The 70,102-nt window shown below is 39.8% G+C and overlaps 1 protein-coding gene across 1 annotated transcript; it reads left to right on the top strand.

Annotated features, from left to right (window-relative positions):
• The first annotated feature begins 11,638 nt into the window (after positions 1-11,638).
• On the top strand, positions 11,639-42,063 carry apln (apelin). The gene is made up of 3 exons (XM_047353940.1): positions 11,639-12,079; positions 32,274-32,440; positions 36,962-42,063. The coding sequence occupies exons 1-2, from the start codon at positions 12,013-12,015 to the stop codon at positions 32,432-32,434; spliced, it is 228 nt and encodes a 75-aa protein (XP_047209896.1). The 5' UTR covers positions 11,639-12,012; the 3' UTR covers positions 32,435-32,440; positions 36,962-42,063.
• Positions 42,064-70,102: the final 28,039 nt, after the last annotated feature.

The raw sequence follows: 70,102 nt of genomic DNA, 5'->3' as shown, positions 1-70,102 counted from the left end.
GTATGTATTTGGGTTTCAAAACCCCGTTTTAAGATTGTTTTCGGTATGCCTTAATCAAGAAAAATAAACAAAAATGTAGGATTTTTTTTACTTCAGTCAGCAGCAAACAAATAATCTCTTTCAATTCCTGAAATTAATTTGATTTTTTATGCTCTAAAACCTAAAAAACTGTAATCTACAGAACTGGGTGGAGATTGGTATGGAATGTTTTTCAGTGAATAAAGTAGTATTAGCAAGCCAAGCCAATGCCTGAATAGATAGATTATATGAAAATATAACAACTTGAAAACAGCCAATGTTATTGTTTAGAAGTTTTAAATAAGACTTCGCCAACTTTTGAGAATCAAATATGGTTAAATCACCTTGGAGCCTTTTTGACATTTCCACACCCTAGCGTCTGGCAGCAGTTGGGAAAATCCCCTCTCAGCAATGAAGATAACTCCACATGCATTTTATACAATGAAGGGAGTTTGGACTCACTGGATGCTACAGGTACGCCTTTGGATGTCCGCTGATTGTTTTCCAGGATCTGTGATGTTTACATTTAGCTTGATGTTGTTTCAACTGAATAATTCAGTTAAGTGCAGAGTGAGCTGCATACCTTATTGCTGCTAAAAGACGAGTACACTGACATAAAGTTTTGGTTCGGTCCACCTTTCTTTCTCTTCTGTAGCTGCATGAAAAACCTAAATGTTCCCATGTAGCAGAGTTCAGCGATAACTGGGAGACCTCGCTGTTTTGTTTTGGTACATGCATTCGCTACATGCAGTAAAGCTGTATTGCACACTTAGTTCTGCTCATAAACATTTTGCATGTGTTCACTATTCCACATAGACTAAGAATAGCATGAATTGGCAAGAATTGCAAAATTGTAGGATTTGTGAGGATTCTTGGAAATTTGCAAATATTTGGGTCCAATCGGCGATACTGAAAGTTCAGTTACGACACAGATACGATAGATAAAGATGAACCATGAGAGTCGGCTTGATTCGCAGGAATATTTCAAGAATTCTGTCCAATTTACAAAAACCTATTAAGATCACTGCACGAACAATAGGAATCACTAATTGGAAAAGTAAGCAAAACATAAGAAGTTTAATTTTACTTCCTTTAATATTTTTTATTGGTTAAGAACTGAAGAACTTATTCATGTTCAGTGTGGAATAGGGGCTTAAAACAACCTGTATTCGTTCGGTCAGTGCATAACAAACCGATAGGGCTGTACTGGATATTTTCAGTACCCGTACATATACTGTTACATCCGTAACTAGTGTTTGATCCATAAAATTCTGCATTCAGCTTTGTTACCATACTTGAAAGTTGGGTTCATAGATGTTTTTAGGTGAACCAGGGTAGAAGTTGACTAATTCATTTTGCAAGATCATAGGTGCTTGAGCAAGAGGCAGATAAATTAATTTATTTGGTTCCTGAATATGTTTTACCTTTAAAAAAGGGTTCTGGTTAGGATTTGAATTTGAGTTAAGAGAGACTCAAAAGAAACAGTAAAATGCACAAAAGAAAACATGTCTGGAGGCTCTTCTGTTTGAAATGATAGTAGTTTTTACATTTAAGATTTACTGCTTTCTTTAAATTATCCTACCTCATGTATCAAAGTTAAACATTAAATATAGTAAAAGCTTCATTGCACTAAGTTCCAGCAATTGTTGTTTGCAATGATCTTTAGCCCTGTCACTTTGCAGCACAGACTATTCATTCAAAGTCTGTCTGTCTTCTCCCCAGAAAACATTTCCTTATTTCTCATCGGTCAGTTCACATTTCTCTATCTTGCTGTATGTCATCAAGACCAAGCTGCAGCATGCTCAGTCACTGCCTCAAAAAGGAAAAGGGGAAAAAACACACTCAAAAGAAACAAATCACCCATTTCCAAACTGCAGCTACCCACTTTGGATAGAACATCCCCTTCAATTAGTTTGTTTTGACTCTGGTTGATCCTTTGCTACAGTAAAGGAAAGGCGGATGATTGATAAGTCTAATGGTAGCAGTCATAATAGTAATGGCATAATGAGACCTGATGATTTGTATTGTTAAGAGTAAAAGCCTAGAAATGTGTCATTAATTTCTCTCTCACTGGAAAACATCAGTAAACATCACCACCAAATTTGTAAGATAAAAGTAAAGGAGAGGAGTCAAACCTCAGGCAAATGTCTTTGAAAATCTCTTTGTATTGTAGGGATATTCACCACAAGCAGTGAAACATAGAGGATGATGTCAGAGACGCTGATATCAACTGCCACCTGGAGACAAGCTCTCAGTAGATTCTTCTTACTGATTAGACGGCAAAGAGTGCGGCCATTATAAAGGCTCCCCATATTTATTGTTAAAAAATATCTGAGGAGAATCTGGGCTTGACAGGGAGATAAGGGTGCGGAGCTGGTCTTGTGCATGCTATGAGTTTGATCATGCAGCTGATGGAAACTAGAACGAAAATTACAATCCACAACCATTTCTGAATCTGGGCTATTAGTAGATGATTAGGCAGCTTCAGTGGTATTAATAAAACCTGTAGATACACTGAGATAAAGTTGGACTATATAGAGAAACTATAGTAAATAAAGGTGCTTTGGAAAAGAAAATCCCAATGTAGATTAGGTTATATTCCATTTCTTTAAATGATTACAATCTCCATGTATAGATTTGTTGTGGTTGACTTAACCTTCTTTCAAATGAGCCATACTAGTTTCAAACAAAAAATCTGTTCTTGCATACTTTCATAACCTTCTGAAAGAGCTGTGGTTTATTTCCTCTTTGCAATTTCTAATCCTCTTTATGCCAATTAAAAAAACGTCAGCGTAGTTCACTCTGGATTAAAACTGTCTTGCAGTCTCCAGGATCTCAGAGATCATTGGAATGTTGCTGGATCTCGGCAGTAATAGGAATCTACTGTGCTCTTATCATACAGAACATGGATTTTTCCTTATTGCTTTCTTGGCTGTCCTATCACGATACCTATGTCATGTGTGGACCACAATGATAATTAAGCAACCATTATAGCCACCAGGGTCCTTCACACAGTATCCAGACCCAGATATGCTGCAACTGCGATAATGAACAACCAAACCTTAGTACAAAAGTTTTAAAATGCTTTAAAAAGCCAGGAAATGTTTCCTCCTATGTAACATGAAGCAACCCAGGGGACCTCTCCACTAAAGCATAAGAGACCATCTACATTCTGGCTGAAGCAACTCAGCGGACCTCTGGAGCAAACCAGTGGACCTCTCCAAGATTCTACTGAGACTGTCCACATTATGGCTGATTTTTTATATCACGGTGCCAGCTAAAAGCAGCGGTAAAGGGGCGTTATCCAGGTTGTTTTCATACAAGCTCCTCGTCATGGTGGACTTTCAAACTACCAAGATTGTTTAATTATATCCATAGTCACATCTAAAATCGTTATCCTAACTTGTTGCAATCATAAAGGCCCACATTATGACACTCCCACCTCCAGACTTTGCTTTCAGAACCATAAAGTTCATGCAGAACCTGCTGGACCCCAGTTGAGCCTGAAAAATGTATCTCTAGTTGAAACTAACTGAAGAATGTGCTCCCAACATCCATCAGTAAAGCATTGTCTTTTTTCTTTGATGTGCTCACACAGATTGACATGATGCAGATAGTTTTAGTGTCTGAGGAGTGACAAAACCTCCCCAGATTTCCCCTGATAACCTCTTCGTTTTCTCCTGTGTTCTTAGAATCAGATTGTGTGAGCCATGCACTGTCCATGTGGTCATTTCACGGGACTGCATCTGCGGCAACTGCCAGCACACTGTTTTTGAAGCTAACATTTTTTATTTAGTTTGATATATAACATGGTTTGACATGGATTTTAGTGATTACAAAGCATCTAGTTAATCTTGTCTGCAGTGCTCATTATTTTCAACATCATTTTTAAATATTTTCCCATGTTGTTTATAGAAATAACTTTTTATGTGCCAGTTTAGAAATAATGACTTTTTGAATGCGTGATAAAATTTATAAAATCATTTCGTATTCAAAGAAATTTCCACAGGTTTGTACTTCATACCTTTAAACCTTTTCTTTTTTTACAAATTATGCTACAACCTCTTCAATATTTTTAATTAAAATTTTATATGGCCGATCAACATACAGTGTATTTGTGAAGTGGAAATAAAGGGATGGTTTTCTGAAATTTCTCGTACTCGTACTCGTCGTCTTCCGCTTATCCGGGACCGGGTCGCGGGGGCAGCAGACTCAGCAGAGACGCCCAGACGTCCCTCTCTCCAGACACCTCCTCCAGTTCCTCCAGGGGGAGCCCAAGGCGTTCCCAGGCCAGCCGAGAGACATAGTCCCTCCAGCGTGTCCTGGGCCGTTCCCTGGGCCTCCTCCCGGTGGGACGTGCCTGGAACACCTCCCGAGGAAGGCGTCCAGGAGGCATCCGGTATAGATGCCCGAGCCACCTCAACCGGCTCCTCTTGATGTGGAGGAGCAGCGGCTCTACTCCAAGCCCCTCCCGGATGGCCGAGCTCCTCACCCTATCTCTAAGGGAGTGCCCGGCCACCCTACGGAGGAAGCTCATTTCAGCCACTTGTATCCGGGTTTCTCGTTCTTTCGGTCATGACCCAAAGTTCATGGCCACAGGTGAGGGTAGGAACGTAGACCGACCAGTAAATTGAGAGCTTTGCTTTTCGGCTCAGCTCTCTCTTCACCACAATGGACCGGCACAGCGCCCCCATTACTGTGGCAGCCGCACCGATCCGTCTGTCGATCTCCCACTCCATTCTTCCCTCACTCGTGAACAAGACCCCGAGATACTTAAACTCCTCCACTTGAGGCAGGAACTCCCCTCCAACCTGAAGAGGACAAGCCACCCTTTTCCGGTCGAGTACCATGGCCTCGGACTTGGAGGAGCTGATCCTGCGAACTGCCACAGCGCATGCTGTAGGTCTTGGCTAGAGGGGGTCAGCAGGACCACGTCATCCGCAAAAAGAAGAGACGAAATCCACTGATCCCCAAACCAGACCCCCTCCGGCCCTTGGCTGCATCTAGAAATCCTGTCCATAAAAGTTATGAACAGGACCGGTGACAAAGGGCAGCCCTGCCAGAGTCCAACATGCACTGGGAACAGGTCCGACTTAGTGCCGGCAATGCGGACCAAACTCCTGCTCCGCTCGTACAGGGACCGGATGGCCCCTAATAAAGGGCCCCCGATTCCATACTCCTGGAGCACCCCCCACAGGGCATCACGAGGGACACAGTCGAATGCCTTCTCCAGGTCCACAAAACACATGTGAACCGGTTGGGCAAACTCCCATGAACCCTCGAGCACCCTGTAGAGGGTATAGAGCTGGTCCAGTGTTCCACGGCCGGGACGAAAACCACACTGCTCCTCCTGAAGCCGAGGTTCGACTATCGGTCGGACTCTCCTCTCCAATACCCTGGCGTAGGCCTTACCAGGGAGGCTGAGGAGTGTGATCCCCCTGTAGTTGGAACACACCCTCCGGTCCCCCTTCTTATAAAGCGGGACCACCACCCCAGTCTGCCAGTCCAGAGGCACTGTCCCCGACCGCCGCGCAATGTTGAAGAGGCGTGTCAACCATGACAGCCCTACAACATCCAGAGACTTGAGGTACTCAGGGCGGATATCATCCACCCCCGAAGCCTTGCCACCACGGAGCTTTTTAACCACCTCGGTGACTTCAGCCTGGGTGATGAAAGAGTCCAACCCCGAGTCCCCAGCCTCTGTTTCCACCAGGAAATGCATGATGGCAGGATTGAGGAGATCCTCAAAGTACTCCTTCCACCGCCCGATAATGTCCTCAGTCGAGATCAGCAGTCTCCCGCCCCCACTATAAACATTGTTGGCAAAGCACTGCTTCCCCCTCCTGAGGCGCCGGACGGTTTGCCAGAATCGCTTCGAGGCCAACCGGTAGTCCTTCTCCATGGCCTCACCGAACTCTTCCCAGGCCCGTGTTTTTGCCTCTGCCACAGCCCGGGCCGCAGCACGCTTGGCCTCATGGTACCCGTCAGCCGCCTCAGGAGTCCCACAAGCCAACCACAGCCGATAGGACTCCTTCTTCAGCTTAACAGCATCCCTTACTGCCGGCGTCCACCACCGGGTTCTGGGATTGCCGCCACGACAGGCACCGCAGACCTTACGGCCGCAGCTATGGGCAGCAGCATCGACAATAGATGCGGAGAAAATGGTCCACTCGGACTCTATGTCTCCAACATCCCCCGGGATTTGGTCGAAGCTCTCCAGGAGGTGGGAGTTGAATACATCCCTGGCCGAGGGCTCTGCCAGGCGTTCCCAGCTGACCCTCACTATGCAATTGGGCCTGCCAAGTCTGTCTGGCTTTCTCCTCCTCCAGCGGATCCAACTCACCACCAGGTGATGATCAGTGGACAGCTCAGCCCCTCTCTTCACCCGAGTGTCCAAAACATGCGGCCGAAGGTCTGATGATACGACAACAAAGTCAATCATCGACCTCCTGCCTAGGGTATCCTGGTGCCAAGTGCACTGATGGACACCCTTATGTTTGAACATAGTGTTCGTTATGGACAATCCGTGACTAGCACAGAAGTCCAATAACAAAACACCACTCGGATTCAGATCGGGGAGGCCATTCCTCCCGATCACGCCTCTCCAGGTGTCACTGTCGTTCCCCACGTGGGCGTTGAAGTCCCCCAGCAGAATAATGGAGTCCCGGGGAGGGGCACTATCCAGCACCCCCGACAGGGATGCCAAGAAGGCCGGGTACTCTGCACTACCACTCGGCCCGTAGGCTGAAATGATAGTCAGAGGCCTCTCCCCAACCCGAAGGCGCAGGGATAAGACCCCTCTCATCCACTGGGGTAAACCCCAGTGGAAATTTCTATATTAAGATATTTGAAAAGTGTGGCCTGCATTTGTAGAACCAGCAGCTATTACAGTTGAAAGTCTCTCATGGCATGTCTCTACCAGCTTCACACATCTAGAGGCTGTCATATTTGGCCAATTTTCTTACAAAAAAATTCAAGCTCAGTTAAGATGGATGGAGAGCATTTGAACATTGATTTCAAGTGTTCCAATCTTTTCGGATTTAGGTCTGGACTTTCTAAGGGAAATTTGTGTAGTCAGTTCCAAAGAAACATTTGTTCAAACTATGATGATAAAACATGTAATAATGAAACATTTTTTAGCCTCAGCCAGAGATTTCACACCAGAGATAAAAAGGAAGAAATTAATTTATGTGACTGATGTTGTGAAAATTACTTTCCTCTCTGGACCGGCAGCATTTTTAATTTCAAGGAATGACAACTGATGCCTTAGGTTCAAGGCCTGAATTAGTGAAGGAAAAACCACAAACTGTCTTAGAATTCACTAACAGACATCTTGTCTGTTATTATTTCTTTAAAAAAACATCTCCGTGGGCACGGTGCTGGTAGTGTAGGGGTTAAGCGCGCGACCGTGTGCAGAGGCTATAGTCCTTGGTGCGGCTGTCCCGGATTTGAGTCCTGGACCTGGCGACCTTTGCCAAATATTTCCCCCTCTCTTTGGCCCTCTTTCCAGTCTACCTACTATCAAATAATGAAAAATAAAGGCCTCTAGTGCTGCAAAAAAAATACATCTCATCTTAATAATGCAACATGCATGTAAAGATGTTCAGATGAGGGCTATATGGAAAAATGCTAACCCTTACATTTCAGGAAAAATCTTTGATTTATAAATAATGTGAGGAACCAGATTCATGCAAAAAATTATTAAAAATGTGTTTATGACTTCTTCCTTTTTTGGTCTGAGAGAAGAATAGCAGGCAGAGGCAGAAAGTCTTCCTACTGAAAATGAATTTGCAGTGTTGCTGATAAAGTCACCATTAAAGGCAGAATAGTTAATCCACCGTCCCTCTGATTCTTGACATTTAACGATATGAAGTGGCTGCTGCCGAAGGGGATGATTGTGTTTGTTTAAGGCTTTGCAATATTCTAATAACAACGTCACACCGTCTGTTTTATTGCTGATTGCTCCACTTGGTCTCTTGTTTTCTGTTTTAATGAAAGCTGCTGTATCTGATTGATGCTAGATGCATGGAAGTGGATGCGGAAGTGTTTAGCCATACAACAACATGGGTAACCTGCCACTGCTCATTTAATCATCCAAACAGCAATGCAAACAAACATCCGCACACTTCAATAGCATCTGACGGCTTTATTTAGAAGCGGATGATAAACAGGAAACACAATAATTGTGAATGTGGTATTTTTTTTATTTATCTACAGCTAAGGGACCACCTGTTGATGATTTGTCCATTTACATCAATATAAATGACAAAAAAATAGAAGGGGAAATGCGGGGATACCTTTTCCATCATGTTAGGAATGTCTGCCTGTTATTAAAAACTCAGGAATGAGGAAAAGTCGTCATCAGTGACCGCATCCAACATCTACGCCATTCCTTCATCAAACACTTCCTGTAAACAGCCAAGTGTTTCCTGTGTTGAGACGTATGTGGCTGTATTACTGTCCTCTGACTGCTGCTGCTGCCTGTGTCATGTTGCCAGGTACCACCCTACATCCCTGAGTGCAAAAAACCCCAAATCCCCCACTGTCTAACGAACACAATCCACTGACACACACACAGGAAACGCCATCTGTTAGGTTTTCATTACCGGCTTTGCTTGGAGCTACTTAAAGCTAATGGGGTGCTAATGTTTAAGCCCTCAATGCCAACTTTACCATGGTTCACCCGGCCTTATCCGATGTCCGTATTACATTTTGGCAGCTAATCAGTCCACAGCTATAAAATAACATTAGGAACATATGGACTCAATGCATTCTGGATACGTGCTTTACTTTAACTCCATATGTCTTAGCTGCTTTGCAAAAGTATTCAAATCCTTTTAGTTTGTTTTTTTTGTTTTTTTACATTTTGTCATGTTACAACTACAAACGTCAAACAATCTTATTGGGATTTCAAGTGATCAACAAACACAAAGTGGTACATTAGTTTTTACTAAATTGTATTTGCTCCTCAAACTGTTTTACTAATAAAAATCTCTAAGTATGGCGTGCATTTGCATCCAATCTCCTTTACACTAGACCCAGAATAAAATCCAGTGCAACCAATTGTCTTAAGAAGTTGGCCAATATATAAACATGCTCCACCTGTGTGTAATTTCATTTCAGTTTCATACAGATGTATGACACCAGTGCAAACCTACGTGAAGCAGCCAAGAGGCTCACGGTAAGTTTGGAGGAGATGCAGAGACATAAAGCTCAGATGGGATAATTTGTTGACTGGACAACTAAGTCATGCTCTGCATGAATCAGGCCTTTATAGAAGAGTGGCAAAGACAAAGCTCTTGTTGAAAGAAAACAATAGGAAGTTCAGTTTTCAGTTTGCTAATGGACTCAGCGAGCACAGCAAACATCCAAAATAATCTGCGTGATGAAAAACTAACCCTAAATTAATACAGCATATAACCCTGAACAAACCATACTCATGGTGAAGCACGGTGGTGGCAGCATCAAAATGTGGAATATTGTTCTTCTGGTGATATTTGCTGGAAAAGATAGATGGAGCTAAATACAGAAATATCCTAAAAGAAAACCTGTGAGAGGAAATGAGATCGGGAAGGATGTTCAACTTCCAGCAGCCCCTAAAAATAGATATACAGTGGATTTTAGAATGATTCAAAGTCTACACCTAAATACAAGTAAGACTATGGGCAAGACTTGAATTTGATGTTCTCAGACACTGAGTTTGAGCTGTTTTGCAAAGAAAAATGAACAAACATGGTGTGGGCCAAAGTCCTCCACAGTCAGGCAAAACACTCATTCCCAGTTATTTTAAAGACTCAATGAGTTGTTAGGTTTAGGGAACAGTGACCTTAGCACTCAGTGCTAGGCTGATTGGAATAGATCTTCTCTTAAAAAAATGCAATTCTTTATTGAAAAACTGCTTTCTGTATTTATTGTGGTTTCCTCATATTAAAATTTGTTTCATGAGCTGAAACATTAAAATGAGAGAATGTGAAGGAGGTGTGAATACTTATAAGTCAGTAAAACATTAACTGTTAATCTGAAACAATTTTGCAGGCTGTTATCCCAAATCGCTTTGAGACTGTTTCTGAACGTTGCATGAAACATTAATTTTAAATTAACAACTCAGACTACTAAATTAGTCTGTAATGGAACTCTAACTCCCTGTATTGCTCATTATGTGCCTTTGGAAATAATTACTCTGGGTTTCTGTGAGTGATCAGTGATCACCTCTGAGAAAATGTGGGGAAGAGACTCTTTCAAAAACACTTGGACCAGTTATCTTTGTGCTAAAAAAAAGGTCAGGCTTGGATAAGCGTCTTTAGCCTCTGGGTCTTTTAGTCACCCATGAGGTGTGAGGGTTGCTTCACATAAAGTGAAAGCTTCAAGTGCTGCATGTAAAAATGGAAGGTGCGCTTGTTGTTAGATCTTAAGTGGGTGGCAGACACGCTGGCCTCTGGGACCCCGGGGCCTTGTGAAGACAATAGCTGAGCTGTGTGAAGCGGGAGCTGCAGAGTCGAGGGTCACAGGGCCTCTCCTCTCAGATGCACGCCACTGAGGTGACTGTTTAGTGACAACACATAAAAAGAGGTTGTGTGGAGGAGGACCAATGTTGGGAGGGGGGTTGTTTCTTAAGGCTGTGACCGAAAGTGCTCCATCCATCATGTGTCACTGCTGTCCTATGGGGACTCAGATCTTTGGATCACAGTAAATTGACCCCATGTAAACAGCTCATCACTTAGACATATATACTTTAGATTAATCAGTTGTTTAAGTGTCTTATTTATTTTCTTTCTTTGCTGAGTTTTACCTTTGTGGTTTGCAGTCTGATGAAGTGCTTTTGGACAAGATCCTTCAACTCCAGGGTGAAGTATAGAATGATGTAACAAGTTGGAGTTCATTGTTTATTTTACATATTCTGCATGCTCATGGTAAACAATACAAAATTTATAGTCCTTCCTGAAAAATGTTATTCCCAAAAGGAGAAAGTTCCCCTTCTTTGGCCAAAGGCGATAAGGAAAGTTGTTGTACTTCTCACAATTCACAGTAACCCTTCCTGTTTATTATCCGATAAACACATGAAATAAGAAATAAGCCAACTTATTTCACAGGGTGGGGTTTCACTCACGGCTTTTGTTCATGCAAAGAATATAATCTGTGTTACGGAAAAAAAATGACTTCGGGGGATTGAAACAAACAGTGCGAGTCAGGCACGCTCTGATAAGTTTTTTCCTGCTGTTACTTGGAGTGTCACGGACACTAACTTCAAACGACTCGAATGATTTAGTGGCGTACCTTGGGATAGCATGTGGAAGAAAAGCTGGTGTGGACAAAAGCTGGAAACCTCACACCTTCCTTTCTTTTATCTGCTCCCCCCTTATAAGCTGGTGTTTTGATTTCTGGATCCCTGGCAAAACGCCCTGCTTGTGATTCAAAAACTTTTCAACAAGGGTTTTATCATGAACCTGCATGCACCACCTCCTCCCTCCTGATGCCACCCCTTTCCCCCGTTTCCTCCGCCATGTGCACTTGCATGCTTGCAGGAAAGGGGTGGAGATGGCGGGTGATGGTGGGGCAGGAGGGCTTGTCTGTGACCCACAGAGTCAGTGATACATAAGCCACATGACCAAGTAGGCTCCTTATCCAAGGCAAGCCGCCGGCACACTGACAGACAGACAGACCTGAAGGCTGACTTCCAGCGCACTCACAGCTCCTCTGAACTTGCTGCTGATCCTCTGAAAGAAGAAGATACACTCTCAGACCTCTGTGGTGGAGCTCAGATAAAGACGTGCCTTCAGTCTTAGAAAGGGAGCTGTCACACACTGATATACAAACACACATTCCTAGAAACTGACACACACGCACAGAAGCAAACACACACACTCTCTCTCTCTCTCTCTCTCTCCCTTTCCTCCTCGCTCAGCTGCTCTCTCCCCCTCCCATCCACACACACACATACACACCACTACAGTATATCAGCGAGTGACTAGCGGAGAGCCAGAGGGGAGTGCAGAAATGAATGTGAAGATCCTGACGCTGGTGATTGTGCTCTTGGTGTCTCTGCTGTGTTCTGCCGGTGCTGGTGAGTACAGGAGAGGCCAGCCTTGCTGCTCGTCCTCTCCCTCTTCTCTCGTTTTTGCTTATATTTCTTCCACTGATTGCGTTGTGCTTGTGCAGGCAGCTGTAGTTGATCAGTTACCCAGGATGGTTAGCCTTCTGTGGGCTCTAAAAGGCAGGAATCTCAGCACCTGGTAGTGTACAGTACTGCACTGCAGTGGTTGTAGTGCCACTGCTTTCACACTCAACTTCAGTGTGGGTTCTACATTTCATTTATTATTTTCCCTCCCTGCTTTACCTGGATGCATGCTTGCAGTACCTGGAGATGAAATGTAAGGAGAGGATTATTTGATGTGATGAACCAGTTTTGGCTGTTATGAAAGATAAGATTTGCATTGCATATGTTCTGTGAGGTGAATCTAATTTATTTGCAGATTGATTTGTTATTACATGTCTGATTGTGCATGTATGCCTCCAATGGAGATAATAAAACTGTAATTGCTGAATGCATTGATGGGAAAAGAACTCACATCCCAGATGCATGGATCAGTCCTGATGCTTAATCACAAACAATTTTTATTAGGTGCTGCTTTTCATCGGGAATCACTGTAGGATCTAAACTGTCTGATATGTGGAAGAAAAACATGAACTTAGGGCAGTTATACAGAGATAGGGTTGGCTCAGGAGAGGGTTCAGCAGTGAGTTTGGAGACTGATGGGCGATCTGGGGATGTGATGCAGGTAGCATTAAGGTGTGAAAAAACAACAGTTAGGCCTGTGTAAATGTCTGGACTATTCTTGGGATTGTCACCTAACCACAAGAACACACACAAGCTGTGTTTACATTCAGTATATGTTAAAGATCCTACCCACACTTTACAAGCTTGCATATGGAGCATTTCTTGCATGATTTGCCTAAAGTATGTTGCTAGGTGGTGTAGAGATGCTGTGTAGACTTTATGCTTGCAAAACACTGTCCACTTTGAATCGATCCATGGCCACAGCAATCATAGCTCCCATGCTCCACCGGCAACATTCGTTACAGAGACATGCTATTTTTGTCTGAGGACATGGGTAAATGGGAAGTAATTATCTAGCATCATAGCCAGTGTCGCTTTTCACGCCCTGTGTGCGTCTGAGCGTGTTCCACGCCTGAAAAACCCCACCGTGCCACACCGAATGATGTGGGGGGAAAACAAGGCGGCTGCGCTTAGGGCTTTTAATAGAAGCTCATCCCTCTCGACAGTCGAGTCCTACTGCTTCTGCACCTTTGCTGTTTCCCTCCCGGCTGCTTCCCTACAAAGACTCTGCTGGCAGGAGGAGAAGAGGGAGAAACGGAGTAAACGAGAGGCAGGCAGGGATGCAAGCATGTTGCGGTGCCGATGGGTGTGGGGAGGGATGCTAGCTCGAGTGTGTCTGCGTAGCACAAGTCTCTGCTACAGTATGTGCCGTCGCTGGAAGGTGTCGGAAGAGACTCTGCATGTAGGCAGTGGGTGTGAAGCCTTTCATCAAAGGCAAATGTTTTTCCATGTTTGGTGGGCTTTCTCTCTCTTCCAGGTGTCTGTGTGTACATGTGGCTCTAAGAAACAACAGATTCATAAAAAGAAAGACTGTATGTGTGTGTGTGTGTGTGTGTGTGTGTGTGTGTATGTGTGTGTGTGTGTGTTGGTAGGATGCAATGAATATAGAACCGGATCTCACTGATCCAGGTTGGGGAAGTGTGCATGTGTAATTGTATTTATGATGCAGATGCATATTAACACAAACTGTAGTGCAACAGGCAATTTATTCAATGACCTAAAGCTACTTATAATACCCATTCAGCACCCCAAATGAGCTTCTGAGGCCTTCTCTGTAATATTAGCATCTTTTAGCAGCACACCTCAATTACCCAGCCTGGAAAAGCACTCTGGCTGAAGAGTGGCCTCCAGCTTTAGACATGTGGTATTCATAATTCATCCTGAGGCCGAACACTCTTCCTCCCTCTGTGAAAGTCTTGGGGCTGGCATGTAAACAGTCCCTATTCACAAACCACGTCTGCCACAGCCTCTTACAAGATATCAAAGCTTCACATTTCTCCGCAGTGGAAACATCCTGTCAGTCTTTACCAGGAGACGAGATTTAAAAAAAACAACACACCAGAAGCTGGCTCAGACATGCACGCTTGTACGCAGGTGCAATTTAGCAGCCGGGCTGGAACAGGTGAGGCTGAGCGGGGCACGGCACCCGGATCACGAAGATTATCTCAGGGAGAAATCGTCTGTTGGGGATGAGGGCAACTTTATGAGAGCTGTCAGCAGTGCTATTATTCTGTATTAAACTTTGATGTATTGTCAAGGCTAGCAAGCTTTGTAGCACCAGTATATATCAGTACAGGACCACTGACAGGCCTGCTCGGATGCTCAGACACACATAAAGTAATGAACCAGTCTTTTTATGTCTTAATCACCCATGGGCTGGTTACTTTAACTTTTCAACAGTTAAAGTCTCAATACTCCTGATTTTTGAGTCTTTGCAAGGTTTAAAGTCCTTCTATGAATGCCAGAAAAGGTGCCAGCTATAAGGAAAAGTGCCGCCCCTCCCCTACCTATTGCTGCACACTGCCAGTCAGCTGGCTAAAAGGAGGCTGCTAAACCTTAAAAATTAATCTGGAGCTGGACCCCTCCTTTACCTGTTTTCATGCACTGCTTGACCAGCTGGCTGAAAGAAAGCTAACACACATTTTCAGAGCCGATAGTCCATTTAATTTAAATCTAGTTTTAGATTCACACAACTTTATTGAACCAAATCAGCAATTCATTTGAAGCTTTCCAGTTTGCCTTCACCTCTGGCACTTATCGTCACAGCAAAAACAATGACTGATAGAGAAATGATTTATGCGTAAAAACAACGGGAAACAACAAACACATCATAATTACAACAGGGCCAGGAGGAACATAAAAATCTACTATTTATCTACTATTCTACTATAAGGTATATATCCACATTTTTGCTTAGAATTATACATTAAAATAAATTTTATAAACATTATAATAATCCTAACAGTTTTCTGTTTTTGCTTCCAAATTAGTTTCTTTTCTATTTTAAATAAAAGCAATTGATCATGTTATATATATACTCTGTTTTAACTTTTATTGCTAAATGTGAACTATAATATCATGTTATTTTTACACAAAATTACCTTAATGGCCCCTGACTAATATTCTTTATGCTTCAGACTCAGATGTAAGCAGGACACTTTAACTCATAATTCAGTTTTGGCTAACATAAAGAAGATGTTTGAGGCTGTGGATGTGATTATGGACAACGTGTGGAAAAGTGAAGCAGCTAAACTTTTCCAGATGTCCAGGGGATAACTCAGTAACAGTGGGCAAACAGTTAGGTCAAAGGAGGGGGGGGGGGGGGGGGTGGGCAGCAGAAAGGTTATTACAAGATTACAGTAAAATCACAGTGACAGGTTTTTTTTAGGCACAGGAGCTTGTAAGAGGACCAGCTGGGTTTATATTACTCACACTATGCAACACACCCACAGCATCAGATGGAATCTGTTGCATGAAAACCCTGGATTTCCTCCTCATGCAGCATCGCAGGAAACAGCCGATAATCTGCAGCTTCATACACAAATACAGGTTCTACATATTAGCAAAGAATCATTTAGTCCACATCAAGTTTTAAAACACCACACAACATGGAGGATTCTGGAGTAAGCCAACAGAATACATTGACTTTGAGTTTAGAGAATCGATTGTCGCTGCCTATCAGTTTAGAAAGAACTATAAGACCATATCTAAGCAGCTTTGACTCCAACATTCAACACTGAGAATGTTTTTTCTCAAATGGAAACAAAATCTAGACAGTTGCCAGTCTTCCCAGGAGTGGATATCTAAACAATTTTAGCTCAAAGAAATTGTTAAAGACAGAGCTACACCTCAGACTCTGCAGACCCCAGTGACCCAGTTACAGTGCTAAACAGATTCAATTAGAGCTTGTTTGGAAGGATAAAACCTCTTCTTAATGTTGCAGCATGACTCGGATATGCAAAGTTGCATTTATGTAAACCGCAAGGTTTTCAGAACAAAGTAATTTAGACAGAAATGACTAAAGTTAAGATGTTTTGTTCTCATGCACACTACCAACATGAAATCCCAAACTTTCCATCTAAAACATGTCATACCAGCTGCCAGGTTTGGAGACTTAATAGTTTGGGTGTGTTTTGCAACTACAAAATCTGAATACTCTACAGTTTGACATTGGGTCAAATTATAATGTTTCAGTATAAAACAGCTACTTCAGGATTAAATGTGGCAGTGTTTTAAACAAGAGTGTTTTACTCATCAATGGGAAAGACTGACAGGTTCATAAAAAAGATAAGTTTAAGTTAGGATTAATAAAAGTTGACCTAGAGCCACTGAAATTAAATTATAGTTCAAATTGTGTCTGCTGTATGCTTTGGTTCTTCATAAAAAGGGGGAAATGTAAAATGTTTTTCTCCTAAGGTTATATTTTTGCAATTACATGACCTAAGGACTGAATTAATGTCCTGTTTTCATCTGTAAAAGTCATTTTAATCTTCATCAGATTTGTTTGTGTAGATATATAGTATATACATACTGTAACCCATTTTACTGTTCTCACTGGTTTATTATTTCAGTTTATAGTCAGATTGTGTGGTTGAAATTTTACAAATTCACTAGCAATTTCTAACAGCTACAATTTCAGCTGCAGACATTTTATGCTTTGCTTCTAAAATAAAAAACTATACCCCCAAACTGTGACTTTAACGATATTTACCGGTAATTAAAATATGTACTGTTCTCTTTAAGTTTGTGCAGATTTGTTGAGAACAAATTTCGAATGTATGGTGCAATCAACATTTTGTGTCTGCTTTTGTTTAACTTTGACCTGCCAATACATATTTTAGCTGATTTCTCTTTAAGAACTACAATCTTAGCAGATATAAGGATAGCACAGAAAATATTTTTCAGCTGATGTTCACATTTTCAGTGAATAAAACATACAAGTTGAACGCTTGGAAGGATAAAACATGACAACTTTGCTTTACTCTGTCCAGCCTTCCTGTTATGCACTGAAAGTCCTGCTCTCTTTTACTCCCTCGCAGCCTAAATGAACCACTGGCATGTCTAAACATTTTGCAGAAAATACAGTTTCCTAAATTCGTACATCTCTTTGCTTCCTCTGACTTCATTTTAAATACTTCATGATGCTGAAAACACCAAAATAGCTCTCAGTAACAACATCCACACTGAAGAGTACATATCACATGGTGTATTCCTTGATACAAAAGAATAAAAAATATCATAGTTTTGAGTTTCTGACCAGTTAGTCCAGTTAGTCGGTTTTGTGCTGTGGCATGATGGAGAGCCCTCCTCCGTCATCCATCAGAAATAGGGATCAAGTCTATTTTTTCGAGGATGACGGAGCACAAACTTGTAACTTGCTACTCTCTCATGAACTCTGATCATGATCTCGTGGGTCCAGTTGCCTCTGCTGTTGTCGGATGCATGAACGCATCTTAAAACGCATCCAGTGTAAATTGCCGTACAGCACAATTCAACGGTGTAGACACGGAACATAGGCAGTGTGAAATCTGACAAACTGAGTACTTTCATTGTTTTTGTCTTGTTTAATGTTGTAAAATTGGGTCCATATCACCTAAACCAAAGAATCAGCACACCGTAGAAAGGTGATCTTTAAGAAAGTTTTGAATGATGAACTCTTTCACATCTGTATTATCATTCGTCACACATTTTGACATCCACTAATAAATGCCTCGGGGTGGGAGTTAATGAAGAGATTTAGTTAAAAATCAAAGTTTATTTGGTGGGGATATAAGACTAACCTTTGAGCTGACAGTCTCAGGAGAGCTCAGTGGCTGAAGACTTTGGCATATGCGACTGCTGTAATGTAATTCAGAGCCTTTAGAATGAATAAATCTACTCTCTTAGATCTTCCCGTGAGAGCAAATCCAATGAAGTGGAAAAAGCAAAGGGGGAAAGTAAAAGATGGTCCAAAGGGGGCAGAAAAAGAAAATTGCAAACAGGAAGGTTCTGAGAGGTTGTGTTAAATTTTCAGCAAAGGAGTCATTTGTTTCTTTTTTTGACAACATTTTTAATCAGGGGAATAATGAACCTGCTCTGCTTCCTCTTTTTCTGTCCAATGTAGTTCGGACCCCCCTTTAAGCACTGAGGGTACAACCCTTCAGGTCTGGACAAGTGGAAGTAGTGGGGCTGCGGAAGGGGTCCTGTGTTAACCAGGCCTTGTGTGATCACCAGAACCCAATGCTCAGGCCTGGGGGGCACTCCTTAAAAACTTAATTAGACCCAGATATTTTTCAGAAACAGCCCCATTTTGCACCAGAGTCCAATAAGAAAATGATTTATGACTCTTTTTTTCCAACATCAAGTGTTACATTTATAGCGGTTGTACCAGCAGATCAGATTCCTGATCGCGACCTGAGTGGACAGTTTTATGAACAGCCTGCCAGACCACAGAATAAATACGTTGGTCTTTAAGAATGTAGGTGCTCTAACTACTTTCAGGAGTCCAGAATGTGATAAATATGACACTTTATTATTGCTTTGCAGATACCATTTATCTAAAAATTTATTTTTCAAAAGCTGTGTTGAAATAAAGGAAATCATTTTGACAGATTGAATAAATGTGGTTACTGACTCTACAGTAAATCTCTACGGGGCCATTATGGATCACTGTAATTTGCTTTATGAATAAAAATGCCTCACATATTCTATTTATTTGAGCAAGACGATGGATTTTAGTGTTAGTAGATTTGGGCTTCACATCACCCTGGGGACAGCATCTCTACTATAAAACATGGTGGTGAGAATATCATGCTATGGGGCTGCTTTTCTTCAGCAGGAACGGAAAAAAACGTTCCTACTCAAAAGATGGATGAAGCTAAATATAGGACAATCCTGGAAGATTTCTAGACAGGACTTTTAGCAAAACATGATTCAACAAAGTATTGACTCAATGGGTCTGAGCACAAAAGCAAACCACTCAGATTTTATTTGTGAAAACTGTTGAAGAAATTGATTATTTTAACTCCACTTCAAAATTATGTGAAAACTGTGTTGGTTTATCACACAAATTACCCCCAAAGTAAATTTTCTGGTAACAAAATGTGAACAAATTCAATAAACACATTTGCAAAGCATCGTATATTTTTGGCTTATTTAGTGACACCCCTACTGGTCTTTTTGAGCCCAAGCCCTCATGCAGGGTGTACATGTCCACATTAGTGTCAGAGAATTATGGGGCATGTTGGTGCACATCATGTGGTTTTAAAATATGCCATTCACCTCTGTTCTTATGTTTCTCTGCGCAGTCCAGTCTACCTCCACTTCCTCACTCCTTGGTCTCTTCGTTGACAATGAAATAATTCACTGATGATATCATACATTATTCATCCGAATCACTCTGCCTTTGATCACATATTTCACACATACATTTAGACACTGGTCAATCAAAATCTCCCTGCATACTGTTTCCTGGGTCAGGCTAAGGGCCCCCACGTTGCGTCCCTCTGTCTCCCTTCTCCAAGGAGACCCACTCAGGCCCCTAAACACAAACACATGTTTGTAAAATCAGAAGAGCTAAACATTATATGGGTTTCATAAACATGCCTCCAGATCAGGAAAACAGTTTATCCTCTCCCTCTTGTCAAAGTGGTCCAAAAAAAAAAAAAAGCTGAACTCCAGCTCACCTGCAGCCCTGCGCGGTTGATCCTGTCAGTGAAAGTCTTCGCAATTTTTATTTTCTCACTAAATATGTGTGACGAATTTGGTTATCATGTTTCATTGAACTGCGTTGACCTACAGGGGCACGTTTCTTTTGTGCAACACATGTTAAAGTAGTGCTTTTCATTTCTTTAAAAAGGATGAAAAACAAGAAGAAATGTTTTATTAAAATTAAATATATTTAACAGAACACTAATAATTTAAAGAACATTTTAATTTAAATTCTTTATCCTGTGTTGCAGCTTTATATATTTTAAATGACATTGAACTTTTCTGCTATTAGTTTGGTCTCCTGAAGGATTGTTATAAATCAGTTACTGTAAAGCTTCTCAAGATGTTTAAAAGCCATGACCTAATTAACTTATCATGTTACAGTTTTACCTAATTTTTTAGACCAGTACATTACAATAAGCAAAACAATGACATGAACAATAACATTATACCTTAAGATATGTGGCTGTAGATGACATCAGGCTCCTGGGCTTAATATTTCTATTTCACTTTTGCTTCATTACCGAGTAATTGTGCAGCTAGTAAGTTGCTGTTTTATAACTTTGAGTTTGGTTAAGAATCATAGACAATGATGCAATGCAGGTGCTCCTTTTCCTTCAAATATAGTGTTTGATTTAGGGAGAACTGTTTGCCTCCTCATGTTTTAAAGGCTGCAGTGAACCCAGCACATCTATGGCTTTCAGTTTCTCTTGTTTTTCCTCACATCTCTCATGGTGGGAGGCATGCAGATTCACAGCAGGGGGGAAGCGGTGATGACACAGGTGAGGGAGGGGCTTAGTTTGCACATCTGAATTGTGTGTCCATGGAAACGGATGGTTGGAGGATCCCTTTGCCCTTGACGTTGCGGTCTCTGGAGATCAGGGCAACGGTTGGTATCGTTACCTACCTCCTGCATTGTAAGGGTAACTTTGCTGCTGTTATCGGAAACAGCAGACCCAGCATGTCACCCTGTTCCTATACCCTCTGCTGTTTGGCACATCTAGTGGAAAGATGAGAGCAGAAATCTCCCAGTGGAGTTATTTTGTGTTTGTGTCTTAGTTTGCCTAAAGGGCGACCAGATTCCAACCGGGTAATTGTGTGGCATGCAAGCAATTCTATCAGGTGGTCCAAAAACTGGAAAAGCAAAACAAAAGAAAACATATATATATATATATATATACACACACACATTAATAGGCAGCAGCTCCCCCACAGCCCTGTATGAAAGAAGTGGGTGTAGAGAAAACGGATGGATGGATGGGTTTTATTTTAGCTCATTCAATGGATAGAAATTGTAGGTGTTTAAAAGCCAGATTGGCTAAATTAGACATAAATAGTCATGACTTAACAGGCATTAGTGGTATTCCTATGTCATCAGGCTGTGTGTTGGTTTAAGGTAGATTCGCAACAGTATTGTATAAGGGGGTTAAATAGATTTTAGTTTTAAATCAGTCTACAAATAGGTGTAATTCATATTAAATTACGCTGAATTAAATTTGGCTCCAAATGTGGAACAAATTCAGCTCAAATATCCCAGTTGAATTCGAATTTCGAGTCTAATTCGAAAAGATCATGAAGACAGATTTAGATTGATTAACATACTGTCTAACTCAGTCCTAATTACAATACAGTATAGTCAAAGGTAATCAGGTAATGCTTATTAGTATAAAGTTATTAATCTAAGGATGCCCAGCTGATTACATCAAGTCATTGCCTTTACAGCAATCTCTCAGTCTGAGTAGTAAAGTAAAGCATGTGGTGACAGTGCAGAGGAACTGCTTCCTTTTAACAGGTAGAAACCTGAGAGGACCCAACGCAGACAGCAAAAAGCAAAGTATCACTGGTCCAAAAGTACATTTGATAAAAAAGAAAAACCAAGAGTTTACAGAGTCAATGGCAGCAGTAGCATTCATGACTTCCAGGAGAGAAAAACATCTAACTTACAGAAGCATTCATGTGGAGAAGCATTGATCACAGTTTGAGAATGATTATGTAGTCTAGTTTTGGTTCTTTAAAAAACATAATAGCTGCATAGAATGCGTACAAAGTTCTGATTTTGTGATTTTGCAACGTATATAAACAGCCTACATGAAGCAATACTATTTGTTGGCCTCTTATGCCTTTAAATGCTTTGTCTTACATTTTTTATAATCATACCAATGTCAAAAACTCTCATCCCTATGCAGTAGAACACTGTGAATTCCTCACCTGTCATTCTTATACAAATGTACTATTTAAACAGGAAGAGCATCAAAACTGGCACACATACTTCAAAAACATGACAGGTCTTGATGTTCTACAAAATCTGCTTAATTTCTTGTTTTTCAACATGTCAACATACACAGCAGCTTAGGAAACCGTGTGACAACAACTTAAAAAAGTCCCTCTTTTGCACAATTTAAGTCTGAAAAATAGAGTCTCCGAAAATTGAGGACCTCTCATCATCTTTCGTGATGGACAAGGGGTACAAATGTTATACTTTCCCACTCAAAGAGGGATACATGGTGCTCTTTTTTTGGTCATGTTCAATGGGTAACATCCTGCAGTAACCTTGTAGCCACAAATTCACCTCTTCAGTTGGAGTGAGACTGTGAATAAACCAAGAGGCAGCCAAGTGGTGAGGGGAGTCACTGGCTTCATTAACTGCTGCAGGCAGGCCCTTTGAACTCACAGTGCTCTGATCATGGCAGAGTATACTGTCTCACACCTCATCATTTCATGCACGCTCTAATTTAGGGCTATACAGCAGTGCACTTCACAGACTCAGAAGGACATCTGTAGAAAGTCAGAAGCCTCAGGGCTGCCCAGTTTGTTTTTAATTAGTTTTGAACCTTCAGAGAGTGTGGGGGGTAACTTTCAGAGCATTGGTTTGGAAGGGGTTAAGCTTAAAAGCTTCAGTAATGGGAATAACTTTTCATGCACTTTGGTTTTCTCACTGGATTTTTGTGTAGACAAAGCCAGCCTTCAGCTCAACCACAGGCCAAGCATTATCACGCTACAACAATGCTGCATATCAAACAGTCCCCAGCAGGAATAAAAAGAAAAGTGCTTGTGACCAAAATAACCCCTCCTCTCCCCACCTTCCCCCTCCTTCTCCCTGCGAGGAGCACTCAGATGCAAAGTGAGGTGGCCCACAGAGGAGCCTGAAGACATCACATAACACAGAAGGCTGATCACAGATTCAGACTGTATGCAGAGGAAAAATTGTAAACTGAGAACCTGGTCGATATCAGCTGACACTGTCAGACTCTTTGCTCCAAACTGAGCACCATTCACCATGGCTGCCATGGTAACCAGGCCTGAAAGTCAGCAAGCGATCGGTACCAGTTTTTATCGAGGCCCAGACTTGCCGGTGGGAGAGCAATAGGCGACCGCGTTTCTGACACTAAACGTTGGATTGTAAAGGATGAACAGCAAAGCAGAGTCTCCTTGGCACAACCCAGTCCATATGTGCTGGATGAATGTGTGGGGAGGCCGTCAGGCACCAAACAAATCCACTGTATGATGCTGTACCACTAATAGGGATAATGCTATGTTAAAAGAATGTTTGGCTGTTTCTGGCAGATTTTACACACTTCATCCTCGGTTTAATAACCCTGATCCCTTAATGTGCTTAATGTGCACGAGCATCTCCGCTCTTGACATGATTCTGTCTGGATGTGTGGGTTAGCATGTCTGAGGTAAATTCTAAAGTAATGCATTAGCTGAAGCTACTCATCTGCTTTTAGTGAATGAAGGAGGAAGGCACATGACAGCACGCCTGCATCTCCAACGTCATGGCAAAACACCTTAGATACACTCACCAGGGCATTAGGTCTTCCTCTCTTCACATGCACACTATAAACTACAACTCTTCTATGCAGACACAGTTATTGATAATAAATTATTACTGTATTACTATTGATTTTGTATGGTTCTGTGCAACTAGATTATATGGTGCTTTAATATGACTATTTGTTGGGGCAAGGAGAAAAAAGCTTTAAGGAAATAGTATGTGATTTTTGTAATGAGGTTCTATTAAAGGATTACATGCAGTTAAAACCTGTTCTAGATAACTCTCTGTCTTCATTTAGTTTAAATCCAGATTGTGTGGATCAGATGGCTGAAGCTAACGGCCAGTCAGATAATGGCTAGCGGTTTTTCCTAACCTTTTACCTGTCTTAGTTTAGCATTTTGTGGTTATTTATACAAAACCCAGCAAGTATTTACGTGGGTAATGGAGGCATTAACTGGTCCACCACTAATGATCTTCCTGTGGAAAACATAATTAGTATGTCCTGGCCTTCTTTTCTATCATAAAAGAATAATCTTTACTTAAAATAATGTTTATATGAAACACAAGTCAGATATTATCTGCTTATAAACCTTTGACAGAAGCTCACTTCAAAGACTTTAAACTATTTGTCCACATTCAAAGCCACTCATGATAACAAAATGAACAGGCTTACATTCAGCATCTTCATTAGTTTATTGTTCACTTAGTTTATTGTTGTATTATTGTAGCATCATATAACAAAAAATTCATTGTAGGGGGGATTCCAAATGTATTTTTAATTACCAATCAAAGGGCATTTTCTTGGGTACATGTATAATTGAAGAGGTTTTCAATGGGGGTTCTGTGGTGTTTTGTAAGCAGTCAGTATGTTCCTTGCAGTAGAAGGCCATCTCACTGACCTGCAAGTGGAAAACGTGTTGAGGTAATAGTTCAATTCCAAAGTGCATTTCTGCCACTAAAGCTCTCCATTACCTTTGATTAAGATGATCATTCCTATAGAAAATCTAAATTTGTTAAACTACTTTTCACCAGTTATCTAAAGACTATGTTGTACTTAAGCTGATTAATGATATCGTTCCATATAAAACATGTATAGAAAAAAAGCATATGGAGCATAATAAGGCAGAGTAATTATCTGATGCAAAACATGAGTTTCAAGACCAGGGAACTTTAGAGATCATTAAGATTAGCTTTTAAACATCTATTAATAAATTTTACTTGATGATAGAGCTCATTAAACATTAAAAAAACAACTTACATTGTTTTATTTCATTGTGGTTTATTTTGAAAGTATTTCTTTACAGGATGTGTTCCATAAAACATAAATGTTCATTAAAAAAAATGTGTGTTAGTGAATGTAAGTTAAATTTAAATATTTCTTCTGTGGAAAGGTTGAAGGTATGGCATTAGAACCTCAATTAGTTTGCCATCACCACCAGGCTGCGTGGTGGGACAACCGTTAGCACTATAGCATCATAGCAAAAAGATTCCAGGTTTGAATCCCGGCTGGGCACTTTCTGCACGCAGTTGTTTTTTCCCGTGCTTACATATGTTCTCTCTGGGTACTCCAGCTTCCTCCCCCAGTCCCAAAACATGTTAACTGGACAATTTGTTGTGCTATGATGATTTGGCAACTTGTCCGGGTTGCACCCAAACTTTTAAACTGTTGATTTTAATTTCCTGTATCACAGGAATTTATAACAACAGCATTGAAAATGTGTTTTTCTAGTCTTTCAGGAGTGAGCAATCTTTATTAATCGTTTTAGGAGCAGAGACGATGTAACGGTGCTGTGTGAGAGGGCAGGGTTTCACTAATAATTTAAAATAAAGACAAATTGACAACAGATTTGACATTTTAAACTTCTTTAGTATCTTATTATATCTATTGGCATGGCTAGCATTACAAAAACAGCAATATATACATTCAAGAGGATGCAGATCCTAACTTTAACTCAGATTTCTGAAACATTTTCAAATAACCCATGTTCCTTGTCAGACAGAGGTTTAGATTGGAGAAGAATTAAACAAAGTACATTTGCTGTGCTCTGTTCAGCCTTCCTGTTATTTGTTGAAACTCTTGCTCTCTCTTACTCTCTCTGAATTAACATGTCTAAGGTTGCTTCCACTAACCTCAATTGAAATGTCAGGGATACTGAATATAGCTCCCTTTAAGTCTCATGCACTCATAACAGCTTCTACACTGATGAGTGTTGTTGTTAGAGCGACATGGCAGCAACCAGTCAGTTACCGCTCAGGGCAGATAACAGTGAGATAGGCTGATATTGGTCCCCAGACAATTCTTTTGGAGCATCTATACCTTTAACTGCTGAAGATGGTGACCAGCCCTCCTAATGTGCAGATTTAAAGAAATTATGGATAGAGGTATGACACCAACAGAGTTAGCACTAGAATAAGTTAAGGATCTACTTATCCACCCTGGTTTTCATTTTTATTTTGATGCCCTATAAATAAAAACAATACACATCTATTTCTATTCTTCTGGGGTTTTTGTTTACAGCTTAGTGAACATCTGTACAAAATGCAGAAAGAAGTAGAACGAAGAGGTGTCAGATAAGGGATGTAACAGCTGTGAAGAAGACCCACAGAGGAGAGATTAGATTTGAAAAGCTCAGCCAACCATGAAAGTGATCTATGAGATTGCACACGATAGATTCATGATGGGTTTAATGAGAGATGAGCAACAAGAAAAAACAACCGAGGAAAATCCAGAAGAGCAACAAATCAGTTTGCATTGACAAAGAAAATTAAACCCATGTGGGATGACATTTCTGTTGGTCATTCCTCAACCTGTGCACATTTGACACTGGATGTTTTCTAATGAATGTGTCTTCTTGTTGCTGTAGTTAAACCTCCAGACCAGCATGGTCTAATCTGTTAGGTCTAAGTGACAGAAAACCCATTATACTGCAACTCCATCTACGCACATTTGTTATAGCGGTGGTTTTAGCAGCCAATACTTACAATCAGCTTTAAAACTATCAATAAGCAGCTAATGCTTATTTGATGTGCGGTGTTTCTGTATCGACACAATGCTATGATATATATTTCACTCTCACCAGCCATCAGGGCAGCTGATGAACCTGGCATTGAACCAAATGACTGTTTACTCTCTTCCTTCATCTGGCTGGATGGACAAGCAAAAGATGCATATCGCTCTAAGCTCTAGGCCACAAAAAGACACAGAGGGGGCCATTTGAAAAAGACAACATAACAGATCTCAGCTCAGGAGCTGGCAAAACTAGGACGAGGAAAAGGGGAGCAGCCATTCATCATTAGCGTGGAGAATGGCCAGTTTCTGACATTATCAACAAATTGTTTTTACCTCTGCACACATGCCCACACCTACTCTTCTTATATTCAAAGCAGCAGAAGTACTTCAAGTAGCAGTGGCAGCAATAACAAAGCATTCCTGAAATTCCCCCATTATTAAACTTTAATTAGGGAATTACCAAGCAAGGGAAGATGAGCCAAGCTTTGACGGAAAGGGGGGAAACAAGGGCTTGAAGGTCACCGGAGGTGGTGGTAAGATGATTATTGTGGTAGGACATGTGTTATCCGGCCATTTTACTGTGTGACCAAAGCAACACAAACATGGAAATCTCTCATGGGAAAAGATCAGGCATGATAGAGCAGAGACTGGATCTTATTTCAGATTATGAAGATATCTTTGTTTATGGAGACTTTACTGAGAGAAAAATGTGATCTTATTCATGCCGCCGCGTTCAATCTATAGGTATTCAACCACAGATGAGTCGAGACAAAAAGCTACCTGTCAACACACGTGTCACGCTGATATACTCTCCCCACAGGCTGCAAGAGTTAATCTATACCACTGGTGTTATCCTTGAGGCTGGCTTATTTTTAGAAGCTTTCATTACACTTTTCCCTCCTGTAGCCAGATAGGATAGGCTGAGATTTGTCAGGAGAATCACAAGATGCTCTCCCTTGAAACCCCCGGTGCGGAGCTTTGGCTGACAGCTTGCAATGACAGGAGACGTCTAAATTGTCTCATTATGGACCCGGACTGTGACAGGCTGAGCCATACGGAGAGAAAAAGCAGGCAAATTTGTGTGAGCTGGGGCACCATTACTTTTTAAAACTCGCACTGCAGTGTTTATGTGTTGGTGTCTTTAAAGTAGAGAGTAACCTAAACATCAGCAGTAGTCTTGCAAAGCGCTGCAGTGTATTGAGTGTGTTTTCAAACAAATTGCTTTCCTGAATCATCATACATGTCTGTAACCCCGTCTGCAACATGCTACATCCAAAGTTATTTATGTGATTTCCTATTTTAATGCATTTCACAAAATATTTGAATGTGTTAAAGGGAAAAAATGAAAGTACGGATGCTTTAAAACTTTGTCGAAAACGTGGAATGCAATGTTTACAGTAAAATAATATATATGGTGTTTTTGGAAGTTTATATATACTCCCTATGGGCATGAATGTCATACTAATTTTGAGCTTTAAAATATGCATTGCAACTCTTCTTATTCAAGGATAGAAGAATAACTTGAATTTATTTTAACAAAAAGAATGGGATGCAAACATTTAAATTTAGTGGGAATTTTCTCTGCTCCACACTGAGTCAATGTTATACATACAGGCTCAAATAGAAGTATTCATCACGATTTCTTACCAATTTGCAGAGAAGCCATACAGTTCTTTTTAGCCATTATCAAGCATCTGGGATAATTTTGGCTTCATATTCAACCATTGCCATTATCAGACATCCTAAAGCTTATTTAAATGAGGAGGTCATCTGGCACAGACCTCTCCTTTAGCCAATAGCCAACATGTATTTAAAATAGTTGAGGTTGGGGCCATTCCTGAAGCTCAGCATCAACCAGTTGTGATGTGTGTATGGGATTAAAGTCGTCTTTGAATACCTAGTTGTGTCCAAGCTTAGACCATCTGCCCAAACTGGCACCAAGGGACCACTATGGTGCAGGCCTATCATAAAGTGGAAGATGCTCCTTTGAATATCTGAAACTAAACTTTATGTTATACTGTTGATAACATACACATATTCAAATCAAATCAAATCAGCAACAACAATGTTAACTTATGTTTCAAGGAGTCAAGGTAAAGCAGTTTAATCTACAAACACTATACCAGCTGTCAAGCATGGTGGTGGTTCTTCATGCTGAGGGTCTGTTTTGCTCCAAAATGTTCAACTTTCCATCAACTCAGCATTTAGAAAGTTGACACTCTGACAGAATTGGGTGTTGCAGCTGGGCATTGATCTCAAACACACATCAAAACTGGGTTTTAAATGGATAAAGCAGGCTAACATTAACTTTCTGAGATGACGGTCTCAACGCTGTGAAAACGTATGGACAACCAATTCAAATCAGCTCCAACCTTTTAGAGAGGAAGAGAGGTCAAATATCCTGCCAGAACCTTACCAGAAACTTGTCCATGGCCACAAAAAGTGGTTTCTCTGCAACCTGGCAAGGAACATTTAACTATATGCTAATGATGTGAATGTATATATTTGTTCCTGTATGTATAATTTTGGGTCCTTGTATATTAAAGAAAATCCACAGTAAATTCAGACCTAAATTTGGACCTAGTTCAAAGTTTTAAAAATCATTGACGTTGTATGAAAAGTAATGGCTCAAATGTGTCTGGAGTAAAAGAAAAATATGATCATATTAACACCTATGATAAATGTATGTCTCTCTCCTGCACAGTGTTTCTCAAATTATTGCATATTTAAGTTGGGAAATGCATAAAGCATTATTTAAGGTCCTAAATTTACATGTAGTCCCTTGCATCAGCTTGAACAACGCCTGCAGCCGACATTTTTAAATATACTAGCTTGTTTTCAGGCCTGCTGGCATTCTTGGGTTTCTGTATGCTCTGCATCTGAATGAAGATAGATAAATCCGGAAAAACACAATCTCCCAATGGTACTTAGAGAAAAACTCCCAAACACACAGAGTTTTCCATTCAGTCTCCAGGATTTGAAAGAAATGCGGTGAATTCTTTCAGGACGGGTGAGTGTCCGTCTTTCACTGCTTATATGGAACAATAACAAGAGGATAATTCACAGATTAGTGCTCCAAGGGTCAATGATGGGCTTTAGATGTGGAAATATGCTGCAAATGAATTAGCCCACTGTTAGCCCACAAACATAGCTGTGTAATATGGTTTTGGAAGAAGATTAGTGTGGAAATGAAACTTAAGATGATATTTCAGAGATATATGCTGAAAACAGCTAGCCATCTGACTTAATCATTATTATTTAAATCCTTAGGCCTGAAATGCTTCTCCACTTTCCTGGTTGTTCAAAAGAGTTGAATAAAAGCCCTCATGGAGCCACAGCTGGAGGTCATATATTAACAAAAACACCAGAGAAACTATTGACTTTCTTCTAACAATTGTTTGAATTCTGTTCTTAAAGTTCCTCTCTTTTCAAATGAATTGATCTGATATTCTAAAAAAAATACTTCAGAGACAGCCTATCCTTAGGGTCCCTGCTGCACCTTGTTCTTTTAACAGCATTTAAAATCAAAACTCTGCCTCAGCTCACACCAAGTCATGACAAACCCTTAAGGAAAGTGCAAACCTAGCATCATTCTGGCTTTTCTAAGCTTTTCAGCTACCTCCCTCAGTAAACTTTTTTAACTTTTAAACGTCTCTGCACTCGACTGGCGGACTTATCTTAAGCTGTGTCCTCACCCAGGCTGTTGTAAAGCCAAAGAAAGTCATTCCCAGGGGAAGTCTAAAAAGGGTGCCTGTCGCTCTGAGGGGAGCCGGCAAAAAGGTCATGACCTCATGTGAGTAATGTCAATCAGTTTTGTGATTGGAAATGCAGGAAGAAAAGGAAGAAGATGAGAACTTGGCTCTGAGGGGATAATTGTTTCTAAAATTTAAACAGATTCATCCAATAACAGGATTTAGAAAATTAAAAAAAGTTTCCTTCTCTAGTTCAGGTGGCATCCCTCTAAAGTTTGAAACGACTTGTTTAAAACTGATAAACTAAACAAAGGCATGACTAAATCTGGACGTAAGGAAGTGAAGTTAAAGAAAAAATGATAGTGGTTTCCTGCGTGTTTAATCTCAGAATGAATACAGATGTTATGAATAGGGTTTAGAGCTTTGACAGAGAACATTGGTGAACAAAAAGCGTCCTGAAGACCAGGCAACATGGCAAACTACAACGGATGAAGTTATGGAGAGGTTAAAAGCAGGATTAGATTATAAAACAGTGTCCCAACCCTTGAACATCTTCACAATTAAGGTGGGAAAACTTGTTGATGGGACAATTATTGGCTGAGCACTCCAGAAATCTAGCTTTTATAGAAGAACATTAAGATTAAAGTTGTTGTTGGTGAAAAACTAGCACTACACATCACCCTAAAAATACACAATCCAACTGTAAAACATGATGGTGGGAGCATCATGCCGTGGGGATGCTTTTCTTCAGAATGAACAGGGAGGCTCATCAAATACAGGGCAATCCAGGCTGCAAAAGACCAGGAAGGTTTTTACCTTCCAACAGGACAGCAACTCTATCAAAGCATATATATGTGATTGAATGATCTAGTCAAAGTCCGCACCTAAATCCAATTAATAATCTGTAGCAAGACTGATCTTCATTCAATCGGATTGAGTTTTAGTCAGTTTTTAAAAGAAGAATGAGCAAAAAAGATAGCAGAGACAAACCCCAAAAGAACTGCAGCTGGAATATCAGTGGAATGAGGTTCTAGAAAGCGTTGACTCTGAAAAGCTGAATACAAATGCAACTTTTAAAACTTTAAAAAACCATATATCATTTTCCTCCCGCTCCACAATTAATTGCTACATTGTGTTCACATTGAAGTTTGTGGTAGTAACATGACAAAAAGTGAAAAATTTCAAAACACTGTAGCTCAACTTTAGCAACTTAGACACAGATTCATCACTGTGCACATAATATTCAATGTTTTTCTAAAGAAGAGAGTTAAAAAATGAAGTGAAAATGAAATAAACTCCGCTGCCTTGACCCAAATTTCACTCAACTTATTAAATTGATGTAGCATAAAAGATCACGTATATACACAAAAATTGCTGAAAAACATTGAACAAATATAAAGGGAGTGTGTCAGTGTGCCAAAGGCTTAGAGGTCACGGTAGGATTTTGGGTGGACCAAACCAGGGGGAAAAGAAGGAGCTTATAGGTATCAGTCCACAGTCATATGAGAGATGACTGAGAACATCTGGGATCATTCTTAAAACGTGCAAACACGAGAAATCCACACTCTTTCTGTGTGATTAAACTTATCCCTGAGCTCCCATCAAGTGCAGCAGGAGGATGCTCCTCTGCAGGGTTTGGTGTCTCAAGGAGTTTGTAAACTCCAGGGAGAGTGACGGAGACATGAAACATGAGGGGTTTAGGTTTCTCCCCATGGTATCTGCTGCACTTTGTGTCAGAGACCACGCTGACCTGATGAGCCTGTAGTGCTGATGGGTGGGCTCCAAGGGGCCCACACACACTCTGACATACATCCATTCATACTTGTCTCTTGTTTCCTCATCCGTTACCAGTGTGATCCCTTATATGGTCTTGCATCAAGCACCATTGTAATACCCTCGCTTTCCAAAGGTTTTGTAACTCTACCTTTTTTGGTTGTCTAATTGATCTTTTTCTGGTCTGTGTGTGTCCTCCAGGTCCCATGGCCTCCACGGAGCATGGCAGAGGGCTGGAAGAGACAGCTACAGTGAGAAAAATGGCCCAGCAAAACCCAGTGAGAGGCGGTCAGACCCACAGACCAGCCAAGAGAAGACGCCCACGGCCCCGTCTTTCCCACAAGGGGCCCATGCCATTCTAGAGCAAGGTGAGTTTCTCCGCCAATAAACAGCCAATAAAACAGTGTCACATAGAAGAAAAAGATCTTTATACCCTCCGTGGAGTCTTTTGAAAACACAATATGTCTGTTTTAGCTGTGTTTACCCAGAAGACCTGTTTTCTGTAAAGTCTGAGTCAGATATTTCTCTAGAGGACGTCAAAAGAAACACTTCCAGAAATATTAAGTCATAACTGCTGACTATGTTGGCAAGAAAACAACTTACAACAGGGAACTGTAAAAAGAATATGATTTAAAGTGCTAAAACACTTTGGTCGGCAGAATCAGGGCTGATGCGTTTGATGACAAGTGGCAAACTGAAAACTCAGACCAAACGTCTTCTGCGGGATTTTATCATTGGTTCTAGAATATAGACAACTGGAAACCACCTACCAGCTTGAACACCACCTGCCCAGAACAACAGTGACTGATTTTAAATCTCGGGTATTCTTAGAAACCTTACCACAAGGTCAGTTTGGCAGGGATAGCTCTTTACTCTACATCTGATTAAGCAAACACAAGTATTTTCTCCAAGGATAATAATTTTGTAGAGATCGGTTTCCTGACAGCAAACATATTCTTGGGATGAATGTTTAACTTGCTGTCAACTAAAACAAAGATTTTGTGTGAAATCCCTCACCCCAGTAATTAGACTTAATATCTTAACTGTCAACTTTACACCTTTTTATCATTTAATAATGAAGACAAACACATTGAGATTGTGTCAATCACAAGAGATCTGGCTTAAATGTGGAAATAACACATACCTCAACCAAATGCTCAGAGATTTAGGTTTAGATGTTTTATGTCGATGTGAAAGTCAACAGCAGCATGTCTACACGTCTCTTTCAGACACTATGAGAGACAGGCAAACTTGACGAGACATAATATCCCTGCAGGAGGTGCCGACCATTCAACACTGACCTGCAGAGGTCCTCCATAAATTAAATCTATAGTGAGAGGAGTCTGCAACCCAAAGGTTGTTAATTGGTTTGAAGAAAACAAGGATCAAAGCAAAGCACCCAGAAGCGTTTTACAATCTATAACAAATTATGAATAATCATTTGTTACCGTATTTTTTCAGGCTCTTTTGAAATCACTGTAGCGTTAAATAAGAGACTCCAGGGACTCATAAAAAAATGAAAACAATGAAGACTGAAGCAGGGTAGTAGCACTTGAAGGACAGGATGGGTCTTAAAACCTGCTTCTGCCAATAAAAAGTGAGAATCCTCTCAGTGAGTGTTTAGAGCTAGACTCGGTGCCAGAATGCTGAGCACATAATAAAAGAAGCTTCAGAAAGCTGCGAAGCTCTGTAAAACTGAACGGGTCAGTGAGTCACAATGCTGTCTCTGCAAACAGAACTTAAACCACAACACATTGGAGATTTTTGTTGTTGTTGACTTCACTGGCTCTGCTCATTATACTTTAGTTTATGGTTCACCTGAATTATGAGGTTCCACTGCATGCATAGAAAAAAGCAGTTTCTGTTTTGAGTCTGTAATCAGATGGTGGACAAAACTGAATTACAAATACAAATCGCTAGTGGCTCTTTGGACCTTCCACAATGGCTCTTAATAAGTTTGGCTAAAAGTAATAAAGAACCAACTAATGTTTTTAAATATAGATGTAATAACAAATGCACGTTTTAGCAGTTTTTAGTGTTTATTTAAATTTACCCTGCCTCTCGCCCATAGACTGCTGGAGATAGGCACCAGCTTCCCCGCGACCCACTATGGAATAAGCGGTAGAAAATGACTGACTGACTGATGACTAAATTTAATTTCCACAACACTAGGAGTACCAGTAATGCTTTTAGAGCTATTTTTCTTGTCATTGGGTTGAAAACGTTGCACTTTGTTTCTACATAATTTTCCACAAATATCAACTTCCCTTAGAAGAAAATGTATCCATCCTCTTTTTGCAATATGTTTATGTTTTTCTTTATTTTAAAACCTAAAAATAGAAACAAAATGGTGGTCCGTTCAAAATGACAAAAAACTTCCTATAGTAGATATTTAGCAAAAAATAAAAGTTGTCTTTTTTCCAAAGTTTTTTTAGCTGCACTAGTGGCAGAACTGGCTCTTTGGATTGTAAAGGTTGGAGACATCTGTGTTAGTTTGTTTACAGCCTGAGTGATAATGTAAAGTCTTCACAAGGCCAGGCAGCTAGCATCAAGTTGTCTCTCTTTCTCCAGCATCAACTTGAAAGGCTCTGTTCTTCCTCATGCTTTCCTTCTTTTCTTCTTCGATTTGTGCCGAGGGTGGGAAAAAAAGCACCTCTGAGAACAGCCGTAGATGCAGATACTTTGATCAAAGCAAGACTTCAGCGGACACATCGTACAGAGACAGAACTGTGCCATTACTGACCTAAACATAATTACAACACTGTTTATATGAAGATAAAAAACAATGATTCCCCTGATGTTGTCCATCCTCCAGCCTTGTGCTATATAGCAGCATCACCCCATTTTAGAGTCAAAGACAGCTCATCTTTTATTCTCTATGACACCTGAGGCAACGTTAGATTTTTCATCATTACACTTTCCAGATGTGAGCAGTTTCAAGAAGAAAGATTGTGACCTGGGTCAGCCTCTTTGAGCATCTAAGTAGACTCAGGTTAAACCAACTCTTGGCTTTTAAGACATGCCAGTGATAGTGTATGAGACAACAGGATATTACAGACTTAAAGCCAGAGCACTTTGTGGAAACCCCAAGTGGCCTCGAGTGAGAGAAAACTTCGTGAATGACTCTTTCAAGGAGTTTCCCATCAAAACAAAGGAGAGCAGGTCTGTATCTCCTTCCATACGCTCACTTTGATGTGGAAGCATACATCCCATCATAGATCTTAAAGCACAAAGCGCAACAACAAATGACAACACAGCTGGGTGGAGATTTGTTATAGATCAGTTTATGTAGCATTACACATCAACATAAAAATGTTGGCTTGAGAGAACAAAAGGCTCTTATCAGCAAAAGAATCATGCTGTTTGACTTTTTTGAATCACCAAAGAAATGGAGAAAATAAAATACAACAGAGCATAAAAGACTTGTTTTCTGGTTATAATCTTGCCTCCACTGTGTATTATAATGGCTGGCTTATGTTTCTCAGCATGATATACAATTGTTTTTCATACTCCCTGCTGCAATGCCAGTCAAAGACTCTGAAATCTGGTTGGGACATGTCTTCAGTAGTCATCTAGATGTGCAAGATAACGTCAGAAACAAGACGAAGGAAGCATTGGCAGAAACCTACAGAGTCAGGTTTATTTGAGAGGATATCGAATGTCTGTAAAGATCGGATGGATACCAAGCTCAGGATTTTACATACAAATGTAATCTCCTTTGTCTGTTGTCATTTCTCAATATGACTTATTGTAGCAAACAACAACCACCACCAGAGATTGGTCCTGATGCAAACAACTAACAGGGTTTCATTAAATTCAACAACACCATTCAGTAACAATGGCAAACACATATCTCTGTGGGGAAAACAAATTGTATATTATAGTTAGACACAGAGTCATGGTGCAGAGATTGCAGAAACAGCCAATATAAATATGGAGTTTCTGGTGGACATAAACAAGTAAACAAATTAAAAACAAAATTTAAAACATTATCAAATACACTGTCCAGGTGAGCCTCTCAAACATATTAACACTTTATTAATTATGTTGCATGGTGGTGGCAGTATCATAATGTGTGACTATTTCACCAACAAGTTCATTGCTTAAAACAAATCAGCTTTTCCTGACCCAGATATAAATACACAGCTTCTTGTTATAAAATAAATAAAGAACTGAACGTAACATTTTTATAAATCTGATCTTAAAGCCTGTTTATTCTGTATGTGCTAAAAGCAGGGCTATTTGGCTACAATTATGAGAGGTGTGTTTGGAGAAGTCAAGGTTATGCTTTCACCAACCTAGGAACACTGTGCCAACTGTCTGGCATGGTGGTGGCAGCATTATGCAGTAGGGCTGTTTCACTATTGATGTTAGCTGATAATATAAAGTGAATAAGCTGTCACAGACCAAGCTATAAAAAACATACAATAACATACAACAAAAATACAAAATGTGAAATGAAAAATGATCATAAGGTATATTAAATTTGTATGTTCTAAACATTAAGGTAGCAATTAGAGGAGTCAATGTAATGTTTTTAAATATAATCTACCAACTCAATCAGGCATGGTGGTAGCAGTATCATGCTGAGGGGCTGTTTCAATTCCAGTGATTTTGGATCATTGCATAAAGCAGACAAAATGATGAAGGAGAAGGAATCTCTAAAGTCTTCTATTCAACCGTGGTTAAAACACAGCAGGGTGTTCCAACATGACGTGGACAAAACAGGCAGAAATTAACCTTCTGTAGCTGACTTAAAGCTCTTGACTCAAGACTTTTGAACAGTACTATAAACACTGATAACTGCAGCCTTGGTAGCAGTATCAGGTTTTTGGGAAAAACAAAAGTTAATAAATGTGTTTTCCGTTTTTTGTTTCCATGTGTTGCAGGCACTGCTTTGAGCGCCCTCCCCCAGGTTCTGATTTCTATGCTCTTCCTTTGCCTTGGGGGGCCTTGCAATGAAGGGCCTACGCTTGCCCAGCCTGAAGAGTGATGTCCATAGCACCTGCTGGTTCTCCAAGCAACTCTGTCCACAAAAAAATCAGGACAAGCCACTCACCCTCAGCTCCAGGAGGAATAGGGGGGCATTGAAAAGGGGGTGGGGGGTATTGAGCCTGAGCTACCAGACTCTATTTCTCTGTCTCTTTATCTTACTCCCTCCTTACTGATATATCTGTCTTTTTTCAATTTGCTTAATAGAGGCCAATCATAGCAATCTTTCCGAGTGTCTCACACTCTTTGCATGACATGTGGTGAAGAGGGAGCCCTGTCAAAAGAATCTTAAAGTTTCTGTCACTTCTCCAGGATGGTGGTTTCCGCATGTCTCAGATCCAAAGTCCCATCAGTCGCTGATTTCATCGCTGTGTAGCAACTTAAAGGAGCCGATAAGGGTGCTGATTGTGCAGAGGAAATAACCTAATTGTTGTTGTGATACTCTGGATGTCTGCTGCAAAAAAGAGCTGAAAGTTTAGTGTTGAGAGGAGTTATGATCATCACTTAATTATGATTATTAATGGTGCTTTGTATCATTTTAATGTTAGTGTGTCCACATGCAAAGTAAGCTAAAACAAGAGCACATGCCATTAAAACAATTTAGCATTCCCTCGTTTAGAAGATTCTTCATTCCAAAGCTGTTCAGGTGTTTCTGAGTTCATTAACACCTCGGGGAATGGTGGCTTCAGGCTTGCTCAAGGTTACTGTAACTCATCCCACCTTGAAGGAGTCCGCTTACTCCTCTAAAACCCCAATCGTGTATCCAATCCCCAGCCTTCTCGCCACACCGCTGCCACCCCGCAGCTACTCTTCACGACTGTTAACTGGCGGTGGCGGTTTGCTCCAATTGACAGACCACCTCGCCTTTTAAGGAAGTGCCAAATAACAACCTTCTCCACAATGCTGCCAGGAACGGAAGAACAAAAAATTCAGAGAAATGAGAAACGCATTACCTCTTGTTTGAAGTCTCGATACACTGACACATTTATGCTTTTTTTGTTAAATTTGCAACAAATATCCTACTTCAGACAATGCTGTTGAAGAGAACGCAACTTCACTGCAAACATCAGCTCCGTTTGTTAATTAGCCACCGCGATCAGCCTACCACTAGTGCTCCGGCTGCTTTAATATTCAGCATACGGCGGGTTTGACCCTTTGAATGATGTTGTACATCGAAATAAAAAAGAAAAAAGATATGCCTTTCCAACATACTGGCATATTTCTGTGTTATAGTTTAATTTCCTTTTTCTCAGGGTGCTGTGATAGAGGCTTGTACTAAAGCAGGCTGTTTTGTGCATTTACTTAACACAAACATACAAACTCATATGAGCATATTTTCATATACTGTATATTTACTCTCCCTGTATGTATAATCCAATTTAATCTTTATGTTACTGGAGAGTTATTCACTTCTTTTCATGATGTCCCTGCATTATGTTGGGTGCAGTTGCCTTTCTAATCAGCCCTTCCACAGCCCAGGTGGCTGTGGCTTTTATCATCATGTTCATTAAATCCTAAAGTTGATCTTTCTCAGATGAATCTCCACATTTAGTTAGAGCTTATTGTTAAATTGGCTCAGACTGAGAGTGTACCCCCCTATCCCCCTTTTTAATTTCAGTCCGCCCTGCTGATCAAGGCTGTAACCATATGGCATATTGAAATCTTAACCTCCTTGTGTCTACTTGGTGCATTGTTGACATGCAGAAATCTTGCCTTATTAGTCGTCTACAGTTCAGTTAAATCAGTTTTGATCAAATAATCTAATTAAACTACAATGGCTGTAAAAAGTGTGCACACTTCTGTGGCACTGCCTGTTTAGTAAAAGTTTTTCTATCTTTAATGTGATATATATTCTGCACAATTCGGCTTGAAAACAAATCTGATAGGGGTTGATTAACCTGGCTGTGAATTAATACTTCAGTTTCAGCATTCAGACTCCCTTAATAGGACTAATTTACTTATAGGATACCACATCTTGAATGAGAAATACTTGCCCACTCTTTCTTGCAAAAGTTCTCCAAATCTACCAGAATGTAAGGAAATCTCCTGTTCTGAGCCTTCTTCAGGGGACTCCACAGAGTTCCTTTCAGATTCTGGCTCGGTCTTTCCAAAATTTGAAGGCTGTTTCTGTTGATTTGGCTGTTTGTTTGGAATCACTGTGATATTCAAAAATCAGACCGTAGAAGCAAAACGTCCTGCAGCTGCCTCAGCTAGCCCCAACCTCCTTGACCAGTATCTGTCTTGTATAAAGACAAGATAGAAGCATCCACTGCGGCCCCATATTTTCTCCAAAACCTGATGACAATGTTGATTGCCTTTATCCTTCTTCTGACTGAGACCTTTGTACAACAAGATCCTTTTGGTCTTTTGTAACCTCTCTGAGCAACGGGTTCAGCTAAAGGATTCAAATGAGGAAGAAAAATCTGTAATAGGAAACAAGAACTTCATATCAGGTCAATCAGATTCACTTAAATTAATGGAAGGTGTGAATTCAAAGAGACCGAATGCTTAAAAGGAATCAAACGGTGTTCAAACAAAGTAATAATTTAAGGTAGGCACACTTTTGCAGCCAGATAATTTTAAAATCCCCCTCCCAACAGATTTATTTGTGTTTCTGTAGAATTTTACAGGATGCATCTCAAAATAAAGGTGAAGGAAATTTTAAAATGATTTATTTTGGCCTGTTTTTAATTTATAAAAACCTAGCATGTTAACAGGGGTGTGTAGACTTTTGAAAGGCGCTGTAGATTTCCTGCTCTTTTTCCCTCTCACCATGTCTCATGCAAATAATAAAATAAAAACGCAGAATCTTCTCAGCCCCAGCATGAGAAGCTTTTATTAAGAGAGCATCTAAAATCACAGTGGTATCCCAGCCAAGCTCACCTTGATTAAAAATGCATTAAATCCTAGGGCACTGTGAAGTGTAACAATTTCAGTTCTGCCATTATTTCTTTCATACCCTCACAGACAGAGATGTAGATTTTATGAATGCTCCTCGAGAGTGAGATGACTTTGCTCAGGAGATCTCGTATGTTCTTAGGGGAAGAATATAGGAAGAAATGAGCTGGGGATGAAGGTTCAAAGCCGCGGGAGTTGGGATGGCTGAAAGTAGACTGGGTCATGGCAAAAACACTCGAGTCAATATCCCCCTTCTCACCTGTTCCATCTCAGAAGTTATTGTTACTGAGCCGAGCAACGTCTGTATCCGCACTGTTCTTAATGAATGTATCCTCACCATCTGCACCAGCCATGCAGCCCTCTCAGAGACCAGAGCAACCCAATGTGTATGTAAGGAACCCCCTTTCAACATCAGTCTGCTCATCAGTTGAATCCAACAAAACCAAAAATCAAATAACCTGCAGATACAAAAACTTCTGGCGTCAACTAGTCCCAACAAATAGACATGGCTTTGCTCAAAGACTTCTATGTATGGGTTTGCAAGGCTGCACTTTTTGCAATTCCATAATGCTGCTGGAAAAATACACCCCGAAAACAAGAATCTCTCTTTCTCTATGGAATGGTTTTCCAGTGTGTCGTGACAATTTTCTTGTCTGATTCTTGTCTAGCTGGTTGTCCAAAGCTTACCTTTTCAAATACAGTGTGAAAAGCTGTATCTTTTGTGGATGTAACAAAATAGAAAAGTAGTCTGCAGCACAATATGTCGTGGACACGTGAAAGCTTTCAGGCATTCTTTTCTCGTAGATCATAGCTCACAGCCCTCCCCTGCACACCAGGTTTAATGGGCCTGGTGGTGTAGAAGGACAAGCATGTCCAGGCTAAAACTGAAACGCTAAACCAATACATTAATCTCGGGGAGCGAAAACCATTTTCCTTAATGGTCTTTTCCAGCAAGGCTTACACAAGAGAAACGATTCCCTTACTCTCAATGTTCCCCTCTCCAATTCCTCTTCTCTGTGACCATCACAAGGCCTGAGTAATGTTTTCTATGCACTTGTTAGCATGTTTTCCTGGAAGAAAAATCCTTATTCTGTTCCGTTTATGTTTATTTTTGTCCAAATGCATTTGGGAGGAAATGTATAAGGATGAGATGTAGATATGTGTCGCAGGTGGAGATGAGAAATGGAAGAAAGGAGGTTTAAAATGTCAGTTTAGTCACTGAAGTAGTTATGGACATAAAAGCCCCCCAAAACATACAAAAATATGTTGTTTGTTTCTTTTTTCATTCTTGTACTGATTTCTTTACCAGGTGAAATTCCTTTTATATTTACCATTGACTGCAGAAATGGAAGCAGAGCTAGCACACAACACATTCCATGATTTTCCCTTTTGAACCCCTTATCCTGTCAAACTGTATCATGTTGGCCTTCAAAGTGGGTGTCTGCAGGATCGAGTGGCTGATATTTAATCCAACGAATAGAGACTTTTCCACTGGCTGGGCAATCCAAAGGATAACTAGATTCCAACTCCCATGAGGAAAGACAATGATCAGTCATTATCTCCGAGCCTCAAAATGAGACTTCCTACACCCAAGAATAGCACAGGCTCCTCCTGCCTCGACGGCGACACATTCTCTATCCTTGCACCCACTGTGTCCGAGAGCAGTCAGTCACGTTCAGAACAGTCATAGGAGAAATGCAGTGTGTAAGTTTATCACAACAGTGTTACTAGATCTGAAGCAGATACCATTTGAAAGACAATGTATTACCCCTTAAACTTATATTCTGTTTATGGTGTGTGCCCATATTACTCACCAGGCCAAATGTACAGTCCCTGTCTCTGTTTTGATGTTGAACTGGACAAAAATAAATGACATGAATAAAATAAAACAAGTGTATCAGAAATCGTTGAAATACTGTGTACATATTTGAACTTTTGGTTTCTAATTTATAAAAGATAAGCTTTAGCTCTTGGAGTACTTATTTTATTTTATTTTTTTTCCTTTCATGCGTAGCTTTGTGTTTTTATTTTCTATTTCTGTAAAGTGTGTAAATATATCTTTATGATAATAAGTAATATTAAAAATCTTATTTTAAGAAAAGAGGAGTGTCTTGTGTCTTTTTTTTTTTTCCATTCTTTTGCAATTTATAATTAAATTAAGCTCAAAGCTGGTTCTTTTTTAGCTCTAAGACAGGCCAGAGGAAAAAAAAAACACTAGTCACAATGTTGTGCTATTTTAAAAAATACAAACTTTAGTTTAGGTTTTGATCCATCTGTTTAAGGAAAAAAAACAAAAAACACTACACTTCAACATCAACAAATGTCAGAGTAGCATCAGAGAGGGTCTCTTGTCTCCCATTTTGATATAATCCATAACAGAGTTTAAGTAGGTTAAGGCATCTTATACAGCTAAGAATGCAATAGCAATTTGTTGCTGAATATACATACACATTCTTACATAAATGCATGGACTAGTTTTTCAGCGTCACTCCTGGATAGGATATTTCTAATTTTGGCAATGTTCTGGAGGTGAAACAAGGAAATCCTAGAAACCTGTTTAATATGGGATTTAAATGACATGTCCTTGTCAAAAATAACACCAAGGTTTTTTACTTTATTACCGGAGGTCAATTTAATGCCATCCAGGTTAAGTGATTGACTAAGCAGTTTCTTTTTTAAAGACTCCGATCCAAAGATGACAACTTCTGTCTTCTCTGAATTGAGAAGCAGAAAATTTAAAGTCATCCAAATTTGTATGTCTTCAAGACCTGCTTGTAGTCTATCTAACTAGTTGGGCTCATCAGGATTTATGGATAAGTAAAGCTGAGTATCATCAGCATAACAGTGAAAATCTATCCCATGCTGCCTGATAATTTGACCTATTGGAAGCATATATACAGTAAAGAGAATTGGCCCAAGTACTGAACCCTGTGGTACTCCACAATTAACCCTGGAGTTTAAAGATGATTTATCATTTACATGAACAAACTGGAATCTGTCAGACAAATAAGATTTAAACCAGCCAGCGCTGTTCCCCTGATCCGTACAGCATATTCCAGGCTTTCTAAGAGAATATTATGATCGACTGTATCAAATGCAGCACTGAGATCTAACAGAACCAGTACAGACACAAGTCCATTATCTGAGGCCATAAGAATATCATTAGTGACTTTCAGCAGAGCTGTTTCAGTGCTATGATGAGCTCTGAAACTTGACTGAAACTCTTCAAACAGGTCATTGCTGTGTAAATGCTCACACATTTGATTAGCAACTATTTTCTCAAGAATTTTAGATTAGAACGGAATATTGGATATAGGTCTGTAATTTACTTATTACATTTCCCCTGCTCTCCTAGAAGTCAAATCCAAGAAATACACATACAACACACTTGCCAAGGAACATGGAGAAGAAATGATTGTCTGCTTAAATTCAAGAATCTGTTCCGGTTTCCAATTTCATGACAGGATCAAGAGAAGAAATTAGGAAAAACGCCTTTTCATTAAGGACCAAGTGAACAAAATAGATGTAATCAAGCACTATGTGAAACAGGGCATTACTTAAAAGAGAGAAACTTGTCTGCATGACAGCAGTAACTTGTACATAGATCCATCAGCTGGGTGGGGGGCGAAGTCTGGCAAACAAACCTTATAGAGTGTGACCGCCTGCCACAGAGTGCTCATGTAGTAAAAGCCAACAAAGGTCTCAGTCTAAACATCTGGCTAAGAACACATTTATGTATAAGGATGGTTTTGGGAGACAGAGAAACAAACTGTACAAACTTGAGAAAATATACCATATAGATATGCAATTTGATCTACTGACGTGTTTCATAACTATAGAAGGAAAAAAAAACTTGTTTTAGTTTTTCCGTAATTGTTTTGTTTAATACATGTTTTGCGTATTATTTTACATGTTTTTTTATTTTATTTGAAATTAATTTGACAGTATTCAGTGCTCTCAGTGCCATTTGGCACTTGCAGACTGATGGACATGACAACATTTATGTCACAAAGGATCTTGAGTATTAGCAGATGCCAAAGTCCTGAATATACTTACTACAGTGACAATGGTAAGAATGAGGGTTAAATTTTTTTTATTTTTTTTTTTGCTAAGCCCCAAATCCTTCTTCTGGCATGAAATAGACAACTGCAACATGTTTACCTGACATACCATTAACCTTTACGTCAGGCTAATTCTTGTCTGGAAATTGCTTTATTGTTGTCTGCCTATGGAACTGTAAATTAACTCTTTGTCCATCATAGATACTTTCAACAGCGACAGACGGCCTTTTAAGAGTTGCAGGGCATGTAAAACATCCATCCATCTGTTTTTAAGACCTTTTTAATCCTCACAGGGTCAAGGAAGGTCTGGTGCCTGTCTCCAGTGGCCAATGGGCAAGAGGCAGAGTAAACTCTGGACAGGTCGCATATGAGGCGTAATGCACATGAGCTGCTGAGCATGCATGTATCCTGCAGATATGACTTGATGCAATAAGACTGGCTCCTAATCCATATACACTTTTCAACCACCATATTGGATAAATTTAGCTATTTCCGGGTTAGACCCGTTTTGACTTAAGAACTGCTTCAATTCTTGAAAATATTCCTAAGACATTTTGCTCTATGTTAACATGATAGCATCATGTGGTTACTGCACATATATTGACTGTACATTCATAATACAAGTCACCTGGTCCACCATATCCCAAATATGCTCTATTCAATAGAGAAATCCTGAATATGGACGCCATTAGAAAACACTGAGCTCATTTTCATGTTCAAGAAACTGGTTTGAGCTGATTTGAATTTTGTGACACAGTGTATTGTCCTGCTGGAACCAGACAAAAAAGATGGACGATCTGTAGTTATAAAGGAGTGAAAAGACAACATCAGCAACAACACTCAGGTAAGCGGTGGTATTGATTTCAAATGATACTAAGGGGCCTAAAGTGTGCCAAGAAAATATCTCCAACCCCATTATATCAATGCCAACAACCAGAACAGTTGATGCAAAACAGATGGAATCATGCTTTCATCAAATTTTAACCCTACAATCTGAATGTCACAGCTGAACTTGAGATTAATATGACAAGGCAATGAAGCCTGTTCAAATTCTAGCCTCAGTTTTGCATTCTTAGCTGACAGCTTTGTAGCCTTCTGCTGCTGTAGCCCATCTGCTTCAAGGATTTACAGTTTGTGCATTCAGAGAACGTATCCCGCATACCTCTATTTCATCTTAAACCAGTCTGGCCATTCTCCTTTGACCTCTAACATGAAAAATGCCTTTTAATTTACACAACTATCACTCACTGGAGGTTTTCTATTTTTCCAAACATCTTCTGTAAACCATAGAGATGGTTGTGCAAATCCCAGTAGGTCAATTGAATAGATGTACCTAATTAAAGCTTTTGACTCTATGTGCAAACATATGACAGGAGGTGCTTTTTTTACTTTATGGATTATCAAAATGACAAGGAAAGCTGTGCACACAGACTAAAAAGCTAATTTTGTGATTTGTTCACAATTTTATGGGCACAATTGTCTATACTTACAGTCAGAAACAAAGGCTTTAATGAAAATAAAAACACACAACTATTTTCTGATATTGTTTGGACTGAAAAGCAACTTCATTATTCACACAGTGTGATGAAATGCACAGGGTCTTTCATGGAAGCCACTAGCCCTCGCTGGGACCACTCAGAGGAAGTGTCTGGTTAACGCACAGTGCTGACATGTCATGACAGACAGGAGGTCCACCTCCTGAGCTCAGGCAGACCCCAAAAGACGCCCAAGGTTATATCATCAAGCCTGGGTCAGCTGTATAATTGGGCCTGAGGTCATTGGTAGGATATGGTGCGTGGCAATGAGGCTATAGAGTTACAGTTTGTGGCTGGGCAGCAAGAACTGCCAGTAGGGCATTACTGTGAGGCCAGACGTCTCCTTCTTAAGAGTTCAAGGTCCATCTGTGAAAGTGGCTCCAGCGGCTCAGCAACTCCCTGCAGAGAAAGTGAGAGTGGTTGAAGGAGACGTTGGGTATTGTGTGTTAGTTTGTTGACTGTGTTAGTTTGTTTAACTGTTGACAGCATTCCCTCAGCTAGCAATAAAGCAGTGGGGATTTGTAGATTAGATTAGAAAAGCTGCTTGGTCTCATCTGCACAGCACTGTATGTATGTGGAGTCTGTATTCAGATTATGGAAGTCACATGTGTATTGCTCTTGGCACAAAGACCCTGAATCAACTTCTGCCAAATCATAAAAGCCTTTATTGCTGTTGGCTCTCCAACATTACCACCAACAAAGCCCACAGAAGTGCCGACAAACCCACACTAATGGATATAACCCAGCTCCCTGCTGTCACTCAAACACCTGGAACCTACTGCCTCAAATCACAGAGAACATGCAGGCTGTGATTGGAAATCAGCTACACATGTGGAGATACATATGATTAGATTATATTTTATAAATGTGTTCTGTCATTATGTTGCAACAGGCAGATGGTTAATTGGGGTACCTGTTGTTTTTTGGCCTAATCTGCCATAAAGATGTAAAATCTATGCTAGGTATGTGACTTTGTGAGTGTATAGTCCTGTTCAATTTGTCTCCTGTTCAAACTCAAATCTAGACGCCACATTCTAGCAGTCCACCTTCTAGCTGAAACTCAGAAAAACACTGGCTTTGAAATTGTTCTGATGCTATCTTCAATTAGTCATACAACCTAGTAACGTTTCTTTCGCCGTTCTGCATTAAAACCCAAGGGAAATGTGTTCACAATCAGATGTTGCACCGTACTGTCTGCCTCTGCTTTAATGAGATAAAAATTGTCAGAAGTGCAATGAAACGGTATGTTCCTGTAACATTCATCCAGTTTTATATGTCCAGCGGCCATATTGGCTATTGAAGTCAGGACTAATCAGGGAACTATGATTTTGAATAAGGAGTTCTATAAAAAATGTTCTGACTTAATAAGTCAGATAATCTATAAATCAATATGTTGAAAATATACTGTACATTAACAAAGACACAAAATAAACTTTTCAGCCTCTAAAAGTAAAGATAAACACACACTGGCTTGCTAAGTTATTCATAGTCCTTGAACTTTTAAACATTTAGTCACATTGTAACCACAAACCTCAATGTGTTTTGCAGCAATTTTATGTGATGAAACATCACGAAAGAATGAATCATTGTTGAGGAAAATGATACAGAGTTTTTAAAATGTTTAAAATATTTTGAACCTAAAAAGAAAAGTGTTACTTGCCTTTCTTGTTCCCCTTAAATTAGTCCAGATGGGCTTGAGTTTTTTGTATTGCCCTTTAAACTGTTTTTTCATAGTTAAGAACATACAGCAATACTGATTAACTGAATATAACTGAATAAACTGATACTTAAAGTTCAACTCATCTTAACTTAAGTCAACACACACTGGTTTTGAAAATTATGCAGCAAGTCACATTATTAGCAAATAGTGTTTAGTTTAATCCAGCTGTTTTGTGAAGGCCTAAGAGGTTTGTCAGAGAACATTTGTGAACTAACAGCATCATCAAGATCATCTAACACACCAAAAAGATCAGGGATAATGTAATGGAGAAATTTTAAGCAGAGTTAGGTACTAAAACAGTATCCCTAGCTTTGACCATCTCACAGAGCTCAGGTGGGAAAATCTGCCAATGGGTTAACTATTAATCATGCATACTACACATCTGGTCTCATGGAAGAGTGAGAAAAGCAAAGTCATAGCTGAAAGAAAGCCATAAGAATGCCCATTTGCAGTTTGCCACAAGCTATGTAGGGGACACAGCAAACATGGAAGGCAAAATGCTAAGAGTGGAGAACAAGTATAACTGCACATCATCCTCAGGGTAAAACATGGCAGTGGTAGCATCATGCTGTGGGATTGCTTTGCCTCAATAAAGACAGGGGAGCTGGTTAAAGTTGATGGAAATCTAGAATAAGGAAGCCTGAGCTTTTTTGCAAAGAAGGATGACCAAACAATTCAGTCAATAGATGTGCAACGCTTTCAGAGACTGCAAAGTTTGAAGTACATAAGGATTTTCACATTTTATATTATTTTATTTTATTTCCAAAAGAACATGTATAATTTAAATTTAAATCCAAGGACACAATCTAACCAAAGGAACATTTTACAAAAGTAACAGAACATAAAATGCAACATAAACAGAATGAAATAGAGCACCGCCTGGAAAACATAAACAATCATGATTAGAGGCAAGACCCAAAACAAAACTCAAACACCTTCAAATCATGACAGAACTATGCAACTTTTAATGCCAACATCTGTATAAGCTGAATGTCAGATTCATGTCCTAAAAAGTGTTATGGTTGACAGCTAAGGCAGGCTGTAGTGACAGGATCCTGCTGTGGTTATGTTCCACCCTGGCTGTGTGTGCATAAGAGAAAAGTCCCGACACACATCTACATTCAACGTCAACTGCACAAACTTCCTGCATGCAAGAAAGCCTGGAGCCATGCAGGTAAGAGGCAGGAACAACAGTCTGAGTAATTCCCCTCAGCTGTGTTAACACCAACAACTTTGCAGGGGTGACGGATCACTGAAGTGGTCATAAAAACAAAGACAACACAAACACGGGACCGAGGGCAGCTGATGGTGAAGGTAAAGGCGGGATGGTGGGTGATGCTAAGATAAAGAAACTGTGAGAGCTGAAAAATCTGGTTCTTCTATTGTCCATGTGTTTGAGATGTACTGTTATTGTGAACTTCTCCTCCTGTTTTAAAACTTTCATAGGGAAAGACTAAAACAACTTCTAATAGATTTCCACCTCTCTCTTAACCGCAGTCCCTTGTTGATGAGTCAACACTTCCCTGAGGATTTCTCCACAAACTATACGCCTCAGCCACTTTGAGCTTTGTCTCACAAGCCAGGAACAAAGTGAGTGCACAAGCCCGTAGACTAATATCATCAGGGTCGTAACTTTCCCATCATAGGACCATTACACTTTGATGAAGGGGGGACCCTGGTTGTGAACTATTAGCTTCTTAAGCCCTTCTTCAAGTGTTAGCATTTAGGACAAGAAGATTTTTTTGGGTGTGTGTCAGCAGAAAGAGAAATATCTCCTTTTATGTCCTCATTTATGCTAATTCAACCTGGAAAGACTCACATAACGGAGAAACAACAAGAAGACGGTTAAAGAATTTATTAATGAAAGATTATTTATTTGGCGCTCGGACCCCTGAGGAAGACGTAAACACTGAGGATGAAGTAGGTTTGAATAAATATCTTAGGATTATGATTAGGTTCGTCTTCCCCCCTGGGATCCGATCCTGGTGGTGGCGTAGGCCTTGGTATGGAAGGAGTTGGGAGCGTATGGTGGAAAAAGGATGGAGGAGGGTCGAAGTTCAGCAGAAGAGCGGTGTTTTCCATGCCGAGGGTCTTTAAAAGTGATGCCCTGGGAGATGATTGGCTGAGGAGTGTGGACCTGTTGATTGGACCTGTTGATTGGAGCAGCCAGTGAGGAGTGATTGGACGTGGCGGGGTGGTGAGTCTTCCATGTTGAATTTTCGTTTAAACTCCATAACAAAGGTTAAATTAACATGAGGCTGCACATGTGAGCTTACAGAAATCTCCAGTCGAACACGTCTTCATGAAGTTCAAGCCTGATACAACTCGATATCTTCCTGTCGTCAGGACATCACACACCAACATGTTGTAAGAACTTAAAATAAATGCGCAAAACATGAAGATGCATATTACCGAAATATAAAGCATAACATGAAGGTTACAAGTAAAACCAGCGTTCAACTGTGATAAGCAAAGATAAAACAAATGTAACATATACCTCATTGGCTTCTTGTCATGAAAAGAGGTTCTTAAGTCCTAAAAAGATCACTATGGTTCATTTCCTCAGCCTTCATCCTCATTCAGCTTCTTTTTTATAACAAAACTGTGCTGCATTTCTCAGTCTGAGTGATTTCTCCCACCTTTGCTGGATCTTGCCTGACGAACAATTCACGCGTGATTTCAACATCAACTTCACATGAGAGTTCAGCAGTATTACAAGTATTTTGAGGCTTTTAAACAGACAAACTTTTATAATTTCTTGCCAAATGAAATCGGAATGCATTTTAATTTAGATTAACAAAGTATAAAATACAACCATTTACTTATTTATTTACAGAACTTATTAAAATAACTAATGCATTGTAATTACTTAAACAATGACACCTTCACCCTGACATGTCTGCTGTGTTCCTTGGTTCTCCAGCAAACCTCTGATTCCTTCATGGAACAATTGCATTTTTACTTAGATCAAATTACGACCATTTAGACTCAATTAGTAGTCGATTGCAGGGAATTTTAGACTGAGAGTACCACAGCAAAGGCAAATCAATAAAGGTGCAAGCCACATTTTTCAGTTCGGAAAACCGTGTATCACTTTTCTTCCACTTCACAAGTATTTGCTACTTTGTGTTGCTCTCACACAAAACATCTTAACAAAATGTTGTAATATGAGAAAATATGGTAGAATTCACAGCGTCTAACTGTGTGAGGTGGTAAATAAAAACGTTTTCAGGTGTTACTGTAAAGTCTGGCAAATTGATTGTATTGTGCTCTGGAATTTAAGTGAACTTACTTAGCAGTGACGTTTAACAGGAATCTCTTCTATTGTTTAAATGTCCACAACGAGAAAACATCCTCATGCCTTCCTATCGACCATATTTTTGACAACATAGGATGTAAACAACTTCAAATCCAATCTGAAGCATCCAAACATCCTTGAGGGTTTCCAATAACTGTATCTATTAAACAGAAAGCAGACAGGTACACACACAGCCAGAAAGGGAGCAAAAAGATTAAATGAATTTCACAAAAACATGTTTATCAGCTTTGTGTGTCACATAGATTTATCTACATGCACATCCTGGACCATCAGAGATTGCTGATGATTTCCCCCTTCACTTTACATCAGAGAACACTTCTCCTCTCTTTAGCTAAAGGATCTGATTAGTATTATCAACTTGTTAGGGACATTAAGGAGGCCATGTCTCTGATGACTAAGCTGACCCTTTCAGGAAGGTGTCATCCCACTGTGAGCCATCAAATAGCCTCAGAGGTTATGACGGTCCAAGCCTCCCTCACAGATGCACAGAGGGACAAACACACACCTCTGAAGATAGACAGTCACTCATCTGTCATGAGGTTCAAAGAAGACAAATCGACAGGAAGGAAATCCTGGATGATATGGCCGCAGCCTGCAGACAATGCTGTTAGAATTTCATACAGTGCAAAACTCTTGCATCATTCCTCATTGTTATGTTGCTCCCAAGGAGTCAGACTTTTTGGCTTAAAGGTAATGGATCTTCAGGTTCATCAGGTCTACAGGACTTTATGTTTATGATATGAAGTTAGTTGTTACAATTGGGCCTCGGTTTTAATCGCAACTTGTTGCATCAGCTAAATGTGATTTTAAACATGATTGAAACAGAATACAGGAGTGGACTTGCAGCATGCTACAGTTAAACTTAATGAAAAGGGCATTTATGTTCAAAGCTGCTTATGATCTATCACACAACAAGGACAGAAACCTGCATTTCACAAGGCCATTCGATTAATATCAGTGGAAAATTTTCATATAAAATGTAATCTCGAACCTGTCTTTAATCCAGTGCATTATAATCAAACATGGAATTGAATTTGTCATCTTCATCAAGAAAACCTACTCAGCTGTAATATCAATGCTGGACTACCCAGGTAGTGATCATTGATGAATACATGAGTAGTCATCAGTAATAACCCTGTATCGATTTCAGGATGGAAATATGCAGCCAAAGCCAGTTGTGAATAAATTTGTTTAGCAGCGTGTGAATGAATCAATAACCTTGACACAGCGGGGAAATAAACAAAGGGAGCACTTCATCAAGCATCGATTCTTTCCATGAAAATAGTTTTTATTTTTTCCAACCAAAACAAAAAGAAGCACGGTAAGGCAACTGCATTAGGCAACATGTTTGTTTGTTGACCTTAAACCCAGAATACTAGTTCACTTTATAATGTTGTGACCTAGCAATATTGTTAAATTTATTTATTTACACTGAGCCCTACATTTAGAGGCACCCCTGGTAAATATGTATAAAAAAACTTCAAATAAATGAATCTATTGTTGCAGCAGCCTATTCTCACACTGAAAAAGGAAAGGCTAGAAGTATTCTACCTTTAATTTAGTACATTCATTCAATGGGGGAAAACAAATCTCACATTGAGAAACAATGCAGCTATTGTTAGTACCAATAATCGTTGTATGAAATAAATAAAACTGAAGCTTTTACAAAATATATTCTTTCAGTTTTTGAAGTTGATCAAAAACTTTAACTTAGCAATCCGTGATTTCTTAATCATGGAAGTTCTTGCATAAGTACCACCCTTAAATTGTGTGTTTCAATATTTAATGAAATTTCTTTGTGGGAAAACTACATTTAAGGTTTTACAAACCTAAAGTGTGCTTTCAAAAATTTGTGATTAGTTTAAAATAATTTTGTCCAGGTTAGATCTGTCTCTCTATTATTGTTTTCATGTTTCTTTCAGTCTAAGGATGTCTTTAGGGCAAAAAAGCAGAAAACAATTTGTGCTTTCACAAAAAGGTGAAGATTTAGGAAGAGATTTCATTTCAATATGTAGACTTTAACAGCTAAAAAAGAAATTTAGGCAGTAGTCTTTAAAAAAGTGAAATTATCCAGTAATTTATCACCTAACTTGAAACATATATATATATATATATATATATATATATATATATATATATACACAAACACATATATGCACATATATACAGGGGTTGGACAATGAAACTGAAACACCTGGTTTTAGACCACAATAATGTATTAGTATGATGTAGGGCCTCCTTTTGCGGCCAATACAGCGTCAATTCATCTTGGGAATGACATATACAAGTCCTGCACAGTGGTCAGAGGGATTTTAAGCCATTCTTCTTGCAGGATAGTGGCCAGGTCACTACGTGATACTGGTGGAGGAAAACGTTTCCTGACTCGCTCCTCCAAAACACCCCAAAGTGGCACAATAATATTTAGATCTGGTGACTGTGCAGGCCATGGGAGATGTTGCGCAAGATTTGCGCTCCTTGCACCATTGAAACCGACGTTTGGCATTGGCACGAGTGTTCAAAGGTTTGGCTATAGCAGCCCGGCCGTGTATATTGACCCTGTGGAGCTCCCGACGGACAGTTCTGGTGGAAACAGGAGAGTTGAGGTGCACATTTAATTCTGCCGTGATTTGGACAGCCGTGGTTTTATGTTTTTTGGATACAATCCGGGTTAGCACCCGAACATCCCTTTCAGACAGCTTCCTCTTGCGTCCACAGTTAATCCTGTTGGATGTGGTTCGTCCTTCTTGGTGGTTTGCTGACATTACCCTGGATACCGTGGCTCTTGATACATCACAAAGACTTGCTGTCTTGGTCACAGATGCGCCAGCAAGACGTGCACCAACAATCTGTCCTCTTTTGAACTCTGGTATGTCACCCATAATGTTTTGTGCATTTCAATATTTTGAGCAAAACTGTGCTCTTACCCTGCTAATTGAACCTTCACACTCTGCTCTTACTGGTGCAATGTGCAATCAATGAAGACTGGCTACCAGGCTGGTCCAATTTAGCCATGAAACCTCCCACACTAAAATGACAGGTGTTTCAGTTTCATTGTCCAACCCCTGTATATATACATATATATCTATGTGTATATATATATATATATATATATATATATATATATATATATACACATTTATATATATATATATATATATATATATATATATATATATATAAGTCAGTTAAACATTCAAAGTATTATAAATGTGCAAACGTAAACACTTTACTAGGGTTTAGTTTCACTTTAAATGTGAAAGAGAAATCATAACTGCAGCAAAACATGGCCCTTCGCCAGTTAAAGGGGAGATGATGATGATGTGACACCCTCTGACCTGTAATTGCCAACAGCAGAAGTAGTGATTTGCTGGTCTTTAAGGCCTGGTTCAGTCATCATCCAATTGCAGAAAATCCCTAAATCACTGTCAGATGCAACAGTCTAGTACAAACCAAACCAAAGACAATTTCTAGAAATAAAAACTTAAATAGTTTGCTGTATAAAAGAGAAAACGATTTTGCACATGTTGGCTTGAGTTAATGTAATGAGTTAAAGAGAAATAAAGGAATCTTTGTCCATGTCTAACAAACACAGTAATGTGGATATGGAGACACTGTTTAGAAAAGAGCTATCTGAGAGATGCCCAAGCATTTCTAATCTGCCAGCACAGATTAGGTGAAGTCTATTTAAATCATAGTGGCACATTTCCTTAAATCATTGCCAAAGCCTTCGTAGCTTTTAAAAACTGTTCCCATTAGCCCATCGGGCATTTTCTGATGTCTTAATGCAGGTCAGCTCTCAGACATCCAGTTGCAAAGAGAAAGACAGACCATGAAGAGAACGGGGGGATGGAATAAACCCAGAATCAGAAGCTCTCTCTCTGCCTCTTCTTCTTATCTGCTCACACAGCCAGTCGAGAGGCCCACAGACACAGCACACTCAGATGCAGCCAAGCTTTCTTGGCATCTCCTCCTTCGCTGGAGAGGTGAGTTTGTCCTCCCATCTACACCTCTGTGTGAGACCCAGCGCATGTCAAGCAGCAGCAGAGCACATTTAATTGGGCAGCTGTTGGAGCGGTCAGAGGTATTAACTGCTTCAGAGGCGGCACAGTCACTTTGTCAAGGCATATAGGAAAATACATTATAAAGTGTACAGTGCCTTGCTAAAGTACTGATACCCCTTGCATTTTTTCTAATGTTGCTATTTTACAACCGCAAGCTAAAATTTATTTTATTGGGATTTTATGTGACAAAAAAACACAAACAAGTGCATAATTGCAAAGTGGAAAATAACTTTTTTACAAATACAAATATGTAAAAAAAATGTTATGCCTTTGTTTCAGCTACCCTGAGTCACTTTTTAGAACCACTAAGACTTCTGGAATATTTGTCTACCTGCTTTGCACGTCTAGATGAAGATGTTAGCCCATCATTCTTTGCAAAACAGCTCATATTCAGTTAGATTGGATGAAATCGTTCCCAATTTTCAGGTTTTGCTGCATATTTTCAATAGGACTTTGACTGGGCCACTCAAAAGCTTTGATCAAAAAACATTTAAATGTAGCTCTGACTTTATGTTAAAGGTTGTTACTGATGGAAGGTGAACATTCACCCCAATCTCAAATCTTTTGCCACTAACAGGTTTTTTCCAGGCTTGCCCTGTATTTATCTCTACCCATGTTACCATCAGCTATGAAAGTGGAGATTGTGTGTTCCGGGTGATGTCCAGAACTGATTTTCCATCATTCAATACTTTCCATAAGGGCCAGAACATCTTATTCCACATGTTTGTAGTACCAAGCTACATTGCTTGAAATGAATTGCAGATGAGACTTCATGTGATTTGTTTTTCCAACAATGACTTTTTTCTTGCCACCCTTACTTAAACGTGAGCCGTGAATCTATGCAGCTGCTCCTGAGTTACCACCAGTGACTTGGCTGCTTCTCAGATAAATGCTCTACTCTTTCCATTTTTCGATAATGAACTGAACAATGATGTTTATCCTCTGGATACTCCTTCCCCCGGAACCAGGGGAGAAATTTTACTCATTTTTTTTTACATTCATTGCTCTGCTCTCTGTTAGTTAAACACAGACATGTATGGTGTCCTTTAAAACGTCAGACTCTTGGCTAATAGCTGATATAAACCACTTCTACAAATACCAAACACAGGCAGTGCTACAAGCAGTTAAATCAGAAAGTAATCAAACTCCACTAAAGGCCATCACCGCAGATCTCAGTCTCAGCTGCTCCCCCCGCAGCTTGTACATGCACAAACAGCATATCTGCAGACAGCAGAGACCTCACAGATACCAAAAATATATGTTTTGTCACAATCTGCCCAGGATTTACTCAGTCAGCAGCAAAAGGAGTCCAGAATTATCACTCACTGTTGAAACATAATCTAAAAACCTGTTTACCTTCATAATTTTCTCTCCCAAATGTATAATCCTGTTTCGTTTTCATATTTATCGGGTATCTACATCTCCCAGTGTGCTTGGCAAGCGGTTTTAGCACATTTCCGGCATCCTGGTTGCGGATACACGGACTTGATTGGAAGAACGTAACAATCACTTAGTCTGAATCACACGTCTTCGTCTTTCTACAGCTGGTGATTGGTAGGACTGACGTCAACGTTTGGTAGAATCTGATTCTATTGGTTCTATGGATTAAAAGGAGTGGTCGTTCATTTGTGCAATTTGTGCAAGAGTTATTGCTCTGCGTAAACCTGCTTGTCAGTAAACATTCTGCAGTTAGAGAGAAAGAGAGCAGTTTCTCGGTTAGCTTTAATTTGATACCAAAATTATTTAAATAGGGTTTGTAATTGCTGAGAAAACTCAATTAGAGTTGGACATGTTATTTCGAGCACAAACTTCATGAAAACCCCTTGGGGCATAAGATGGTTAAAGCTTCAGAGGTTGTTTCACATTGTAAACTTCTTAAGAAAATAATTCCTGAGCTGTTTGGTGTGTTTATTGGTCTTCATGATGCTGTTTCTTCTGTAAGAAATCTCTGAGGCCTTCACAGAACTTCACATCACTGAGATTTCATCAAACACTGGTGGGCTCTTTTAATGAAGACTGTGATTTGAAAGACAGTTCATCGCACTGGATTTTATTTAGGAGCATCAGAGTAAAGGATACACAACACACTTCTTTTTAGACATGCCTGTTAGGTTAATTGGTCTCTCTAAATTTCCCTTAGGTGTGTGAATGAGTGTGTGCATGGTTGTTTGTGTGTTGCCCTGCGATGGACTGGCGACCTGTCCAGGGTGTACCCTGCCTCTCTCCCGTAGACTGCTGGAGATAGGCACCAGCTCCCCCGCGACCCACTATGGAATAAGCGGTAGAAAATAACTGACTGACTGACTATTTTGAAAGCCATGTATTCTTTTTTTTCGACTCTACTCTTATATGCCAATTTATTGTCTGCGGATGTAACGTCACGAAATGTGAAAAGGGTTCATTGACTGTGAAGACCTTTTCAAACACAACTGCATTTAATTAACAGGAAATTGTCCTTGCTGACAAACTCCCTCTGGAACAAACAGCATAGCAATTAATTAATTATTCAACATATGATAATACAATGTATGTGAATGAGACAAGGAAAAATGTTGTTGAGCCCCGACATTAAATTAAAATGACTACTTATAAACTAATTATTTGTGCTAATTTGTTTATCAGTTCCCTAAAGATTTTCTTCTTTGCTGTTGCTGCAATGTTGGTAATTCACTGTATTTGAGTTCAGGGACTGCATGTGAATTGGTTGTGTGTGCATTCTTTAAATCTGTGAGGTGGGTGACAACCCTGGTTGTTAAACAGCAACATCAGCAGAGTACATCAACCGTAGATACCATGAAGAGACACAGTGAAGATGAGACAGGATGTCTAGAGGGTGTAAAACATGATGAAGGGCCGGCAGGTTAATGGACATATTGCTTTTAAATGAGATGCACTTACACTGTTTTAATGCACTCCAACTGGTGATGGATAAACAATTAAAATGCCATAAATATGTGAAAATTGTTGTACTTTAGGAAGGAAACTTAATTTATCTACCAATTAAAAACCGATCAAACTCCCAAGGCAGGAATCATTTGTTCTTACTTAAAAAACTCATACCTCCTGTTTCGGGACACTATTATGCAAAGTGGTTAACACTTTAGCCTCAGAGTGTTGCCAGGGTTCAGATCCTTTGGTTCTCTTGTGGCGACCTGAATGATGCATGGATCATCTCTTGGAGTAGTTATGGTAAACCGGCCGCTCCTAGGAAGGTTCACCACTAATGCGTGGTTTTTTCCACTTGTTGTTTTCACTGAGGTTCTCAGACCTCAGACTTTGTAACCCTTTCCAGACAGTCATCAATGATTGCTTCTAAACTGTTTTCCAGTTTCTTTAGATCATTGCAGGATGTGTTGCTTTTTGAAATCTTTTAGCCAACTTCATGTTGTCAGACTGGTCCTTTTTAAATGATTTCTTGGTTCCGCAGTTCTGGGTGTAATCAGGCTTACATAGAGCCAGATTGGTTCAAAGAAATTATTCCCTTAATCCTCATTTGAAAGCTACATTTAGTTTTTAATGTGATTATCTTTAACCAATATTACAATTTTGTTGATTATCTGTGACAAATAAAAAGCAAATCTTAAGAAATCTGTAAGGAAGAAATAATTGTCTGTGCACTCCAGAACTCGCCTTTAGGAAAGTTAACCAATATACTCTCCCTAAAGGCTGTAGCACAGTAAATGTAGCTGAGTGTTACATCTCATCTGATACAGTTTACATGGATTTCATTTTATAAAGTGTAACAAATAAAATACTTACTGCTTTTTAACATGTAGCCTGCAATTTAATTTGTGTACTTACACATGGATTAGCCAAATAGCATTCAATCAGTCAGAGAAAAGGTTTAGAAATGGCTCAAAGAATGGTCATTATGTCTCCAAATGTCCAGATAGCGATGATCCTTGACCCTCTAATCTTCCTTGTCCATACACCTGGAGAGGACTAAGCCTGGAGGAACTGGTGTTGCCAATCTAAAACTGTTGGGTTGTTTCTTCAACCCAAACACTGAGCCAAAAATGGTGACCTGGCTTGCTGGGTTGGAAAAGATACTAAAAACAACGCTCCTCATTCATCATTTTAAACTGTACAAAATCCTGATCAGACCTTCTTCAACCTGCATCCATAGAATACAGTATTATATACTGAGAATTAATTTTGCATTTCAAATTTACTGGTATTTTTTGTCAAGTCTTTTGAAAAATTGTGAGGTTGTTTTCTAAATTTAAAAACTGTTTTATTTGACATTTTGTAGCGCACATTGGTTAGATAATAAAAGTAAAAAAAATCATAATATGGGCCTGCACAATGGTAGAGTTGTTGGCACCATTGCTTTGCATCAGGAAGGTCTGGGGTTCAAATTCTGGCTTGGGTCTTTCTAAATGGAGTTTGCATGCTCCCGGTGTGCTGCCTTTGTCTCAGGTTTTCTTACTTTGACACTGCATTTAAAAAAAGAGAACCGTGCCAAATGAAATGGCAATATTTGTCAGCATTCCCTGCCCAATAAAACTGAGTCCCCAAGACTGTTTTGGTGTGAAATTAGCCTCAAATCAATCCAGGCCTGAGTCGATCCATGTTTAACCCAGGACTACGTTAGCAAATAAGGCAAGTTAGGATATTTTGTATTCAGCACCACTGTGGCTGAACATCACAGTGGTCATTGTGCCTCTAAAATGTTTTAAAAGAGAAAGTAGGTTTTTTAAGGGATGGAAAGCCGTACTCCAAATGCCTAATTCCTACTTGGTCTGCTCTACAGTCCGCTCATTCGCAAAGACAGTTTTACGTAATTTTGTACATCTGTACCCAGCTCAGAATAAGGAAAACAACAGGTCAGGTCATAAGCAGAAGGAACAAACAACAGCCAAAGTTGTTATGAAGAAGTAAAGTCCTGCTGATAATCTTGTGATAAATGGCTTCAGTCTTTCTTTTAGGTTATTTTCTTCAAGCACAAGCACATCATTGCCCTGTGAGACCTTAATGAAAATCTCTGAGTTAAACGTGGTTGTTCTGCTGACCTACAAATACTGAATAGAGGCTCATGCCTGTCCATGATGTCTAGTGTGGCTGAGATGTATGCCAAGTCCTTCAGTCCTCCCGCCACTGAAGAGAAGCAGTTAGGACACCTTACCCCTTAGAAGTGTAGGATCGAGCCTTAAAGTGTAGAAAACATAGAAAAAATCTAAAATATTGTTTTTAAAAACTGATCATAAATGGTGCCAAAACTTGTGAGAGAACAGACCCAAGTCAGATTAAGTTTTAATAACAACTTCAACAACCTTCCTGCAGCAAAAACACAGGCGTCCTGAACATAAACTCTGGTAGTTTACTTCACCACTAAATACCTCCGAGAACTAAACTAGCAAACCCAGTGTTTAGTTTATAACTAAGGTTTAAGAAGTTCACCTACTGCCCTACGGTACAACGAACATCAACAGGTTGGGATCCTATACTTCTGCAGAACATCTGCACATAACAAGGGTAAGAAGCAAAACAAACTGCATGTTCTGAAACTATCCAGTGTACTTGCAGACTGATAAGAATGTCGCTTCATTAGAGGTGATTTGACTTGACTCAGATCTGCATAGATCAGACAGGCTGGTGCCACATATGTTCAGAATCGCAACACCAGTACCAAACAAATTAACTTACTGAATATTTTACCTTGGATCTTAACTTTAATATGAACATTATTGTTAAAGATGTGAATTTAATCACTAATGTCAGACACTGAGAAAAGCAGCACATTGTTTTAACCATTTAAGGCCCAGAATTCAGAGTTAACCCACATGGGGCTGTCGCGTCAACAGTTCCTCCACTTATGTAAACATGACCTTTGTTAGACTAACAACAGCCTAAAAAAATGTAATCTCATTCCAGGGGGACTTGCCACAAAACAGACCAAGCACTAAGTATGCATGTGCCAAACACATGGCTTAGCTGGGGCAGAGACAGAAATCAGGTGACACATGCTTAACTTTGGTATAAGGATAAATCGTGAGGCCCAGTGGGCTGAAGGTTGGGGTCATGTGCTCCTGTCATCACTGGGTCAGAACTAGCTCATGGCCTCTGCTAGACATCATCTGTTTCCTTCCCAGATTTCCTGTTATGTCCACTCTGGACTATCTACTGAAGCAGAGGATTTTTGAACAGATGATCACGTCTGGACTCTTCTTTAATGCTGACATTTCTCACAACGTGGACATCTGCCATTATTCATTTTTGTGCAGCGTGACTAACAGGCGTGACGTCCCAATGACCAAACATCTCTGACACAGTAATCCATCACACAGAGAATAAGGTGCACTCCAGCCAGTGGGAATTTTAAGACTGGCAGATTTGCATCAATATGTGGATGTACATATGTGCAAGATACGAGTGGAACGGCTGTGAAAAGTTGCAGTTTCTGGGATTAAATCTAGATGCATCTTTTTTTTTTTACCTTTTTGCATCAATGAAATTTAATCTGTTTAAGAATTAAAACTCTAGGCTTTTAAATAGAAACACATTCCACCAAGTTATTTATTTCGGGGGGTTATTGCTCTTGAAATTAGTCTTTACAAGAAAACAGACATTTGATTTAGGGGCATCATCCCTCTTGCTGATATTCAGTATATTCTTTGTTAGAATCAGATGAGGACTAGCACTGCTAAGGAGCTGGAGCCCTGAGTGAACTCATGCATGTCACAAACAATAATAAGAACAAGGATGGCAGAAGCAATACAAAACATTATACATTAGCACAATTTACCTTATTACACACTTTAGACAGAAACATAATGTGAACTTAGAGGTCTGCCTGAACCCAGTTTTCCTGCCTCAGGTTCGGACTTGTCTTGGATGAGGAGCTCCAAAAGTGGTGAGCAGCGATTTCCCTGTCCTCCTTTTTAACAGCTCTGCTAATTTCAAAACAGTGTTAAGAAGCACCAAGTTCTTCTTTAACTTTTTACATTAGTTCCAGAGTGTGGGATTTATTGAACAATGTGTGTTAATATACTGAAGAATTGTTTGCTTGTTGTCTGCTTGCTTGCATATGGGTGTGTCTTCTGTAGCAGCCATCCGGTGTTCCAGCAAAAGAGACCCGGCTCTAACCCAGCTCATATATAGGATATGAGCTGATGAGAGCAGGAGTTTGATTGGTTGAAATTGTGAAGAAAGTCAAAGTAATTTAAAAGAATAATTTGACTTGTAAATTGTGCATCTGTATATATACCATGTTTGCTAAATGTTTTATAATTGAGAAATAATTCTTAATGTCTTCATTATTTATGTGAAAGTTAACTTCTTTGTTTCTTTTCCCGCTCTGAGATGATTGGCTAATTTGAATTAAGAAGGTGGGGTCTGGAGTGCATATAAGAGGACTGCTGGATGTAGCAGAGAGACTGACAGAAGGACTGCCATTTTGAGAACTGTAATGATGGCTAGAAAATAATAAACCAACTTTGCTGTACAGCAAAGTCAGAGGAATATTTCCTCTTTTCCACACTACACCTTGCAGCGTAACAGACAGTTACAAATTATATTACCTTCTTTAAATTTATCCAAGCACTGTTACTGAGAACAGGGCTTTTAATGCCTTTGCCATGTTTTCTTTGTGAGATGCTCAAAGATAAATATTTATGTCCACCCACATTACAGATACAGATATCCCCGTCCAGTTTCTTGTCCAAATGTGGAACATACAAAAACCACTGAGCCAAAGCCAGTGCAGTTATTCACCTCACACTTTCTAAAGCAATGTGCAATGTAAGGAAAGAACCAGTCCCTGTGCAGCCCCTAAAGCCATAGCTGCTGACAGCTCTATTGCTTTTTGAAGATGGCTTCCTGGGACAAGGAGCTGGAGCTCATATTAAAGGGGGAGACCTCTGCGAGAAAGATGTGGAGCAGTTGTGAGTACCTGTTCCCAATTGTGCAAAATCTCTGGGTGGGAAAAAGAGCTTCAGTCTGGGATAAACATGAATCTGAAAACACGTGTTTCACTGGCTCTGCAGAATGCATGCGGCCCCCATCTTATAAAAACTGACATTAAATAGGATGGTGTTCTGAGTGATTTATGTAATATTAGGCAGGTTCCAATGAAACCGTACCCAGGGGGTCTGTTAAATCAAGATGTGTTAAATGTTTTGCTTTTTTTATTGGTCTATCCAACCCCAATCACACGTAGATTTGTCTCTCCTCAAAAAAAATACAGATTCTGAGCATTGTTTTCATTTTCTTATTTATGAATTTGCTTTATTAGATCAGAACATTTCAATTACAGAGACTAAAACTAACATGCATACAAACAAGTAAAAATGGGTTTGTTCAAAACTCCGCAAATCATATATACAGTATAACTGTATATTTTCAAGCAAACACAGTACTTTGCTAAGGTATTTTAGCCACATTTTGTCACAGTTCAACCACAAAATTCTATGTATTTTATAAGGATTCCGGGTGGTCAACTGATACAATGTTGTGCATGTTTATAAAATGTAAGGAAAGTAATACATGATTTTCAAAAGCGTTTACAAATACAAATTTAAAAAGATTGATGTGCATATAATTTTCCCCTCTGAGTAAATAATTTGTAGGTTAACATTTTTGCTGCAATTACAAAATTGGGGTATGTCCCTACCAGCTCTGCACATGTAGAGACTAAAATCTTTGTCCATTCTTTTTTGTAAAATAGCTAAAACTCAGTAAGATTGGATCAAAAGCATCTGTACACATACACAGTCTTTCCCCAAATTCTCAATTATATATTATATATGTTCTGGACTTTGACTGGGCCATTCCAACACATGATTATGAAATAATCTAAACCATTCCCTTGTAGCTCTGGTTGTATGTTTAGGGCCATTATCCTGCTGGAAGGTGAACCTCAACAACAGTCTCAAGTCTGTTGCAGCCTCTAACTGGTTTTCTTCCAGGATTGCACTGTGTTTTAGCCCCAACCGTTTCCCCACCAACTGTATCCAGCCTTCTGTGTCCTCACAGCATGATGGGACAGTCCGCCATGTTTTACTATGTGGAGATGGTGTTTTCCGGGTGTTAATATTTTATATAAGTTATTTGGCCAAAAGCTTCAAGTTAGGTCTCATCTGACTAAAGTCCCATCCATGTTTGCTTTAACCTATATGGTTTGTTGCAAACTTTATAGCTGACTTCTTATAGCCTTCTTCCAGCAATAAATGTCTTCCATATAGGCCTGATTTGTGGCGGGCTTTACTAATAGTTGTCCTGCTGACAGATTCCCGCACTTGAGTTGTGAATCTCTGCAGCTCCTCCACAGTTACTATGCTTTGGCTTCTCTTAGTGATTCTGTCCTTGTCCACCCTGTCAGTTTATGTAGTCTTGTCTTGGTATGTTGGTAGTTTCTTCTTCTCAACTTTCTCCCTGACCTGGTCCTCATGATGCTTTGAACATTAATGTTCTCTAACAAAACTGATTTTAAATTACACACTAGTGGACTGTATATAAATAGATGGATTAAAATACATTTGTTTAAACAGCTCCAATTCATAACACGTCATCTTAAGGCACAATAAAAAAATAAAACTCAATTCAAACCAATCATACCGACAGATTCCAAGACAAGTACATACACTCCTATTGATCCTAGTTATCAAACTGTGCAGTCAGGTTCGGTTTATTATTCAAAATGGTTAAAAGTATTTCTATCTAAGGAAACCCAGCAGATTGCATCAGGTCACTGATTTGCAGCATTCACTCCTCCTAGATGAGCATGTAGTGACAGTGAGCAATTGGTTGCACTAGAATCTATTTAGGAGTCACATAGTAAAATAAAGGGGGAGGAATTCAAATGCATGCTACACCACACTTTTCTTTTCTTCCACTTAATAGTTATGAGAACTTGTGTTTCATCCAAAATCCTGACAACATTTTTTGAAGTTTGCAGGTTGTTATATTGCAAAATGTGAAAAAGTTAAAGGGGCATGAGTACTTTAAAGGGGGACTGTTAATTAGATATTTTTTCATTGAGTATTTGCTGAGTTCACAGTCAAACATGAACTGGATGCCCGGTCACAGTGTTTGTCTACTGCGTCTGATTCATAGAAAACAACCGTTGCGTAACTGTTGTCACAGTACCAGAACATCGCACTATAATGACCCCAGACCCTGGCAGGTCTCCACAGACCTTTACCCGCACGCCAGCGGCACAACTCAAAAGGCAACAAAAGCGACCCCTAAACAAACCTCTGGCTTTTAACACACTCACACTCTGCACTGGAAAACAGAGCGTCTCTGTACTCGAGCTGGAAACCCGACAGATTATTTTCCCATTAGATATGCTTCATTTGCAGACCAGACAATATATGAAAGCCAAGCACTAATCATGTTTACAGATAGAGGTCCAGGCTGTAGCTTTAACCTCCCCGTGTTTGCCTTTCAGTCTATGAATGGTCACATATGACCAGTGAAAGATTACTGTGTAAACAGACAATCATAGTAAGATTGAGTTGAAAAATTCCTGATTTCTTTTTACCAGTTTACCTTATATGAAAATTTGCATCATCAGTTAGCGGTTCTACAATGTTTTTATTTTAATTTAAATATATACTGGTCCTTCTCAAAATATTAGCATATTGTGATAAAGTTCATTATTTTCCATAATGTAATGATGAAAATTTAACATTCATATATTTTAGATTCATTGCACACTAACTGAAATATTTCAGGTCTTTTATTGTCTTAATACGGATGATTTTGGCATACAGCTCATGAAAACCCAAAATTCCTATCTCACAAAATTAGCATATCATTAAAAGGGTCTCTAAACGAGCTATGAACCTAATCATCTGAATCAACGAGTTAACTCTAAACACCTGCAAAAGATTCCTGAGGCCTTTAAAACTCCCAGCCTGGTTTATCACTCAAAACCCCAATCATGGGTAAGACTGCCGACCTGACTGCTGTCTAGAAGGCCACTATTGACAACCTCAAGCAAGAGGGTAAGACACAGAAAGAAATTTCTGAACGAATAGGCTGTTCCCAGAGTGCTGTATCAAGGCACCTCAGTGGGAAGTCTGTGGGAAGGAAAAAGTGTGGCAGAAAACGCTGCACAACGAGAAGAGGTGATCGGACCCTGAGGAAGATTGTGGAGAAGGGCCGATTCCAGACCTTGGGGGACCTGCGGAAGCAGTGGACTGAGTCTGGAGTAGAAACATCCAGAGCCACCGTGCACAGGCGTGTGCAGGAAATGGGCTACAGGTGCCGCATTCCCCAGGTCAAGCCACTTTTGAACCAGAAACAGCGGCAGAAGCGCCTGACCTGGGCTACAGAGAAGCAGCACTGGACTGTTGCTCAGTGGTCCAAAGTACTTTTTTCGGATGAAAGCAAATTCTGCCTGTCATTTGGAAATCAAGGTGCCAGAGTCTGGAGGAAGACTGGGGAGAAGGAAATGCCAAAATGCCAGAAGTCCAGTGTCAAGTACCCACAGTCAGTGATGGTCTGGGGTGCCGTGTCAGCTGCTGGTGTTGGTCCACTGTGTTTTATCAAGGGCAAGGTCAATGCAGCTAGCTATCAGGAGATTTTGGAGCACTTCATGCTTCCATCTGCTGAAAAGCTTTATGGAGATGAAGATTTCATTTTTCAGCACGACCTGGCACCTGCTCACAGTGCCAAAACCACTGGTAAATGGTTTACTGACCATGGTATCACTGTGCTCAATTGGCCTGCCAACTTTCCTGACCTGAACCCCATAGAGAATCTGTGGGATATTGTGAAGAGAACGTTGAGAGACTCAAGACCCAACACTCTGGATGAGCTAAAGGCCGCTATCGAAGCATCCTGGGCCTCCATAAGACCTCAGCAGTGCCACAGGCTGATTGCCTCCATGCCACGCCGCATTGAAGCAGTCATTTCTGCCAAAGGATTCCCGACCAGGTATTGAGTGCATAACTGTACATGATTATTTGAAGGTTGACGTTTTTTGTATTAAAATTTTTTTTGTTTTTTTGGTCGGATGAAATATGCTAATTTTGTGAGATAGGAATTTTGGGTTTTCATGAGCTGTATGCCAAAATCATCCGTATTAAGACAATAAAAGACCTGAAATATTTCAGTTAGTGTGCAATGAATCTAAAATATATGAATGTTAAATTTTCATCATTACATTATGGAAAATAATGAACTTTATCACAATATGCTAATATTTTGAGAAGGACCTGTATTTCACCATTTTCACCTTCAGCTATGCAGCACAATAGTTAATGATATCCAAGAAATGTTTGCGGCAGATAGTTAACGGCTTAACCATTAATAATTTTGTCGCAAATTAATTTCAAAGCATTAAAAATAAGGCCACTGCATGCATTTTCATTACCTCAAGGGCATTTTATTTTGAGTGTGAGCTAAATATTCCTCCTTTAGTGAAAGTTTAGGGATTCTGTCATCATCAGGCTAATTGCTCCACTGTGTGAAATATGTGTGAGCCATGAGGCGGGAATGTAAAACAAGTCAAAGAGCGAGGATGGCTTTGGATGCGGTTTATCAACAGTTTGTAGAGATGTGTTTTGACAAAGCTCCAGTATGGGAGAAAAGACAGAATCCCGAATGTTATATGTGGGTGGAAAAGTGGACGTAATACCAGGTCAGCTGGACTGAAACATGGCGAAGAAAGTGATAAAAGCAACATACATCTGTTGTGTTGTGTGGCAATATGTTTTATGAAGTGATAACGAGTCACAAGTTACAGCTTTCTAAGCAAATTCTTTACTACATCTTTACCAATGAGTCATGAACTGTTAAAATGTTGCATTGACAGTTAAATCAGCTGTTGAGTGTTTTAAAACAGTTTCTTTTAATAACAAACGAGAATGTTTAAATGTTTTATAACACTAATAAACATTAATGATACATTTATATATAAATAGTTTTATGTTCAGTCATGTAATTGAAACATTTTATCACCACGTGATTCCATAATAGTTTTTATGATAATATATAAATATTGGTAATATATGAAATCTGCAATGTCAAATACCTTTATTTAAGTATATAAGGCAAACAGCCAATGCTTCACAAGGATCCATTTTATACATTGAAAACCAATTATATAATGTTTAAGGAATGCATTTAAGATTTTCTGTCTATCTGGGAAAACCCAGCCACCTGTTTGTCACAGTGCCCAGTAAGCTAGGCCTAGTCACTGCCAGGTTCTGCACGACCCGTCCATATATACATCTTCTAACCCACTTATTCATGTGGGATGCACAAGACAAACAGTTGCAAACACAGATTCACACTTAACTGCAATTTAGAAAATTCAAATGCATGTTTTTGTAGTACAGGGATAAAATAAAGTACCCAAAGACTAGCCATGCAGCCATGCTGTAGGAGAACATTCAAGCTCTACAAAGAAAGGAATCAGTATATATAAAAATAATATTCAAGTTCCTGTAAAATTGGTTTTAAACCAACTCAAACTACATAATTTTATACCAGTGCAATCCAAGATAAGGCAACTTGCGTTAGCTACATAAACCAGAGCACATTTTTGTCAAATACTTTCTGCAAACAGATGTATCAATGTCATATCTCAATTTGATGGTGGACCAGAGGTGCAGGACGAGCAGAGACAGTTGGTGAGAAGATCACTCTTTTAATGAGGTGAGCCAACTTACAAGTGCTGGCGCAGGCTTACAGGAGATCCAGGTAACAAAATTCATGAAAAGTTCTGGTTTCTGGATCACAGCACAAACTTCAACAAAGCTAAGCAAGACAGGCTAAACAAGACTAAATAAGACTAACGACACCGTATGGAACAAAGGACAAAGACGAACTTAAATACAGACGAAGGTGGACATGAAACAATAGGGCAGGTAATCAGGGAAAACAGACACAGGTGTGGATCAGGCATGCGGGGGAGACAGAGGGGCAGGTGAACCTTATTAGGGAGGGACGAGAACATGAGGAGCCAGACAAGACAAACTGTAAACAAACCCAAGGAAACCAGAACACAGATCTGAGAATAAAACTAATAGAACAGAACCTAGAACAACTAACAAATAAGATACCAGAAACAAGGACTGAAGAAATAAGTCACACTAGTAACAGAAAACACCCGACTAAACGTAAACCAATACCAAACCAAAAACACACAGTGTGACAATCAATATCACCAGTCCACTTTCTAAATGCTGATTCAAACAAGTGTTTCCAACCACTACTTACAATGTTTGCTGACAAATTCGACCTCTGATAGGTAGTTATAAATCCCACAGGAAATGGAAGTACCTTAAATCAGTGTTTATAAAAACATTTTGCAATGTTTACAGCCATTTCTCACCTCCGACAGATACTTATACATAGGTTTAATAAACGACGTCTAATAACGCCAAAAGATGAAAGCATAATTATAAATGGAGCCCAAATGTGTCTCTAGACATGGCTGGAAACCGCAATTGTGACCTCAGCTGCAATACGTTGACCTTGAATTATTTCCTGAGAGGTAAAATTCAAACAAATAGCAGGGAAATTAAACATGATGAGCTCATGATATTGAAATGCTAATCCAACTTTGTCTGTTATTAAAGCTAAACCGTTTCTCTGTGTTAATGTCTAAGTTAAGCTGACTGAAAGAAAAAGATAAAACAAATAGCAGATTGTTTGTAACGATAACCTCATCCCCAGCCCATGTTGAGAGTTGTGCATTGTGGCTTGGTAAAGAGCTGGACCCATAACAGAAGCAGTTTCCCAGTGTTAGAGTATTTCCGCAAAGGGTTAACCACATATCAAATAGGTAACATCTTTAGGCCCTTGGGTGATGCAGTTTTGGGGGTTGGCTAGCTGTATGCCAGTCAAAATATAGGTTTTTAAGTCCTGGTTTCCCCCTGTCCTTCTACCAAAGTGTAATGTGTGTAAATCAACACGTTAATAAACAGTCTGTTAATGTGAGTGTGTTTGGAGAACAGTTCTGCTAAAGGTTGTATAATGTGTGTGGGACTGACCAGAGCAAATTTGTCTTCTGTTTGGCCAGAACTCCTTTAAGTCCAAATGAAGTGAAGAATGAGACTTCCCTGATGTGTGTCTGATCCATCAAAAAGGAAAAATATTCTTTATACATGACCAACAACATGTCCTCAAGGCTGCAGAGGAAAGGAAGAAGCATGCTAGTTATTAGCTCACAGTTTAACTAACATCATGAGCACATCTGTTAAAAGCTGCACATCTACAAACATCCACATGGATTTTACTGGCAAACAGTACATACATGTTTCAGAACAACACATGCTGCCACCCAGTAAGACAAACCACACTGTGTATGTCTTACAAGAGCAGAACAATGTAGTAACAAAGTCCAGGTGTTAGCCTGCCTGCAGACCAGGTCTGTCCCATAGTGAAAATAATTGGTTCTTTATGAATCTAAAAATACAACAGTTGGGGTTCCTTAGCAGCCTAAATCTTGTAATAAACAAGAATGAAAAAAATATTTAGCTTGAGTAG

This window comes from Girardinichthys multiradiatus, chromosome 23 (assembly GCF_021462225.1).
Source record: "Girardinichthys multiradiatus isolate DD_20200921_A chromosome 23, DD_fGirMul_XY1, whole genome shotgun sequence".
Classification (NCBI taxonomy): Eukaryota; Metazoa; Chordata; class Actinopteri; order Cyprinodontiformes; family Goodeidae; genus Girardinichthys; species Girardinichthys multiradiatus.
This window is presented reverse-complemented; position numbering and strand designations above follow the sequence as displayed.

What these genes read in the sequence shown, in the direction of transcription:
- apln (XM_047353940.1), top strand. Translation starts at nt 12,013, where the DNA reads ATGAATGTGAAGATCCTGACGCTGGTGATTGTGCTCTTGGTGTCTCTG. An exon ending in GCTGTGTTCTGCCGGTGCTG is followed by an intron (nt 12,080 to 32,273) that starts GTGAGTACAGGA and finishes TGTGTCCTCCAG; the next exon opens with GTCCCATGGCCTCCACGGAG.